Genomic DNA, 60948 nt, shown 5'->3' with positions numbered 1-60948 from the left:
TGAAGATTAAAAATACCGCACCCATTCTTGCACTCTGGCAAATGTTTTCAAAAGATATTATAGGACTAGCCAATTGTATTTGTACACTTACTTGTAGGAATTCACCCCTCACTTGGTAAAATTTCACAGGAACCATAAAGGATTAGTAGCCTTTGATGGAATAAACAACCCCTAGGAGCCTAGAAATATTAATAGGTGCTCAATTTGTTTTGTGCCAAATATAATGGTATTGAGAGCAGAAAAAAAATGAGCCTGGCTAGGCAATCAGGGCCAAGACTCCTCCTATAGAAGTTCTGTATCCCTGATGATGGCCTTGAGCAGTCTAATATGCAGGCCCCTTGTATATGAACAGCAGGCTGATTGGACCCTATAGATGGGTGCCAGAATGGGCAACCAGTCAGAAGTGGCTAAATACCACATGGAGCCTTTGATAGGTCTGGGGACTGATTTGGCATGCAGGCTGTTCAAAGGTCTTGAGAGTCAAGTAGCTTTCTCCTTAGGGACACTTTATCAATTCCTGCCCAACACCCCTTTCTTGTGTCTAGCAGGAGCCCTCTTTACCTATTTCTTTGATAAATCACTGCCATATTACTCCTTCCTCTTGTGGAGACTCATTCTTCCCACAGAGAAAAATGACCCAATTCAGATGTTGCAGATTTTCAGTATTTTTACCCACACACGTATCTATAAGCAAGTATGGTTGGCATCATCCCTGAGGACTACTGCTTATCAATACTCATTGCATTGTTAATTTAGAGAACTTGCTGTTTGTTTTAACCTGACCTGGTAGTGCCTTTTTCCCCATGTGCCTCAGTCTGGGAATGCCCTATCTCCTGTCAGCTATTTCCTACTGCCATCTTTCCTCCTGAGGACAGAGTAGATCAGACTGGAAATGTAAATATACTTTTGTTCTTAACAAGAATATGCAGTTTTAGATGAAGTGTGGAATGCAAACATTCACAAGTGATTTTAAGTGATCACAACCCAAAGCTACACACTCAAAGAGGTTCTCTAAGAGACCCCCCACTTTCTTGGTATCTCTGATCTCGGCTTAACAGTCTTCGTATTCAATGGTGAGCTCATGCTGGACTGCCTCCTCGATTTGCTGAAGCAGGCAGGCCTCCCATTGCCTGACTCGTTCCATCTGTTCAGAAGAGATAGAACTTTACTGGGGAAAAGCAGGTGCATGCAGAGTGCACTCAAAGAAGCACCCACTAGGCCTGTGGACCCTGGCCCAGGTCAGAAACACCAACCAAACCCCTAGAGCTCCTCCTTCCTGTGCTTCAAGTGCATGTGTGTCAGGTGGCAGGAGTGGGGAACAGGGGCAGAGAACCACAGGGCCTTCATACCCTCAGGGGGATTCCTGACCTGCCAGTCAAGTGAGAGGCAAAGGAGGGTAGTTCCAGGGTAGTGCCCTTTACAAGAAGATGCTAGAGCAGGTGGCCCATGGGGTAAGATCATGAGTCCACAAAATAACCAGGTAGCTGCTCCAGCAAAGGGTGGTGGGTTGGAAGTTAGAAAAATGAGCATGGAGACAAACATTCCATGAGGCTCCTGAGCTGCCCTGGGCAGCCCTCCTTGCATGCAGATCCAGGTTTCTAGTCTGTTAGGAGCTAGGGTTTGAGGTGGGGGCTGCTAATTAGGACCTGGGAACTTGGGGGACTGTTCCCACTGGCAGACTCTGCCCTTCCATTCTCCCTTCTTTCCAAGAGAACCCCTCTCATTAGTAGAGGCTGAGATCCATCTCAGACAGATGGGGGTTTGGGACAGATTATGCCCTGTTGGCTGACCTGAAGGAGGTATAGAAATCTCAGTATGTGAGCTGGGACATTTGTCTCAAGGCCATTCTGAGGAAGAGATCGGGCCACCTTGTCTGGGCACTGTCCCAGGAGTGGTGACTGCCTCCTATCCAGCCTAGGACTCCAGCTCAAGGTGTAGGAAGGAGCTGGGACTTTGCCCAGTAAGGAAGCCTTCCACTGGAAGAGGTTCATGCTACTACTCTTGTAACTGGGGCAAGGGGGGCACCTGGATCTCTGAGCTGGAGCCCAAGGGCAAAGGAGCAGCCAGAGTCCTCAGATGAAGGCCAGGAATCTGGGGCAGAGCCCAGGATGCCACAGCAGCCCTTCTGAGCAGAGCTGTCATCAGACTGGACAAGACATAACAAAACCTAAATGGCTTCCATGATTTCACATGCAGAGTGCCAAGGTGCGGGCCCCTGATGTCTGGGTATTGTGGGGAGCAAATCTAGGGGAGAGCCAGTGCCTAGAGCAACACAGCAAGGCAGCACAGCTCCCATCTCGGCTCAGGTTCCTTTTCTCCACTGATTTAAGAATTACAGCAGAGTACACGGACTTAAAAGCTAAAGTAACAGCAGAAGAGAGGAGGAAGACAGACACAAAGGGGGGGGGAGAGGGGTGAAGGGAGAGGAGAGAAGGGAGGGAAGAAAGGGAAAGGGAGAATGGGGGAGAGGGGGGAGGAGACAGAGAGGGTAAGGAAGGTTGTAGGAAGGGGGAAAGCAAAGGGGGTGCAAGGATTGGAGAGCCCCCCTTCCGCTCCTCAGCCCCAAACCTAAGAAGATAGGGAGGGAGAGAGTGGGAAGGGAAGGAGGGTGAGGGAGGCTTCTTGAGCCGAAGGCTCCCAGAGCTGGGCTTTATATAAAGTTCTGTGCCCCCGCCCCTAAAACATGCCCCTGTTCTGATTGGCTGAGGGACGGACATGTGTTCCAGAAGATCTAGCGATTGGTGCCTTGTTTCTGCTGCGTCATGCCTCTCCCCCACCCCACCGGCGTTTTGCTGAGTCATTCTGAGTCATCCCTTCCTGCCGCCGCTGCCATCTTCCCCCTAGCAGAGGCCTTCCCCGAGCGTCAACGGGGGATGTGCACCTTGGGGTCCCAGGTCGGTGGGGACCAGGGCAGGACTCACCTCCACTGCTCGCCTCTTTGGGCCTTGCTTCCTCTTCCCCCCGGTGTCTCGAACGCCGGGCAGGCCGGGGTTCCGAGCTGGGGACGCGGGTGTGGACCCAGGTGGCTGCCCAGCGGCAGGGCGGCCTCCACCAGGCCCGGAGCCGCCTGTGGACCCGTCAGGGGCCCCGGGAGCAGCGGCAGGGCCGACCGCGGACCCCCGGCGGCGGCTGGCCCTTCCCGGGGGCTTGGGGGTGCTGTGCTTGGCCACCTTGGCCTTCCTGCGAGCGGGCCTTGACTGGAGAGTGGGGCTGTCATCCTCAGACGAGCTCAGCCCAGGAACCTGGAAGATCAGACGCACATGGCACAGCTGCCCAGGACACAGTGCCACCGGAGTGTTGTCACCTGAGTGCCATCCCGACCCCCCCCCCCCCCGCAGCCATTACATTCTTGGCATTGGTTATTGTCTCAGCGTTGGATCTTCAAGGGTAGGGCTGAGACCCAGGAGGGTGAGCAGGTAGACCTCACCCCAGAAGAAAAAGGACGACAACACTGCCAGTGAAACCACCTTAACGTGGTAATGACATGAAAAGATAAAGATGGTGACCAACGTGGCCATTTCTCCTGAATGGACAAGAAGAGTCTAGAATAGACAGCTGCAGCTGATGGCTCCAAGTAGATGGTATGTGAAAGTTGGATAATAGGTTAATATCCCAACATTAGCCCAGTGTAGCTTTTAACTCAGCCAACTTCTGTTTTGTTTCCTTCAAGAGAAGGTCTACACAATACGCCTAGTATACTCTTGTGTACTTGTCTATGTGTATGTATATGCTCTGGTATATACCCTTTTTTGTAGGGAGGGGCAGTCGGCCATAGGGCTTAAATTTAGGGGCACCATCCCTGAGCTTTTTCCGTTTTACCACTTTGGGCTACTGCTTGACTTGCAGTTTTCTGGTAGTTTGGAGGTAAAAGTCTCACAGATTTTTCTGTTCAGCCCTGTCTTCAAACCACAACCCCCCAATCCTAGCTACTCAGGATTACAAGCATGAGCTACCAGCATCTTGTGTATATAGATTTTGGGTCAAAGTTATTGAGAAATGATTTAAAATAAATGGAAGGATGCATATAGGATCTATGTGAACACTACACTATTTTATATAACATGTTGGCATCTGGAATTGGATGGGGGTGATGGGAGGATTCTGGTGTAATCCCTTATTAGATCTTCACAGTACCCCTTAAAAAGCTGTTTCAACCTGAAAGCCACTCAACACACCACAGTGTTCATCCTTAGTTCTCAGGGGTCTTGACACATTTACTACCAGTTGAGGTAGCTCTCAAAGGCATTCCAGATTTCTCATTTTGTTTACTCTCACTCTTATGGAACATTTTGCTGTTATTTTTTTTGTAAGGAAAGTAAATTTCTGGTTACAATGTCCACTGAAAGCAATGCAGTACCCCCAGATGTTAAGGAAGCCACTATCCTTCAGGCCGTCAAAGGAACTAGAACAAAGGAAGAGGACAATTTTACAAAGGAGTGATTCTGGCCCTCTCTGAGACCTAACAATACTATGTGACTAGCCATTGCTTTTCAGGGCTCAGACCTCACCAGCAAACAAGAAGGACCCAGAATTATACCATTTTATAGAACAGTCCAGATGTCCTACAATGGAGTTAAAGACAAATACTGATATTTGTCTTTTTAAACTTTTCCTATAAAAGATAAACAAGGAGCTACTGTTCTGGTTATTTAGTAAAATCTTAGTGGCCTAGTAGAAAAATGGAAAGTTTCTGAATAGTTAAGAGTAAATGTCTGCACAGGTACATATGATCTCATTCTTGTAAGAAAAATGCATATCAAGATGAAACCAAAGTACCATCCGTTGACTGTGTTAGACTGGTTAAGAAAAAAAAAGTCCAAAAAAAAGAATGAAAACTTTACAGGAGGCAGTGGGAAAATGGGCATATCTTTGGTGAAAGGGAATTTGGTAACATTCAAATGCATGCTTTATTTAAATATAGTGTACAAGAGGATGTGTGTACAAGGAAGTTCATGACACCAGTTTGTAGCAGAAAGTCATTATCGTGGACAAATTAAGTTGTTACCCACTTAAGGAGATGAAAGGCACTTGTATTCTATACAAATGATTTTTATATTCAGGTAAGAAAAGATCTGTGTTTTGGGTAGTTCTTTTGTACAAATACAGAGAAATAAGTTCTAGAAGCCAGTAAAATGAACATTGACTGCTGGGTACTAGTAGCTCATGTGAGGATCTTAGTTTGAAACCACTTCAGGTGGGAAAGTCCATGAAACTTATTCCAATTAATCATCCAAAAGCCAGAAGTGGAGCTGTAGCTCAAGTGGTTGAGCCTCAGCCTTCGGCAAAAAAGCTGAGAAACGTCATCTAGGACCTGAGTTCAGGCCCCAGAACCAGCACATATACAAATGAACTTTGCCTTCTGGTGGAGAAGAGCTGGGTAGAAAACACAGGAGTCACTGTGGATTTTTTTATGTTTTAGAGCTATTAAAAGCATGGCAATGCATTCCTACCCTGCATTCCTACCCATTTACAAATGAAAATGGAATCCTTCTCTGATGAAGAAGTTGATCACACTGAGACTAGGGGAGAGCCATGACAGATGGATTGAGGACAAGGAAGGCCTGCAGGTTCAGTGGAACATTCACAATACAGGCTAGGCACTGGATGGCCTTTATTTATTTTGTTGCTAGTACCAGGGCTTGAACTGGGTGCCTGGAGTTCCTTCATAGCTATTTCCACTTAAGGCTGGCATATCACCACTTGAGCCATGTATCCATTCTGCCATTTTGCTGATTCACTGGGGATAGTCTTTCAGATTTTTCTGTCCAGGCTGGCTTGGAATTCAGATTTCAGGCTTCTACGTAGTTAGAACTACAGATATAAGCTACCAGTTACTGGATTTTGCAGGTCTTAATATTACGTGGAATAATTACAATTTTTAAATAGGCCAGCATCACACATTTCTCATTGATAGCAGGCAGTTTTTTGCCCTCTAACCTGTAAGTCCCTTTGAAATTGTGCCTTGAGGCTACTGGTTCGCAAAGCTGTGGTGAAGGAGGATCTGATGTCTCAGATTTCCCAGGCCCTAGGAGACATGCCAGGAAAAAGGAAAGCCATGGACCAAGAAGCCAGGGTCTGTTGCTGAGATTCTCCCTCATAGAGTTCAAGAGGCCCAGGGTATGCCTGAGCCTCAGAACCAGACTGAAGAGACTGAGGGGAAGAGATGTAGGAGGACCTCCTGTAGCAAATCAAGGGGTGTCATGTATGGGCCTCAGGCACAAACACAAAAAGGCTCAACTAGAGCTACATTTGCCCCAGCAAACACAAGTACAGACCAAGGCTTCATGACTGATGGGAACTCCGCAGCTGGCATTCACCCTCCACCCCTCCTAACAGCACCCCTGAAGGCCTACCTGAGTTCCCAGCTCCATCCTTTCTCAGGTCTGGGACCTGCCAGCTAGAGTGGCTGCAGCACAGTCCCTAGCTCTTTTTCCTCAGCATGGAGAAACAGGCGTGGTCTCTGCTCGCTGGCAGGGCTTTGAGTGCATGCACACCTGTCTGTGAGCATGCACACCTGTGCCTCATGAGCACCCAATGCCTCTTGGCCACACAGGGTAAGCACAGGGCAGATTCTTACCCCGTGGGTCTCTACTTGGCTGGTTCTTCAGGATGCACCTAAGTGAGACTGTGTGTCCAGTACTTCACCTGCATTCTCACAGAATAAAAAATGGGTGCTCAAAGCTCAATTAGCTCAATGGTTAGTGACATTTCCAAGTCCAGGCCAGCTGAAAGCCATCCAGAACTGTTAGCCTTTAAGGTGTGTTCTACCCTGAAGGACTTGGTCCATTCCTTTCTCTTCCCTTCTCAGATTTAAGCTCTCTCAGAACCCCGTAGAGGAGCATGTTGGAGTACTGGGCCAGCCAACATGCTGCTTGAGCTGGTCTAGGTAGAGACCCACAATTAGCATTTCTAATGACTCCTGTGCGATTGATAACTCTGATGTGCAGGTCCAATTTGGAGCCTCACCATTAAAGAATAGTAATGAAAATGGAAAGGCTTGGAAAAAATTATATTAAGTGAAGTAAGCCAAGCCCAAAGAAACATAGGTCCCATGGTTTCCCTTATTTGCAATATCTAGTATATGTATGAGTCAAGCAGAAAAGGTCAGATAGTGTGATGTGAGGAAAATGAACCCTTAGATATGTATTTAAATGTTTTTTCTTTCATGCATTTGTTTCTAACTCATTTATAAGATTATTTCTTTGTTGCTTTGTATGTCCCTCCCCCACAGTATATCCCCTGCTTTCACTATATTTGATGTCGGTATAATTTGTGGAGGAGATGGGGAAAAACAAGTCATTTAAGGATACAGGTGGACCCGTTGCAACTATGAGAAGTACAAGTTGTCATGTCAAAAACGAACTTTACAACTTTGGGGGGGGGATTGGGTGGGGGATGGGGGGAGGCTGGGAAGGGATGTGAAGGGTAAACAAAGGAGGAGGCTGCAATGCTTGATAAGAAATGTCCTCATTATCTTGCCCATGTAATTGTAACCCCTCTGTACAGTATGTTCACAAAAAAATTTAAAAAATTAAAAAAAAAGAATAGTAATGAGTATCCCATGGGTAATTGCTTTGGAGGAACAATCTAGTAAGGCTAAGGGACAGTGCCCAGACCCTGAAATCAGGTCCCAGTACCCGCACAAGATGAACAATAAACAAAACATTACGGTGTGCAAGGCAATGTGCAGTAGATGAAACTTGGATAACAACAGGAGGATTGCTTGAGCCCACCAGTTTGAGATCTCCCTCACTCAAAAAAAAAAAAAAAAAGCTGTCTGGGTGTGGTAGTTCATGCCTGTAATCCTAGCTACTCAGGAGCTGAGATATGAGGGTTGAGGCTCAAAAGCCTGTGAGACTCTTACCTCTAATACAAAAAATAAAAGTGGAGCTGTGGCTCAAGTAGTTGAGTGCTAGTCTTGAGCACAAAAGTTCAGGGACAGCACCAAGGCCCAAAGTTCAAGCTCCAAGACTAGCACAAACAAAAGTCTCCTGGCACAATTTAGTTCAACATGGAAAGCCTGAAGGCAGCAGAGTGAAGGGCCTTCTCCAGAATTCTGAGTAAGTCAGACCTGGGTTGCTCCATCTTGCAAACTGTGTCAACTGATATGACCAAGGACATAACACATTTTAGATAAGTTTCTGAATTCCTTTTGCTATCAGATGAGTATGGGATGTAGGCTCTGCCCGCCAGGGGTCTTACTAGTCTAAGGCAAGAATGAGTCAGACCCCATGACCAGTAACTGTCACCAGTGTCACGTAGCCCCAGAGCCACTTCCTCAGCCTGGGAGCCTACTGTGATGAGCAAAGAGAAATGTTCCACTTCAGAATAAAGCATAGGCTGGCACATCTGAGCACAGCAAAGCCTGGGATGGCTGGAGAGGTCACAGATCAGTAGAGGAGGGGGGCACCAGAGTGTTCTAGGGAACAAGGAGACCATGGTGATTTTCCTCCAGGGCCTTCCCTAAGCAGAGAGCCAAGTCCTAGGAAGAAAATACTAACTAATGACCTTTACCATGCTCATTTCCCAGTTGAGGGGCCTTGGTTTCTCATAGTTTAATTATTTTCTATCACAAGGATTGATATTTTAAAAAATCCCATGTAGCAAGTATTAATCCCTTTGCCAATGGGGAAACTGAGCCCAGTCTGGACTATACACTAGATTCCTCATATTAAGCATTATACTTTTTTTGTTGTTGTTGTTGGTTGTTGGGGTTGACCTCTGGGCCTGGGCACTGTCCCTCAGCTCTTCAGCTAAAGGCTAGCACTCTACCACTTGAGCCATAACACTACTTCCAGTTTTCTGGTGGTTAATTGGAGATAAGAGTCTCACGAGCTGAGCATCGGAGGCTCACGCCTGTAATCCTAGCTACTCAGGAGGCTGATCTCTGAGGATCACGGTTCAAAGCCAGCCCGGGCAGGAAAGTCTGTGAGACTCTTATCTCCAATAAACCACTCAGAAAACTGGAAGTGGCGCTGTGGCTCAAGTGGTAGAGTGCTTGCTTTGAGCTGAAGAGCTGAAGGATAGCACCTAGGCCCAGAGTTCAAGCCCCACAACCGATTAAAAAAAAAGTCTCATGGTTTTTCCTGCCCAGGCTGGCTTTAAACCAAGATCCTCAGGTGTGAGCTACTGCTGCCTGGTGCATTGTACTTCTTAATATTAATACACCTAGCTACCCCCATGGTCCCAGAACCTGCTGACTTCTTGGGTCTCAGTCTTCTGATCCCCAACGTTTCCTGATGTTCTGACTTGCAGGGTTCCTCTAATCTCTTGATCTCTAGACCTGACTTTTAGGGTCCTCCAGACTTCTAACCCTCACATTCTTGAAGTCCTGATCTTACTGTCACTTAGGCACACTGAAGTTTTATATTAGTGTAAGACACTGGAAATCTGCACTGTGCTTTCTGAGCACACATTGTAACTATTGGGTACCTTTCCCATCCCTCATGGGGCCCCAAGTCTGAGCAGTGGAAGTGGCCAAGAGTGCTCTTCCCAGCAGAGCTTTGCAAGGCTACCATGGCATTTTCCACCAACCAATGACTTGGCTTGACAAAGCAACACTTGTGCCAATGAAATCCAAAGGTGTGTCTCAAGAGGCTTCTGTCAGTCTTTGCAGTTTATATGAGACATTGCAGACGCATGTGTAAACCTTGAGGTTGGCTGGGAACTTGGTTTACTGATGGCTCTTCTATGTTTCCTTTGAGAGATGTAGCAGCAGCAGCGATTACTCTGTGTCTATGTTTTTTCTCATATTCACTCGTTACCCCCAGTCCCATTAGGGGTGGGCTCACTAGTGGAGGTTTTTTGAATCAGTAGCACCAAATCAACCCATGTGTCAAAGCCCCCTGGAAGCTTGTTAAAACATAGTGCTGGGCACATTCCTAGAAGTCAGATTGGAGTTTGGGGGCGGGGGGGGGGGGGAGGTGGGGAGTCTGAAGATCAGCCTGGACGTTCAGTTTCTGAATGGCTTGACACTGATCTAAACACCCTCCACCCGTATCACACAGATGGGGTGATCAGGAGGGATTTGTCACAAAACATTTGGGGCAGAAAAGAAGGAAGGAATGCTGATGTTTGCAGACCTTCCTTATACCTGGCCCTCAAATATCAGTGCTCTTGAAGCAATGCACCCCTGATACAAATGCATCTTGGTGGAGTGCTGGCTTTGTTGTCAATGCTGAAATTGCAATAGCCCATCTTTTATATATTTATTTTATTTTTGGTAGTACTGGGGTTTGAACTCAGGGCTTCCTGACTTCTAGGCAGGTATTTTACATCTTGAATCATTTAATTACACCTCTAGTCCTATTTGCTTTGGTTATTTTTGAGCTAAGGTTTCACTCCCCCCACCCCCAGGCCAGACTTGACGGTAATCTTTCTATTTACGCTTCTCACCATAGCCAGGATAAGTATATATCATCCTACCCAAGTATTGGTTGAGAAGGGACCTTATGAATTTTATTTTTTATTTTTGCTAGGGCTTTTCTTGAATTGTGATCTTTTGGATCTCAGCTTCCTGAGTATTCAAGATCAGAGGCACGAACCACCATGCCTTCCTTGAAACTCCGATCATCTGATGTGCCCTCAAGATATAAGTGCCTGTGAGCCATCCTATGTTTAGAACCTGGGCTTGTTGACGTGACAGGAGGGAGGTAACTTTTCCACTTTGGTATAGACACGAACTATTTTTTCTTGCTGTTTGCAGAGCGGCTCTCTTTATCTGCTATTGAGATAAGAGCGGCAGACAGGGCCTTTGCACACGTTTACATCATCCCCTGTGTTGATCATGAGACAGGACATCTTTCTCTGTGTGTGTTTTTCCCCCAGGTTAAAAACAACTTCCTTTCTGAAGTTTCCCTGCATTGCAGTGGTTTCCCCCTCTTGGAAAGTTTGACTTTTGCTCTTGACTCTGGTATTGTTTTCCAAAGCACAAATTACCCAATATTCCAACTACTGCATGCAGACAGAACTGAGAACAGTGGGCGATGGAAGGCCTTGGGAGGTTTCATCATCCCTTAGCCCCACACATCAGGAGCCCACGGATGGTGCAGATGACAATAGCTCACACTTAATTCCTTGCTCCCCTCCCTCATCACCCTCCCATTACAGCCTTGATTATGTGAGGAGCCCCTTCAGGCATTAGCAAAAGACTCAGCTTTAAGTTCTTTACCTGCAGTAGTCCATGGCCAACTTGTTCTCCAGGAGGCTGAGATCTGAGGATCTGTGTTTGAAGTCAGCCAAGGTAGGAAAGTCTGTGAGAGTCTAATACAATTAACCACCAAAAAGTTGGAAGTAGAGTTGTGGCTTTAGTAGTAAGCATCAGCCTTGAGCAAAAAAAGCTTAGGGATAGTGCTCAGGCCCAAGTACTGACACAGACAGACAGACAGACAGACAGACACACACACACACACACACACACATACACACACACACACACACACGATGTTAAGTGCCATTGTAATATTGGCAAAGGTGCTATTTTCACAGCGACCCCTGGAGTGCACAGTGGGATTGCCCTGAGGTGCATACAGACTTCACAATATGTGGTGGTGGTCTCTTAATTCTGGTCATAATCTTTTTTGGTCGTTGACATAATTCACATTCTTTGACTGGCACTGAAATTTGCCTGTGCACATCTCCCATGCCACCCACCACAGCCTCCCAAAGAAACTTTCCTTGCTGCTGCATAGACAGACAGACATAGTGGCCCTACCCTACACACAGTGCCTGTTTGGTTGACAGGAAACACACGGGCTTTGATTATGGGGAAGTGGGGGCTATATCCCAGCTTCTGATAGTGATACCTACTGGTAATGATGACATCTTTGCTTGGCTTGTGCTGAAAACGCTACACACTTACAAGGCATTGACTCTCTGTTCCCCTGCCTGCCTTCATGGCTCCCAAGTTCAAATGCTCTTGGCTCTGGGATCATACAGTTGGGTTATGGGATTCTTTACATGTCCTGGGAAGAGGGGATACTGTACACCCACCTCTGCTCACCTAGCCTGGCCAAAGATGAGTGGGTCTGTTTCAGCTGTTCACCACAACTAGAACTCAGTGCCTCCACTTCCAGGCCTTTTGTTGGTTAACTGGAGATAAGAGTCTCACAGATTTGTCTGCCAGGACTGGCTTTGAATCAGGATCTTTAGAATTTATTAGCTTCCTGTGTAGCTAGGATTACAGGTGCTAGCCATTGGCACCTCACCAATAGCTACCTTTTAAAAATAACCTAATGGCCACACCCAGACACAAGATGTTCTGTCTTCCCATCACAGACAACACATGCAACCTTACAACCAGCCCTGGCTAGATCCCCCACTGCTGGACTGAGAGTGTTGAGGGTTATGGCTTGGTTTGGCAACATATTAATCCTCTCCTATACTCAGCCCACCTGTGCCCCACTGAAAAGAATTTTGCCCTGTGTTCCACCATAGCCTCTGTTGGGTGAGGAGAAGACTACAGACAGAAGCCCAGAAAATGCATGGCTGTGAAGCTGGAAGGAACAGAGATTCATTCTGCCATGTTTGATCATGGATGGGAGGCTGGAATGTGAGGACTGAGGACTGAGCCCTGGGAGAAAGATTTTGGATGGAGGGCTGGGAAGGTGGCTCAGTGGTAGAGTGCTTGCCTTGCATGCATGAGGTCCTGGGTTCGATTCCTCAGCACCACAAAAGCAAAAAGAAAAAGGCTGGAAGTGGTGCTGTGGCTCAAGTGGTAGAGAGCTAGCCTTGAGCTGAAGAGCTGAGGGACAGTGCCCAGGCCCAGAGTTCAGGTCCCACGACCGGACCCCCCCCAAAAAAAAAGATTTTGGATAGATGGAAGAGGCCAGGGGCTTAAGAGAGGAGAGGAATGAGACAGTCAAAGCCACCTGGAATCCTGGGGTACAGAAGTGAAGTTGGGTTGTTTTTAATGAGTGTGGGAACATTAGAGGGAAATGACCTGAAATCTTAGAGCAGAATTAAGACTAGGTAAGGAAGATGGCTGAGTCACCGCTGTGTCCATGACCTGCACACCCAGCCTGGGGCCAGCGGGTGGATAAAGGCCACATGAGCCTGGAGGGAGGGTCTGGTGACCGAGGGTTGGGATTAAGGGTGGAGCTGTGTCTCCAGGCATATTTAGTTTGCTCTTGCTATGAAGTAAGCAATGGAAACATTTGGGAAATCCATCTTTGGGAAAGATCTGCTACATGCAGGAGCAGGGAGAACATAAGAAAGGAGGGGGGCTGAACACGTGAAGCAAGTGCACAACAGAGTAAACCAAGTCCCACAGCTGCAGGGCACACACTGGGGGGGTCTCCAAATATTTGCCAAAGGATTTTCCCTTTCCGGTGTTCATGAAGAACATATTTCAAATGTGGACAATGATCACAAGTTGAGGTCACAGAGGAATTTCAGTGTATACACTCTTCCTCTGAGGATGAAATTATGTTGAGACTTATATCAAAACTGTTAAGATTTTAAAACACTAAATGAACAAATGTTAATGGGAAAGAAAATATTTTAAAATTGATGCCAGGCACAGTGGCACATGCCTCTAATCCTCGCTACTCAAGAGGATCTGAGGATCATGGTTCAAAACCTGCCTGAGCAGGATCTCCAATTAACCCCCATAAGCCAGAAGTAGAGGTGGAGCTCATGTGGTAGAGCACCAATCTTGAGTAAAAAAGCTAGGAGACAGCACTTAGGTCTTGAGTTCAAGCCTCAGTACCAGGACACACATACAGATTTGAGATCTTTGGATTAGTTCCTTGACTAGGAACCAAACTGTTCTGTAAAAAAAATAATCACAACTTACAACTACATACACTGATCTTATTCTGATGGGTTTGAGGGGTTACTATTCATTGAGACTTTCCATGCACAACAACATTCAGCTAGGGAAAGCTGAGTCACTTTTCTGAAGCCAGAGAACCCAGAAGTAGCTAGGAAAAGAGGTAGTAAATTAATTTAATTTTGTTATTGAGATTCTATTGATTGATTGATTGTGGTGCTAGTGATTGAATCCAGGGCCCTGTGCCCATTAGGTAAGTGCTCTACTCCTGAGCTATACCTCAGCCCAGTGCTTTAGAAAGTGATTTTAACAAACAGATGCTGGAGGGGATGTGGACAGAAAGGAACCTTACTTCATTGTTGGTGGGAATGTAAACTTGTTCAACCACTTTGGAAAGCAGTATGGAGGTTCCTCAAAAGACTTCACATAGAACTCCCCTATGACCCAGCAATCCCACTTTTGGGCATTTACCCAAATGTTTACAAACAAGACCACACTAAAGCTACCAGCACAACTATGTTTGTTGCAGCATTATTTACCATAGCTAAGATATGGAACCAACCCAGATGCCCCTCAGTAGATGAATGGATCAAGAAAATGTGGTATATATATACAATGGAATTCTATGCCTCCATCAGAAAGAATGACATTGCCCCATTTGTTAGGAAATGGAAAAACTTGGAAAAAATTATATTAAGTAAAGTAAGCCAGGCCCAAAGAAACATAGGTCCCATGGTTTCCCTTATTTGCAATATCTAGTATATGTATGAGTCAAGCAGAAAAAGTCAGATAATGTGATGTCAGGAAAATGAACCCTTAGATATGTATTTTAATGTTTTTTTCTTTCATGCATGTGTTTCTAATGCATCTATAAGATTATCTCTTTGTTGCTTTGTATGTCCCTCCCCCATAGTATAACCCCTGCTTTCACTATATTTGATGTCAGTATAACCTGTTGAGGAGATGGGGAAAAACCAGTTGTTTAAGGATACAGGTGGACCTGTTGCAACAATGAGAAGTACAAGTTGTCATGTCCAAAATGAGCTTTACAACATCGGTGCGGGGGGGGGGGGGGGAAGGGGGGAAGGAGAAGGATGGGGATTGGGGGGGGAGGGGGGATGCTGGGAAGTGATGTGAAGGGTAAACAAAGGAGGAGGCTGCAATGCTTGGTAAGAAATGTACGCATTATCCTGCCCATGCAATTGTAACCCCTCTGTACAGTATGTTCACAAATAAAATAAAATTAAATTAAAAAAAAAAGAAAGTGATTTTTTTTTTGTCTTTTCTTTTTTGGTACTGGGGATCGAACCCAGGACGTTGCACTTGCTAGGCAAGCGCTTTGCCACTGAGCTACATCCCAGCCCAAGAAAGTGATTTTAACAGATAAATCCAGGTATTCTTTAGCTAGATGATGTGTTGTGTATGTATATGCATACACATGTACACACGTGTGTGCATGCTGATCCTGAGGCTTGAACTCAGGGCTTGGAATTCTGGTACTCAAGGCCAACCAGCACTGTACCACCTGAGCCACACCTCCACTTTCAGCTTAGTTTGGTAGTTAATTGGAGATAAGAGTCTCACAGACTTTCCTGCTCCAGCTGGCTTCAAACTGTGATTCTCAGATCTTAGCTTCCTGTGTACCTAGCACCTAGGAATAGGTTATTTTAACAGATAAAACAAATATAAGGTACAAATCCAGGAGTCTAAAAAGACTGAGCACAGTGTTTCATATTTGTCATTTCAGCTGCTTCAGAGGTGGAAGTTGGGAGGACCACCTGTTAAGGCCACCCTGGGCAAAAAGTAAGACTTCATCTCGCCCGGCACCAGTGGCTCACGCCTGTGATCCTAGTTACTCAGGAGGCTGAGATCTGAGGATCACAGTGCAAAGCCAGACCAGGCAAGGACATCTGGGAGACTTCTATCTCCAATTAATCACCAGAAAACCTGAAGTGGTGCTGTGGCTCAAGTGGTAAAGTGGTAGCCTTGAGCTGAAGAGGGACAGCGCCCAGACCCAGAGTTCAAAGCCCACACAACTGACCAAAAAAAAAAAAAAAAGACTTCATCTCAACAAGACAGACATGATGGTACATGACTATATAGTGCCAACTATGTGGGTCACAGTCTAAGGCTGGACCTAAGCAAAAACATGAGCTCTTAAATGAGAAACAAAAGCAAAATGGTCTGGAGGCATGGCTCAAATTGTAAATCACCAGACTGTCAAGTCAGCCTTGAGAGTTCAAGCATATACTGCCAGATAAAAAGAAAATAAATTGGGCTGGGAAGGTGGCTCAGTGGTAGATAGCTTGCCTTGCATGCTTGAGGCACTGGGTTCTATTCCTCAGCACCACATAAGCAGGAAAAAAAAGCCAGAAGTGGTGCTGTGGCTCAAGTGGTAGAGCGCCAGCCTTGAGCTGAAGGGTTGAGGGACAGCGTCCAGGCCCAGAGTTCAGGCCCCACAACTGGACCCAAAAAATGAAAATAAAAGAAAATAAATTGACGTATGTTTATGCTTTAAAAAGATTTTTAAAAAGCTGGTGCTGGTGGCTTACACCTATAATCCTAGCTAGTCAGGGGGCTGAGATATAAGGATCGAGGTTCTAAGCCAGCCTGGGCAGGACAGTCCCCTGGGACTCTTATCTCCAATTAACCACCAAAACCGGAAGTGGCATGTGGTTCAAGTGGTAGAGTGTTTGCCTTGAGCTGAAGAGCTGAGGGACAGCACCCAGGCCCGAGTTCAAGCCACATGACAGACAAAAAAAAAAAAAAAAAAATTAAGAAAAGTAAGCAAAAACCAATCTGTTTGTCACAACCACCATGCTGCTAGGGAACCATTATACCCATTTCTTTATTTGCTTGTTCATACCAGAATTGGGGCTTGTCTGACACTCTTACAACTTGAGAGATGCCTCCATTTCTGGTTTTTGCTCGTTAATTGGAGATGAATCTCTCTGATTTGTGTGCCTAGACTGGCTTCAAGCCTCAATCTTCAGATCTGAGCCTTCTGAGTAGCTAGGATTACAGGTGTGAGCCATCAGTGTCTGGCTACCACTTTCTTTTATATTATTAAGACAGTTTTCTCAGCTGGGTGTCAGTGGCTCACTCCTGTAATTGAAAGCTGAGATCAGAGGATCACCATTCAAAGCCAGCCGGGGCAGGAAAGTTGGTGATACTCTTATCTCCAATTAACCACCAGAAGACCAGAAGTAGTACTATGGCTCAAGTGGTAATGTGCTTGCCTTGAGCTGAAGAATTCAGGGACAACGCCCAGGCCCAGAGATGAAGCCCCAAAGACTAACAAAACAACAACAACAACAAAAACAGTTTTCTGTCTTATCAGATGCCAAGAATAGTATATTCTGCATCTTCTGCCATTTTCCTTAGTGTGAGTTTACTTAACTTGGCTAACTTCTTGCCTTGAAGATTTCTATTAGGAAATACAGAGGTACTATTATCATGAATAGCTATGCACTTTCCAGGTGCCCCAGAATTTACTTCCCCAGTTGGTAGCAAGGAACTTTAAGGCTATTTGCAGGGCAGTTTCAGAATAGATGTGTAAAATGCTCTATCCTTTCTCTTAGGGGAAGAACTCAAAGGCACAATACATATATGCCTCTAATCATATAAATAATGGTTACCGAAAGAACTCCAGGAAATCAAAATGAATTTTTTTCTTTGTTGCTATTGTTTTATTTTGCTTTGTTTCTGTTTCTGTCATTGGGAGGGTTAGGGGGCCCAGAAGTGGAGGGACAAAGGGTGAACAAATGAAGCAGTGGTACTCACTAGACCCTATGTTGAAAACAAACTATACAACTTGTAGGTAGAGATGGGAGGGAAAACTGGGAGAGAGTGAAGGAAGAGGTGGCACTGTCAAAAAATGTACTCATTACCTGACATGTAACTGTAACCCCTCTCTGTGCATTACCTTAATAATAACAATACATTTTTTTTGTTTGTCCTGGGGTTTGAACTCAGGGCCTGGGCTCTGTCCCTAAGCTTCTCTGTGCTCAGGGTTAGCTCCCTACCACTTGAGCCACAGCACTACTTCCAGCTTTTTCTGTTCATGTGATTGGTACTGAGGAATCAAACCCAAGGCTTCATGCACGCTAGGCAAGCATTCTACCACTAAGCCCAACAATGTATTTTTTTTAAGACAGGAGAAAATACTATCTCTTGTGCATCCCAGCATAGTGGGACACACAGACACGAACTAGCACAGACCTCTGTCTTCACAGTTTCAGCCTCCTCCCCTCTTCCCACCAGTTCCCTTCAGGATGAGGTGACTTTGTATCAGGATCCAGGCCACACCTCTGGCTCTACTGGGTGACTTGAGAAGGGTCCTCCTTGGGGCCAGATGGGCTTGAACAGCCTGGGTGTGTCTAAAAATTCCACAGCACATGGGACTGTGGTCCTGTGTACTGCCTGGGACAGCTTATCTCAAGCCCCTTTCCTAGCAAAACCTTCAGCTCCCACCTCAAGGGTCCTGTCTGGCAGGTGTGCCTTGTAGCCCATTTTCCTGGCCCTCTGCTGGGGTTTGTTTGTAAACTCAGGAACCAGTCAGACGCAGCCCATCAGAAGGCACAGGTGCTGTTTTCCTTGAAGGCAAGAGTGATTGTTGGTAGGTCAGGTGCTGGTGGCCCACATCTGTAATCCTAGCTACTCAGGAGGCTGGGATCTGAGCCCCTCTCATGTCAAAACCACCACCACCTCCACCACCTCCACCTCCTCCTCCTCCTCCTCCTCCTCCTCCTCCTCCTCCTCCTCCTCCTCCTCCTCCTCCTCCTCCTCCTCCTCCTCCTCCTCCTCCTTCTCCTCCTCCTCCTCCCCCCTCCCCCTCCTCCTCCTCCTCCTCCTCCTCCTCCTCCCCCTCCTCCTCCCCCTCCTCCTCCTCCCCCTCCTCCTCCCCCTCCTCCTCCTCCCCCTCCTCCTCCCTCTTCCTCCTCCTCCTCCCTCTTCCTCTTCCTCATCTTCTTTTTTGTCTTGTCAGTTGTGGAGCTTGAACTCAGGACCTGGGCGCTGTTCCTGAGCTTTTTCGCTCAAGGCCAGTGCTCTACTTCTTGAGCCACAGCCCCACTTCCAGTTTTTGGCAGTTGATGGGAGATAAGAGTCTCACAGACTTTCCTTCTTTATGGGCTTCCAACCCTGATCCTCAGATCTCAACCTCCTGCAGGTATTAGCCACTGGCATCAGGCTCTGACTTTTTCTTTTGACAATGCAATACTCAAGAAATAACATTTGACAAAAAGAGAAAAGTTTTTGTATTCAATGACTAAGAACCTTCAACTAAGCCCTGAGGTCAAGCCCCAGGACTAATATATCACACACCCACACACACAGGAGTCCAGCGTCTCCACCAGAACCAAGGCTGTTCCCAGGTGCATGAGCTTTGCTTTCCCCAGGCTGGTGTGAGGCATGGGTTTTCTTGCTAGCTGAGAGTGTCTTCCTGCCATTCCCAGCCCATTGCTTATTGTGAGGACTGGACTTTAGCTCCCAGGCTTGACCCCTGCAACACACAGGACAAACAGAATCTGAAATCGGACCCTCTTCCGCCCCTGGATTGCGCAGAGCTCACGAGCACAAACAATCTTATTTTGAACACTGGGATCTCAGCATGCCAGAGTTGACAATCATTAATCTCCAAGTCCACGTGGCGCGGCCAAAGCCCTTCATAAGGCCGGGGCTGCCCCCAGCCCGCATCGTGCACTGCCCGAGCCACTTAGCGACGCTACTCAGAGCCAAGGGCCAACAGTCCCGAGAGCCTCAGCCGCCCTCCCGGAGAACGGGGCACCGTGCTCCACAGCACCAAGCGTCGTCCACCGCCCGTCGCCTCCCCGCGATGCCAGCCATGCTCGCGGTCCCCGTCGCCGGCCCCTGGCGGGCGCTGCTGCTCCTGCTAGCCGTCCAGACCGGCGTGGCCACGGGTGCTATCCAGCCATGGCACTGCGCCCCGTGCACCCCAGAGAAGCTTGCGCTCTGCGCACCCGTCCCCGCCTCATGCCCGGAGATCTCCCGGGCCGCCGGCTGCGGGTGCTGCCCGATGTGCGCCCTGACGCTGGGCGCCGCCTGCGGTGTGGCCACGGCGCGCTGTGCTCGGGGACTGAGCTGCCGCGCGCTGCCGGGGGAGTCGCGGCCTTTGCACGCCCTGACCCGCGGCCAGGGCGCGTGCATGCCCGAGTCTGTCGACACGCCTGCCGGGGCCGCCTCCAGAGCCAGCGTGGACGAAGGTACTCCACCTCTCCTCTCTCCCTACCCCCGTCCCAGGCCCGGATCCCAGGGCATATCCAAAGCTCACAGAGGCTAGGAGGCACGTACAAACGCCCCAGGGCAGTGGACCAGGAGTTGAAGCCACTCAGAGGGTACCCATCATTGCTTGATCTTGCAAGGTACCCCAAAAGATGGAGTGGTCCAAGGGCGCACAGTTCAGTGCTCAGAAGGAGGAGGAGAAAAAGATCTCCCATTTGGTAGGCTGGACCTTAAACCTCTCGAGATGCGCAGTGAGAGTGAAGGCACAGAGCTGCAGGGTGCCCCCCCCCAGGCTGCACCCCGCCACCCCGCCAGCCCTGCCCTGGCACCCTCCTTGGCCTGGAACTTTCTTTGTAATATATATCCTGTGGACAGCCGTATGTGCTTCTCAGATATTTACAGAACATAATGTGAAAGTTTAGGCTGAACACTTCACTTCCATTCATGCCCATAGATAAATAATGTTTGATGTGTAGGTTGCCCGCTGAGAAGTTGACAATCAAGTTCTTTCCTGAATTTAGCAGTGATTTGTTTGTAGTTGGAAGTGTAGGAAATGCCTCTTATCTCCTATCTGGGCTGCTAGTGCTGCCCGTGCCTAGGCCTTGGGAGGAGTCTGGGGGATTCCTGTCCGGAAAGGAATCTGTAAGGGAGCACTTGACCCTGTCAGGAGGGGTGGGGAACTGGAGCCAACTCGATGGTACAAAGAAATAGATTTCCTGGGGGGTGCGGAGGGGCTCCTCCGATTCTCTGCTGCATCCTTGGACACTATCACAGGGGTCTAGTGATCTGTCTCTTGGGATGTTAGAGAAGTCACTTAATGTGTGGAAAGAGGGCAGGGGCTGGCGGGGGTGGGGGGTGGGGGGGCAGAAGAGATGAATAGTGATCTGGGTCAGAAGAGCTGCAGTCTAGACTCCACTGTGTGTGTGTGTGTGTGTGTGTGTGTGTGTGTGTGTGTGTGCGCGCTCGCGTGCCCCCGTGCACACGTGCTCATGCATGTCGGTTGGTTCTGGGACTTGAACTTGGGGCCTGGGCATTGTCCCTTAGATTTTTTGCACAGCCACTTTACCACGTGAGCCACAGCTCCACTTCCAGCTTTTTGGTAGCTACATGGAAGTAAAAGTCTCATGGACTTTCTTGCCCAGACTAGCTTTGAACCATGACCCTCAGATCTCAGCTTCCTGAGTAGCTGGGATTACAGGTGTGAGCCACTGCTGCCTAACTGGACCCCACTTCTGACTGAACCCTCTCATTTGTTCTTGGAGTGTTTAAAAACTCCTCTTTTATGAGGTAAAAGCCCTAGAAAACATTTATCATGAGGCTCAGGAGTAGTTCCCAAGCTTTGGGGCTTCTTCAGACTTGCTCCTGGCTTCAGCAGAAGCTCCTGGCTTCATGCTGCTCCCTCCTCTGTCTGGTCCATTAGAAGCCCAGGGAGCCCTTACCACCCAGAAAACCACTGTTTTCCTCAGTAGAGTTACCCTTGCCATTAGGTCATTGCTGTTTTGACATATGATCGGCAGACATCTGGATTAACCTGGTCAGCCTGTGTGCCACCCTGGCTGAGGGAAAGAAATGACGGGTGGGACACAGGGATACATGCGTCTGAAAACCCACGGATCTTTGGTGCTACCTTTGTAGAGGTCAAGACCACTGTAGCCCCTAAGAGCACAGAGATGACTGAGGAGCAGTTGCTGGAGAACTTTCATCTGATGACCACTTCTGGTGAGGACCAGCCCATCCTCTGGAACGCCATTAGCATCTACAAGAACATGAGGGCCCGTGACATGGCCGATGCCAACAAATGGAAGGTGAGGCTTTGCAGGGATCTTCACACAGGTGGCTTCATGGAGCCCAGCTCATGTCTAAATGACAGGGTCAGACTAGACAACCAACCACTCAAGAGCATCTTTTGAAGCATCTTTTGAGCACAGGATCTAATCCCCACACCCCACTATATCTTTTTGTGTTCTCACTTTAAAAATTATGATATAATATCTATAATATAAAATTTGGTATCATAAGCATCTTAAGTATAGATTTTTATATCATTGAGTTGCTATCTCACTACCATTTTCAGAATCTTCTTTCTCTTTTTCCTTTTGTTTTTTCTTTCCTTTCTCTGTCCTTCTTTCTTCCTCTTTTTTCTTTGTTTCCTTCCTTCCTTCCTCCCTCCCTTCCTCCTTCCTTCCTTTCCTTTCCTTCCCCCCCTCCCCTCATGCGTGCTCACTGGCTCATTCGCTCACTTGCTTTCTTGCTGATCCTGGGGCTTGAACTCTAGGCCTGGGCTCTGACCCTAAGCTTCTTTGCTCAAAGCTATAGTCACAGCTCTACTTCTGGCTTTTTCTGTGATTAATTGGAGATAAGAGTCTCACAGGTTTTCCTACTCAGGCTGGCTTCGAACTGTGATCCTCATATCTCAGTCTCCTTAGAATTATAGGCATGAACCACTGTGGGTACCTAGCTCTCCAGAATTTCTTGTTTTCCAAAATTGAAACCCTGGGCCAATGAACAACCTAAAAAATTATTATTATAATTTATTATTTGCAGTGTTGGAGATTGAATCCAGGGCCTGGGATCTGCTAGGCAAGCACTCTACCACAGAGCTATATTCCCTAGTCCTGTCAGTTTTAATTCTACCACTTGAGGACGACAGAGAACCAAACTTGGAGCGTTGATTTGAAGGGGAGTGGGAAAGAGAAAAATCAATTCCAGAAAAGTGGACTGGCATAAGAACGAACAAGCCATTTTTTTTTCTTGGACACTGCAGAATTTGTGTGGAAAGGATGACAAATAGAAGATGTTGGTTTTTACCCGCAAATTGTTAAGATAGATGCCACACCTGATTTGACTTGTGTAAACTGCAAGGAAAGTTTTCAAAAATCTGGAAGTCTGTGGTTAAATTTCTCAACTTTCCCCAATGATATGTTTTTTTTATGGCAAGGGAGTCCAGTCTTGAATCTGTACTGTCACTAGTCTTATTAAACAAGCTCCAGTACTGTGGGACCCTGGAAAAGCAGTCCTAAGCAGTCCTAAGAACAGTGTGAGACTCCACAGCCAGTGGAGTGTGCCTCCTTTCCTTTCCACCAGGAGTTTGAACTAACCCAGCAGGTAACAGCAGGAAGGAAGAGCTTTGTAGTATTGGCCAGGCTCTTGCTGGGTACAGATGTTTAGAAACTGTTCAGTCAGGGAGAAGATAGTGTTGCAATCCTTTAGCCTAACAGCTCAAGAGAGACCAACTCCCTCTCTTACAAGTGAGAAAATGAGCTCCTGTCCCTGGAAGGCATATCATAGGACCAGCACATGGTTTTAGGACCCCATGGCCACATGGTGGGTGCTGCTCCTAGCCCATCCCTTCTCATGAATTCTCAAGCTAGGCACTGGTGGCTCATGTCTGTAATCATAGCTACTCAGGAGGCTGAGTTCTGAGGATCATAATACAAAGCCAGCCTGTGCAGGAGAGTCCATGGGACTCTTTCTCCACTTACCAGCTAAGAGCTAGAGTAGAGAAACAAACAAAAGCCAAGTGTCAGTGCAAGACCCAGAGTTCAAGCTGCAGTACTGGCACAAAAACAAACACACAAACAAAAACGAATAAGAAACTCTTCTTAATTCATTGTCTAAGATGCAAAGTCACTTTCTCTTGTATTCATACTAATACCAATTTATTTTTCCTGAAGCCCTGCCAACGAGAGCTCTACAGAGTGCTGGAGAGATTAGCCCAACAACAGAAGGCAGGAGAAGAAATCTACAAATTTTACCTACCCAACTGCAACAAGCATGGATTTTATCACAGCAAACAGGTAGGTGGCCTTGCTAGTGGGTGTTTTTATGGAGCTAGTCACTGCTTCCCCATGCCCCTGCAATACCATGGTCTTTCATGATACAGAATGTCCTGCCCCAAATACACACAGAAAATGTTCTTACTAAATGAGATCTACCTAGTGAGCCTTGGGGGAGAGGCATTCACAGGTTTCTGGACCCTTAGGATACCAATTCCTCACCTGTCATACCTAGAGAAAGGGAGCAAAACTCCCTATGGGGACTGGTTGCTGCAGGGGCGGGGATCTTCCTTCCTCAGCACCACCAAGCTGACAGGTGGCTTGGTGGTTATTCTCAGCAGGAGAGAGTGGGAGTGCAGGGGTGTGTGCAGGAGGGATGGGTAGGGTCCTGAGACATTCAGGGAAGGGCTGGGCAGAGCTATGTCTCCACTTTCAGCTCCTAATCTGCTGACCCTGACTTTGGCCCTGTCTTGGCAGTGTGAGTCCTCCCTGGATGGGGAGGCAGGGCTGTGCTGGTGCGTCTACCCTTGGAGCGGGAGGAGGCTCCCTGGATCGCAGAAGCTCAGAGGGGACCCTGATTGTCAACAGTACTTTCATTTACAACACTGAAAAGAGATGCTGTCTGTGTTCACTCGGGCAAAGTATTTAAGTATATAGTGTATTTATACTCTGGAACCACACATTCACATTTTTGTATGTGTCTATGTATGTATATAAATATATATATATAGGAAGTACTTTTTATACTCCATATATTGCTTGTTATATAAAGCTGGCTCATATTTATTCACTATAAGTTTATTTTTCTACACAGTAACTTGTACCGGTATTAATTTATATATTACAAAACATCTCTCATTGCTTTATGTGTACAAAGTTGTATTCTAGCTTTTCCAAAGTACAGGCTTCTGTTTTTGTCTTTTTCTTTTTAAAGAGCACACGTGGCTCTGTCTAGAAAATGCAGAAGCAAATAGGAGGCAATGATTTTTCCGAGTGGCTTTTAAAGGAGCATCGTTAACCTGCACTTAAGAGTGATTTGCCATGTCCATCTCACATCACTGATGGGCATTTGCAGGGCAAGTAAGCAAGTGAAGATGTCGATGTGTAAAGGAAGCTAGAGGTGGTGATGTTGCTATGGGAGAAAATGTGCATTGAACACTGTTCAACTCATGCACACACACATACATATACATCTGATGGAAAGCTATCTGGAATAAATGATCCATGTGGAAACACTTTCATTGACTGTTGGTATTATTTTGGAACAGCCTTCATCTTTTGTGCTCATCTACTGAGAAACACTTGGTGCTTTGGTGGTTCATGATAGGATCGGGCTGCATCTGGTGCTAGTCTTTTATTGCCTGTGGAGTTGGGCCTCTTTTCTGCTGGGCTAGACTGGACTTCTGGTTGTTAGCACCCTCAGCCTGTCTCTTCCTCCCGGGGCACTTGGCTTTGTCCCCTATTTTATCCTTGTCTTCGTGGATATTTTGGGTGGGGTTTGTTCTGAACTCAGGGCCTGGCCCTGGCTAGGTAGGTACTCTACTACTTGAACCATGCCCTCAGCTTTTTTTGCCCTAGTTATTTTTCAGATAAGGTCTCATTTTTTTTGTAGGTAGTTAATTGGAGATAGAGTCTCCCAGGCTATCTTGCCTGAGGTAGCTTCTAACCATAAGCCTTAGATCTTAGCCTCCTGGGTAATTAGGATTATATCCAAAATAATTAGGATTATGAGCCTGGCAGGTCTCATGCTTTTTGTTTGGGGAACAGCCTCTGACAGTGATCCTCTGGCTCTACCCCTATGTGAGTGGGGCTTGTTACTTGAGTTGGGATGTCCACAAATCCTCCCAGTTTCTGCCTATGGAGTGACTGGGACTACAGGCACGCACCTCTATCCCTGGCTGGCTCCTTAATGGGGGTAGTTTTGTTCATTCCCTTCCCTCCCTCTCTGCCCCATACTCCTCAGGTCTCCCTCCCTCCCTCTTCTCATTCTGGCTCCCATGGCTGAGCCCAGGCCCCAGCTGTCTTCTCTGCTTTTTTCCCTTGGCCCAGGCTGCATTGCCTACTCCTGGTCTCACTTCCAGTCTCTCCCAGGTGTCTCATTCATTCCCAGTGAGCCTTCCTGCACATGGCCTCCACCCAGTCCCGAGTTCCTGCAGGGAAAGCCATCACCTTTTCACCCTAGTCCACCCCCTGGGAAGCCCTAACCTCTGCTTACTCATGCCCCAGTGCCACCTGGCTCTCCCAGGGGGCTCAGCTACTATCTTGGGTCCACTCCTACCCCTGCTGTGGTTGCTACTCTCTCTGCAGAGCCCCACCCCTCCCTCCAAGTGTGCTCAGGGTTTAGAATCCTCATTTAAAGTAGGACCCTCCCCCCTCCAAAGCCAAAGGTAAGGACCCCCTGTTGCTTCCCCTTCAGCAAGGCAAATCATTCACAGTTTGGGACTGGCCTAAGCTGAGCCCTCAGCTGGGAGCTGGTGCAGGTGAGCTCCCTCCAGACACATCCAGAGCAATGCTTGAACAAATCTCTGGGCCTGCATGGCCCAGCCAGTTGGCACATAAAATTATTTGCTGGTGGCTTGAGCCTGAATCTAGCTACTCAGGAGCCTGACCTCTGAGGATCAGGGTTCTAAGCCAGCCTGGATCTCCAACTTAAGCACCAAAAACCCAGAAGTGGAGCTGAGGCTCAAAGTGGTAGAGCGCTAGCCTTGAGCAAAAATAAAAAGCTCAGGGATAGCATCCAGGCCCTGAGTTCAAGAGCCACAACCGACCAAAAAAGATTCATCATTCTAAATGCCCTTTTCCAACTTGGCATTCATATACATTTTCTTAACTCCTACCAAATATCCAGATAGATATCATAATTCTCAGCATAATACAACCATCCTGTGTACAAGCAAAAATGCAAAAATCCCCTCCCACAAGAAAAAGCAAAATCCTTGAGTAATGTTTTCTCATATCCTTGATATTGATATCTCCTCACCTGACTATTATGGTATAGTCAACACAAGTGAAATAAATTTATCTATCTATCTATCTATCTATCTATCTATCTATCTATCTATCTATCTATCTATCTATCTATCTCCATCAGAACAAACCAAGGAACAGATGCTCACACAGCTCCAGAGCTTGTTTTGTTCCTGATGGGCTGTAGCTCCTCACCGTGATATGGAACATACTTATGATCTGCTCCTTCCTCTGTCTGATTTGCGCTCCCTTTGTGCTCTTTGTGCTGAGCAAGTAGCTTAATGGGTCTTTGTCTGTGTGTGTGTGTGTGTGTGTGTGTGTGTGTGTGTTTAATCTGCCTTGCACCCTGTGTTCTCTGTCTCTGCCTGGATTTGGTTGTTGTGGTTTCTTTCTGACTTCAGTCAGGGGCATGGTCATCCCAAGCAACATGTGTTACAGACTTGTTTTCCTTACCTGGGTCATGATCTAGCAGCCCAATTTCTCTTTGGTTGTCTGGGTTGGTTTCCAAAGCTAGCACGGACACTCTCTTTGCCTGATGACTGGCCCCTGAGTTGCCCCTCACTTGAGATCCTGTAGGATCCTTGTGGCGTCTTCCTCTGCAGTCATTGAACTAAGACCTCTAGGCTATCAGAGCATAGAGTTGGGGGGTCAGGAGGTGGTGTACCAATGCAGTTCCTTCCACCCCCTTGATTTTTGGAGCCCTTGGGTCCTGGAGAAACAGCGTCCTATACTGAGCTTGATTCAGAGCTGGCCCTGCCCTTAGCATTCACATTAGCATGCCAATACAAAGTGAGGATGTGATTGTGACTTCAAGGACCAGCCCACTGTTGTGTCAGCCAGCTGCTTCAAGATGAGGGGAAGAGGAGGAGAAGCGAGAATGCCATTGGTATGGACCTTGCTGTCCTTCCTTGATGGAACCCATGTCCTGTGGGCTTCAGAGGGTGGATGAGGCTGTCTGAGTGGCCTGCTGTGGGCAGTGAGTGTTATAGAAGCATGAGATGCAGAAGAAGGGAAACCCACGTCCAGGGAGGTCCTCAGTGAAGGCAGCCGTGCAAGCAGCCTGCTGCCACTGCTGCCACTAGACAGGTGACTGGGATTGAACTTATGCTGGGCCAGTGCCCTTCTTTCTGTCTGTATTATCTATCAGCCGTCTGTCCTGCAATCACTTTTCTTTGGATCTATATCATCTACTAATCATTTAGCATTGCATATCCGTATTTATCTATCTATTCATCAATTATGTGTTTCCCACCTGTAGCATTGTCAACATCTTTTGGAGAACTGACTCACCATTTACAGAGGCTGTGAAATCTGATCGCTGATGGCAGCTTACCATCTGCAAGCTGGAGACTCGGTGAGGCTGACAATATTGTGATTCAGTTTGAGCCAAAGATCTGAGAATTGGGAATCAGATGGTGTAAGTCTCAATCTGAGGGCCAGAGGATGAGATGCCCCAGGGAGGCAAGAAAATGTGTGAATTCCTTTTTCCCCTACATTTAGTTTGATACAGGCTTCCAGCAGATGCCCAAGCAGGAAGCATATTGGAGCTGTGGCTCTGAGGCAGGCAAACCCAGTAGGCATGGAAGAAGTATGATCATGAGACTGATGGCCTTCTACCACAGCTCACATCTTCAGCGGCACTTAAGGACCAGCCGAGTTCTCATTGGACCTGTAGACGTGAACAGAACTCATTCATGACTCATCATGTTCAACTGTTGGGACTCCGGAGCCATTTCACATGTGCATCAATGCATCAAATGCGGCTCCAAGTAGGATCTGTGGTTAACCCTGGGAATCCCCAGTCATGGGCTTTGTGCATTGTCTGGGATAGCTCTACAATGGACTGAAGCCTGGAACTCTGTCCAGTATCTCCTGGGGTTCTTTTCTTCGTGCATTAATCAGCTTCCCTCCTCCCCACATGGCAAAAGGACATGGAGCATCTGTCCTGTGTAGCCTGGGGGAGTCTGCTCTGAGGACAGAGGACCCAACGGACAGACTCCTGTCAGGGAGACATGGCCCACAGCCCAGCCCCAATTTCCATAGCCAGCCTGCTCCTCCAGGGGCACCCTGCCACCGCTACTGGTGCCATGAAGGCCACAACCGTCTTGTTGTGGATTTTGCTCCAGATAAAAGTAGGAAAAACTTTGCATTTAGGATGCTTTCTTCTACCACTAGAATATTCTACCCTCTCAGTTATTTCTTTAGTCACATAAGACCCAGAGGGGTCATTAACAAGGAGAAAGAGGAAATTATTATTTTAATGGTAAAAACTTTATTTACTTTTATAAATACATTGCAAGACAAAACTTTTCAAAAATACTTTCCCCCCAAAAAATTAAAAAAATAAAGGAAAGCTCGTAATAGGTAGGCAGACTGTCTTGAGACCTCTTTTTGTTCTTAAGGAGAGCTCTCTGCAGTGTAGGGCAGGACAATCGCCACACACCCAACACTGCCATGGGTTTGGCCTTGGGGAGAGGAAAGCCCAGCCTGGACTGAGTGTCCTCTCCTGGTCACGGCCATAGTTACACCTTCTAGTATCTATAACACTATCTAGGATAATCTAGTATGGATCCTATTATAGTTGGGCTATGCTGTATACAATGTTAACCATTGAGAACATATCTCTCTCTCTGCATATATGTGTGAATTATAAAGTATAAGTTGGACTCCAAGTTCAACAAACACAAGTTATTCTCTATGTGTTCCCAGTGTCCCTATGAGGCTCTCTCAACAAGCAATTCATCTTTCCTGTTTAGATAACATTAAACATCATTGTTTTGTTAGATCAAGAAGAATAAAGATGAGGGGTGAAAATAAACTTTTGCCTTTAAATAGCTTATTATCCTCAACCCCAAACTAGAAGTTAAATTAGAAAACATTTTGTTGTTGTTGTTGTTGTCTCCAGAGCGATTACTCCATTACTGGTGAGGCCTGTGAGGTGTGGGGTACACTCCCAGCCTCCCGCATGCCCTGCTGGACCACAGCCAAGGCCACCCTGGGCCTTCCACTGGGCTCCATCCTTGAAAAGCTGCCTGACGGAGGGAGATCAGAAAGATCTGCATTTACAAGTTTCCCAGAATGTGCTAGAGCTTTTTTGGTCAGTTTTATAGAACTTTCTTGGTCAGTTAAGATTCCACCTCAATCTCTGCAGTATTTTCCAAGCAGATCAAGTCACTTGCAGATAATGAAGAAGCTTTGTGGCCCAGGGATTCAGGCCTTGGAATCAAAGATAGTACCAGGAGGGCCAGGGGTCTCGTGTATGGTACAGATGTCCAGGTGACTGGAGTTTCTGACTTTCCTGTTCTCCATGAGGCCTGAGCAGGGCGGAGGGCAGCGAGGAAGTGTCTTCTACAATAGCCACTGAAGTGAGGAAGGCAGAAGGTCAGCTGTTCCAGTGGCAGATGTGGAGAGTATTCTAGAAGGGGATCAAGTCCACTGCTTTGGGCAGGAGTATCAGTTATTTTTACAGAAAGCAACAGAGAAATTAATTTTCTTTTCTGACTACTGAAAAGTGGAAAGATGCTCAAGTTTACCATTTAAAGGAACAATAGACATTTCAAAAATCTCTGTCTAAACTTTGGTTTTCTTAAAAAAAACAAAAAACCAGTTCATCACAAAAAGAAATATAAGTTGAGGATGTAGCCAGGTGCTGTTCTGTCCATGGCAGTCTTTTGTGCAAAGTAAGGCGTATTGGAGCTCCAATTTAACTAAAAAAAAAAGAAGAAACAGATTAAAGTAAGTACTCACTCCCTACAAACAAAAGGACTTGATGTCCCAGGAGAGTGGGGTACAGTTTTTCCAACTTGCAAGGAAAAACCAAAGAACTATGAATAATTTTTGTGCCAGTATGGGGGCTTGAACTCAGGGCCTGGGTGCTGTCCCTTAGCTTTTCTACTTAAGACTCTCTACCACTTGAGCCACAGCTCCTCTTAATAGTTTTGTGTGGTTAATTGGACGTAAAAGTCTCACAGACTTTCCTGCTAGGCTGGTTTCAAACCTTGATCTTCAGATTACAGGTATGAGCCACCAGTATCCAGCTATTAAAATTTCCTTACTTATTTATCTTGAGAAGATGAAAGAAAATATAGTTATGTTTTCTTCTCCAATAACTCTCTCATTTCTTAAAAGAAAAATGGAATATTGAAGATGACAGCATTTAAAAAATGATGGTTTAGAATTTGTTTTGCACAAACTTTCTTAAACTAATATTAACTACAAATGAGCCCATAGGCTGCATCTTTTATTTGAGAAATCTGGTCTGCAGCAGTTCTTGAGGATGACCAGTCTCCCCAGGGCACTGAGGTGAATAGTAGGATTCTGTGGGACCAGCTTTATTTTGAAGGACTCGCACAGGGCATAGGTATAAAAAGGTCTGTGGTTTAAGTCCTTCAGAATCCAGTATCACTTCCTGGACACTCCATGGTACAAGACTCTTTCTCTGAGCTGGTTTGGTTGGGTTGGGTCGGGGTGGGGTGCAGGGGGGGGCTGGGGGGCGGGAAGCCTCCCTCTTACAGCTTCTGTCTAAAGGATGAATCTCCTTCACCTCTCACCTTCCTCTTTGGGTCTGGCTGTATCTCCTGGGTCAGTGACCCACCCTGGGGAGGAGCCAGTGGCCATGCTCAGCCCTGAGTGACCCTCTGTCACCCCCCCCCAGCTCCCGGGGAGGAGGGCAGCCAGGCCAGAGTGCTTTTCCTCACCTCCAGCTTACCTGATGCAGTGGGGTTTACTGGCTCTGCATGCCGAGGCAGTGCACGTCGTCTGTGCCCTTGCTGTCGAAGCCTGGGAGGGGCTGCCCATACTTGTCCACGCACCAGCAGAAGCCCCGCTTTCTGCCTTTGGAGGGGCGGCACTGAGGGACAGAGAAAGAGCACTGATTTGGACACACCTTGGACCAGGGGCCGGTGGTCAAGGCTAGGCTGAATTTCCCCTCTGAGTCACAGCGAGAGGAAGAAAACACCTAAGCAGTACATACCTGCTTCTTCTTATAAAATCCTTTCTTGTCGCAGTTGGGGATGTGCACACCCCTGGGACTCAGCACATTGAGGAACTTCAGGTGATTCAGGGTGTCTTCCATCTCTCTACGGCAGGGACCCTGTACATCAGCAGACAGCAGAACCAGGAGACATGGTTATTGCTTAATAAAGATAAATCTTACAATGCTCTGGGATCATATTTTTCCCATACCTTCTGCCTGAGCTACCAAGAAAGCCACAGGAGGGTACCCGTCACTGCTGTCAATATTGCGATTTGAACTCAGGGCCTAGACACTGTCCCTTAGCTTTTTTCCTCAAAGTTAGCACTCTTACCACTTGAGCCACACCTCTACTCACAGCTTTTGGCTCCTTAGTTGGAACTAAGAGTCTCACAAACTTTTCTGCTCAGGCTGGCTTTGAACCTCAACCCTCAGATCTCAGTCTCTTGAACAGTTAGGATTACAAATGTGAGCCACTGACACCCAGCTTTAAAAGGAAGAGGAAGAGTTCTCACATATTCTGTCTCCCGTTTGGACTCCGAGGAGAAGTTCTGGGTGTCCGTGCTCTGGGACTCATAGTCGACTTTGTAGCGCTGGCTGTCCTTCGCGTGACCTTTCTTGATGGTGTCCAGCTTTGCGTGGATGGAATGGAACTTGGAGTCAGGCACCCGATGTGTGCTGGGTGGGGCATGGCTCTCTACGCTCCCGGTGCCTCGGTCTTCCTCCGACTCACTAACATTTCCTAGAAAAGCACAGGAGATGCATGGGTGACTACTGCTGACCTTGAACTTGTGGCAATGCTATTAGCAATTCCAACTAAGTGAAAAAAACCTTTATCATTATTCTCTAGTACTACTTGTCGTTCCACTGTTGCTTTACCTGTGTCCCATTAGTCAGCAGTGTGAGGAAGACAGTTGGTTTAAAAGCCAACTTGTAGCCAGACACCAGTGGCTTGTGCTTGTGTAATCCTAGCTACTTCAGGAGGCTGATCATGGTTTGAAGTCAGCCTGGGCAAAAAGTCACTGAGATGCCAGTGAATCACTGGAAGTGGAACCGTGGCTTAAGTAGTACAGTACTAGCCTTGAAGGGAAAAGCGAAGGGACAGAGTCCAGGCCCTGAGTTCGAGGTCCAATACAGGCACACACACACAATTAGAGGAAGCAAATGTTTATCAAATGCCCCTTAAAGCAGAGGCAAAGGCAGCATTGCCACCTGTAACCAGCAGGTGGCAGAAGTGTGCCACAGAAGGCTGTTACAGAAGGCTGTTAAAGAATTGGCTAGAAATTTGCCAGGTCACACCAATTGTATCCGGTCCCCCTTGGGGGGGGGACGACAGTGGCCACCCTGGGGATTTGAGAAAAAATTACATTCCTCACCCAAAAAGTACTGGGGTGGTGGAAGGTGCCAGCACAAATCAGGTCTCTTAACAGTCTAACCTTGGAGTTGGGCCAGCACTGTCCTCTATACCACGTGGCCAGCTCTTTGCGGGCTGGTGTCCTCTGTTTTAGTATCAATTGATCTGTCTCCTGGAGGGGTTCACAGCTCAACTGTCCAGGTGGTCTCAAGGCCAGCATGTCTGCTTGTGTCCAGTGCCCAAGCTCCCTGTACTGTCCAGCTTCAGCCTGCAGGAAGGACTGTACTATCTCCCCTTAGAGAGGTTGCCCATGCCTCCTTCATCGGACTGGATCTGTTCTCCCCGGGTGTGAAATGCTGGGCTCCAGGTGAACTCTCTCTTGCCTTCACAGCCACGCCTGGCGTGGCATCCTGCCCACCGAATGGGAAAGCCGCCAAAGCTTCTGGCTCTTGACTGAGAGCCAGCAAATGCCTGACTCCCAGAACGCTCCTAGAGGCTGCAAATTGCTCTCACCTGGACGCACCTCACCACTGGGGGTGGGGTGGTGGGGAAGGGGAAGCTCTCCTTCTCAAGGGCTCAGCCCCCCTCACCCGCAAAGTTCCCAAAGGCGTTTTGTGCTTCAGAGGAGCCAAATTCCCATCCAATGAACCAGCTTGGTTTCAGTTAGCTTTATTCTTGGTTCCGCCCCTCCCCCTTTCAAGGTAGCACTGGAGGGGGCCAGCAGACCCGAAGCTGAGAATATGTAAATAAGCGTATTTGCATTTCTTTTTCAAGAATCTCGAGTCATTTCTTCACTCCCCCCTCTCCCTAAGTTTTCTTTCTCTTCCTCATACTGCTGGCTAGTGGGACACAGGGAGTTTTATTTCAGCCACCGAGGATTGGTACTAGAATTACATCTCACCCCCATGGATTTGATCATTTGTAAGATCCCAGTCCATATTTACACTGGAGAGCCTTGCAGTGACTGACAGGATTATTAAAACCTAACTAAAAATGTCAACCTTCTAAATAAGTGCTTCTAAGATCACTTTTTGAAGATCTCCCCGGTGCAACTGGAAGCCACAGCGCGCCACACGACTTCACTCCCAGAGAAAAGCCAGAGAACAATCGGAGCCTTGCCTTTCCCCGAACGCGGGGCTTCTCGAGTAAAGCCAGCACTGCCGAGCACAGAGCTAGCTTGACCCACGAGTGCAACTCAGTCGCGTAAACCGTGACGGGGCCGCACGTCATGCCTGGCGTGGACGGGGCACCGCCATCTGCCCAGCTCGCTGGGGACGCGCACTCGTGGGGGAAGCCTCCAGTTTTCACCTGCGCAGGCCAGAACTCTCCTCACAGAACTGAGCCAAACTGACTTGAGAATGCTTGAAACTTGCACAATCAGCAGCCAAGTCTCTTAATTTTTTTTTTTTTTAAAAAAGGAACAGCGAGCTATTTTCACCGTGACTGGCAGTACCCGAGCCAGGAGAGAGAGGGAACTTTGCCAAACGTTTGCATTTTCCCTTTTTTTTCTGGGGGGGGGGGGGCTACTGTACCTCATCCCTTCCACGGTGGAGTTAAGAGGGAGACTTCTGGGCAGGTTCCAGCTCCTCTGGTTCACTGAAACCCACTGTCTACAGTGGCAGTGGCCGACGAACCCCTGGGCGTTTCGCCGTCCATGGGGCGCGGGGTGTGCGGGGCCGGGCCGGGGGGTGGGGTGCGCAGCCCCTGGGGATCTTGAGAAGTACTTTTTAAACCTCAGGTTTTTCCAGCCGCAAAACAATCGAATGCCCAAATCCCACCTCATTTCGTTTCTGGGCTCACAGGACGTGGCCTTGTTTTGCAAACTATGCAAAATGCGAGGATTTTCCCCCTCCGCAAGAAAAACAGCGCATCTTCCGATGAAGACCCACCTCTCCGGGTGCGAACGGGACCTCCACCCCGGGTCCCACCCCGACCCTGCCTCGGGGACCGACGCGCGGCCCTCCAAACGCGCTGGGGAGAATGGAACCCTGGTTCCAGAGCTGGGCGCCCCAGCGCTGGGCGAGGACGATGTCCCGCCACGGAACCCTTTGCCCGTCCACCGGCTGTCCCCCTCCAGGCCGGGTCCGCTGGCAGTCTCGGGCGCCGCCCCGCCCCCGTGCCCGGCCGTCGCGCGCGGCTCACCTGGGGCGGAGGGCGCCGGCAGCAGGTAGGCACGCAGGCGGCCGGCGGCGCTGGCGTTGACGCAGAACCCGCGGCCGTCCAGCAGCGCCTGCAGCGGGCGCGGCTCGCCCGGTGGCGCCTGGCAGCTGAGCCCCGAGCTGCAGCGTTCGGTGTAGACACCGCACGGCTGGCCCTCGCGCAGCGCGCATGTCAGGCAGCAACCGCAGCCCGGCTCGCGCACCAGCTCGGCGCACGCGGGCGCGGCGGGCGGAGGCGCGCACTGGGCCAGCGCGTTCGCGTCGCAGGGCTCGCAGCGCACGACGGGGCCCGCGCCCACCGCGCCCGCGCCGGCGCGCGCCACCGGCGGCCCGCGGAGCAGGGCTAGGGCGGTGAGCAGAGCTGCCCAGAGCGCGGGGCGCGCCCGATGCATGGCGCCCGCTGCAGGAGCCAGCTGGAGTAAGCGGTTACCGGGTCGCGGCACGCGGTGCGAGATTGCGGGATCGGGAGCGCAACTACCGGTGCTCGGCGCGCAGCTGCCCAGCTCGCATCTGGGAAGCCACCGGCGTGCCGACCGCTATATAGAAGCCGGGATGGCCGAGGACACGCCCCGGAACGGCGCGCGGGAGGGGGGGAGGCGCAGGCACGGCCACGGGGGCCGGCGCCTCGCCAGGGAAGCGGGCGCCGGACGCGGGGGCGCGCGCCACGCGGCTCGCCGGGGCACCTGCTCTCCCGGTGCCCGTCCGGCTCCTGGGGCCACTCCCCTCCGCACCGTCGCCCCCAGGTTACTTTGGCACCCCGGTGTCTCATCTAGATGGCTCTGGTTTTCCTGCTCACTTCTAGCCAGCTCGGCGCCCCTGGTCTCTCGGACGCGGCCGCCCTTCCCCCGCCCGGGCGAGCCGGCGCGTCCGAGTGAACCGTCGGGCGCCAGGCTTGCATTCGTATGTAATTTGCAAAGCTTTCTGGATTGCAGCCCCCCGGAGGGCACGTAGTGGGGACGTTTCTGAATGAGAATTCCTGGTTTACCTTGGAGTCTCGGGGGCTGTGGCGCTGCGGGTGGCACCCGCACCCGCGGAACCCGGGCCGGAGCGGGGCGCACGAGGCGGCGTTCGCCTTTCCCCGGCTTGCTTCACCGAGCACGTGCGGGGGTTCACCGCCAGACCCGGGTTAGCAGACAGGCCTGGCAGGGAACTCGTCCCTAGGACACTTTTGGAAGATTTGAAGGTATTCGAATCACGTTTTCAGATAGAGTTTATATCAGCCACAAAAGAATCAGAAGGACCAAAGTGAGCCTTTTTGCGGAAGCATGGGTAAGAACCAAATCATCCTGACAGCCGGCCATCTTCACAGTTACTTTTTTGGAAGGCCTTGTTGGAGCCCTGTACTGAATTCTCAGCGGGGCGTTCAAGTGGAGATGGATGGAGGATCTGTGCAACTCTGAACACTTTGCAGCACGGTTTAAACCCTGGGCGCGATCGCGCCGTTGAGATCCTCAGGACCCCATGGTCCTTCCCTCGGTGACCACCAGAGGACGCGAATGGACCAGGTTTGGATTGGGATATGTCGTGGCTCTTGTGCAACGTGGATGCCGCGACCGAGAGCGTAGACTTCGCTCTGTCGGTATTCACCTTATATAGACGGTTTGGAGACCTATGTAGTTTGCCTCGGAATAGTAACGTAGCACCGCCTGCCCCGCCGCTCCACAACACAGCTCCCAGTGAAGTTATCATTCATATAGTTCTCTGGATTTTGTCTGTCTCTTCTCCCTCCACCTATTTATCACCCTTTATTAATATATATCCTCCTTTTAGAACTGGAACACCGATTTAATTCTCCCTTTTTAAAACTTGTAACAAACAATAATGATGTTAACACTTGGGCCTTTACAAAGGCTTAACAAGAGAGAGTTGGCAAGGCACGAAGCATTATCATACAGAATACAGACGTGCCCAGAACTCAGACATGAATGCCAGGTTGGCCAATTTCTCTGCACCTGTGCAAAACCCAAATTGTCCTTTGACATCAGACTCAGAGATTTCAATGTACTGAGCACAGAGTCCCTAAAGGTTTCACAACTTCTATTTCTTGCCTTTTACCCTTCAGTTAAAGATGGCTTAATGTGGTGGATTGATTTGGTCATAAGTGGAGAAAGAGAAAAAGAGGGGGGGGAGAGTGGGGCAGTGGGAGAGCAAGCGGGAGAGAGAGCAGGAGACTCAAAGTGTGGAGGCCTTGTCCTTCCTGGCCTAGTGAAGCACAGTGCCTTTTTTTCTTATTAGGGTATTCCCCCCTCCCACAGAGCTCAGGCTGCAGGCAGACTGAACCCTGTTTACTGTAAACTATGCCAGATTTCTCTGGTATATTCAGTCTAAGAATAGGGTCTCTGATTTCATTGGAAAATTAAAGGAAACAAAATAAATCCCTCAGGGTTACATTTGTTCCCTAAATAACCACAGAGACCTTGACTCTGAAATTAGAGCTGTATTCTGTATCAAAAAATGATTCTTGAAGTCCCAGACCTGCCCTTGTATTTAGTACAATGTTATACATGGAGGCTTTCTGATCACAACGCAGCGCAGCGTTATCATCTGGCCAGTAGACGGGGACACCCCGAAGGAACGCTTTTTTGGAAAGGATAAAAATAAGTCTTTGCTCTTGGTTCTCTTCCTAATGAACAAAAGAGCCCTGCCTGCCTCTCACGGCTTGCAGATTGAGAAATAGGAGGTTGTTCTAAGCCCAACTCCTAGGGGGCGCGTACGCACCAGGCGGCTACCCTGGTTTAGGGACAAGCCTCAGACTGCAAAAAGTGATGACACTGTAACTTTCAAAGGATATATATCCCTATTACTGTCCTTTCTGTTGGGTAAATCTGTGGTACTGACGTGAGAATTATGTTGCAATATTTTATTTTTTACTTGACTTCAAGGAACATTCCCTCTCCCTGGTAATTGTGTCAGGAGGAATTGGAGATGGGATAAATCTTAGTTTTGTGACATTCTAGTTAATTCTTTCAGGCTTTTATTGGTCTGCGGTTTGTGGTTCTGGACATAAACTGTTCGGTGGGAAAGTGGAAAGGTATTTTTCCTATCTTCAATAGTACTTGGCATCCAGTTGCTAATAGTTGTGAAATTGTATACAGCCATCAGGATGACAGGAAATGTGAACATCTCTCTGCTTTACAAAACCCTGTTGACTTAATTATATTTAATGATTCCTGGGGCCCCCATACTTGCCTTGCCTGGCAGACACCCCCCCCCTCAGTTCTTCCAGCCTGCCCCTTCTTCCCTCCTTTTCCCTCCCTCCCCTCTGGCCCTGGTCTCAGTCCTCAGGCCTCTGACAGCAAGCGCCACCTCCAGATATTGCCAGGGGCATCGATCATCACGGGACTCAGAGCAGAAAGGCCCCACTCCTAGAGACAAGTGATATTGGAGGTCAAGTTCCAGGACTGCTCATCAGTCTAAAGGCTGGGGATCTTTCTCCAGAGTAACTTTCCCTCCCTCAGAGGTGGCTGGGCTGGGAAAGCCTCCCAGAGTTGCCTATTCAGGGCTGGAGATGCTGTGCTGCTAATAACCTTGCAAATGACTTCACCCTCACATTGTCACTGAGCCCCTCTGGGAGCCAGCCATGGGGGCCTTCAGGCTGGCCAGAGAGTCACCAGAGACCACACTATGGGGGGCAGATGCCATGGGGGCTGAGGAGCTTCCCTGTGGGCGTCCCCAGAATGAGGCCACCCTGCTGTTGGGGTTGATGAAAAGCAGGGGGGTATGGTGTTGAGGTTCACAGCACGTGGAAGAAGCCAGCTGAGGGGGCTGGGCAGGGGGGAGAGCGTGTGCCTGGACAAGCCAGGAGCACGGTCTGTGTGCCAGGAAGAGGAGTTGGTCCAGAAGACGCAGGGGTGGCACTGGCATGGTTGCTTTCGGACAGGTGGTGTTCTGAGGCGTGGTGAGGGTACTGAGTCAAGTGGATGGGGAAAGGTGGCACCTGTGGCACTGACCGTTCCATGCCTGGGACTCTGGGCTCCTTGGGGGGTTAGTGTCTGGTTTGTTGACGATTGTTGGTGAATAATGGACTTCCAGAAAAAGGGCCTGGGTGTGTTCTGAAGAGAAGAGAAGCCTTCCTAGGATGGGCTTCCTTGGAGGGAGCTCCTGCTCAGCTCCACACCATTTCAACACCCAGTTTCTCACCTCTTCTCCCCTGCTGTTCACCTGCAGCCACACCTGTGCCCCTGCCGCCCAGCTATTTACACAGGAAGAGCAGCTCCTCTGTCTCCAGGCAGTTCCCGCCTCTGGGTCACATCCAGCCATTAGTCCAGATCAAAACTGCAGGAACAATGAGAGAGGCTGGAGTAGACCTATGTTTTTCTCACCTGTTTGCTCAATTCTCAGCTTTCTGACATAAAACAGGTCCTTCTCCTTGATTCTAGGACCAAGTGGTGGCCTCCCCTAGGACTCACAATGTCTCTGACACTGTTGCCTGGTGTATGTCACAGTTCATTTGTATGTTCACTTAGTCACCTGAACAAATCTTAAGGGGGATGTTTTGTTCTCCAGTGGATCGAGCACAGAACACATACCTTCCCCATGCCTTGTTTCCCTAGTCCAGGGTCGTGTATTTAAGTTGGTGCCCCTGTAGGTGGCAGCCTGTGGAGTTTTCATATTCATTTTGCCTACAGTAGGGCCTTTCCTGGGCCAAAGGGTGTTGGGAAGAAGTTAGCAAGATTTGAGGGGTCACTGCTCACCCAGCTGCTGTATCTCTAGCACCACTTCCAACCTTGTTTCTCACTCCCAGGCTATTGTAAATGCCCAGATTTCTCCCTCAACCCCTTTGTTATTGGTGTATGGAAAAGCTACTGACAATTGCATATCTGGTAGCCAATGAGATGTTAGCTGAGCCTCTCTGGGGATATAGGCTTCACCCTTCTCAGGAAGGAGCTACAGTGGACACTGATGGTAACGATGGTGATGGTGATGGTGGTGGTGGTGGTGATGGTAGTAGTGGTGGTGCTGATGGTGATGATTGTGGTAGTTGTAAAAGGTCCGCTTCTGGATGGCGAGCAGACTCCCCCTCCTCACAGCAAAGTCTCCGTCTAATACCTGTATTACGTAGGCAACTGGCACACCTGGAAGAGGTCAAATCAGGATTTGATGTGGCCACACCTTTCCCCACCCCTACCCTAGATAAGGCCTAGCTCAGGCCAGACACTCTCTTTCCCAGGTCTTTTCCCAGGCTGCTGGAGTGCCAACGTGGCCTGGTGCCAGCCGGAACGATGAATTAACCTACTCCTTACCTGAATACCACGTGCGTGGTGTGGTTCTTATGCAGCAACCTCTTCTTTAAAACCTAACAGTAGTGATGTGATAGTGGTAGTGGTGGTAATGGTTGTAATGGTGGCTTAGCCTTACCCTAAGTGCCTGCTTCTAGCAACCCAGGGTGTCTCTAAGCCTTTGTCCCTCTAACCAGCCATGTTCATTTTCAGCTATCTACCGTTTTCCCTGTTGCAGCCCCTTTCTCTCTGCTCACGGTGTCTCTGGTCCCAGGTCCTGTAGCCCTCTGCATAGAAAACATGGCCATCTACATTCTCTTTACTCTCCTGCCTGTCACTTCCGCAGGGACCTGTTGATGTCTCACCACCTCATCAGTTCCCCGATGTGTGCCATCGGGAATGCCCTGCACCACGGCGGCCTCCAGTTACTCCTCAGATTCAGATGCTCACCGTCTCCCATGTGTTTGAGGCTCAGGCTGCCAGGACCAGCCCTTGGTTGCTTCACTTGCAGGGCAGGTCTCGTTCCTGGCACAGCCAGCTGCTGTGCAGAGCTAGGTGTGCTGGGCAGCTGTGTGCATGAAAAAGAGCTGTCCTTCCAACGCTGGAGAAATCTCCTTCCCTCTTTGGGGCTAAGAGTCTGTGCATGCAAGAGTGTGCTGGACAGGCTGGCATGGGTGGTCCCTTCTCCCAAGCACTTCATGCAAGGGAGTTCTTATTTAAGTGATTCAAACCCCAGTACCACAAAACAGGAAAAAAAGGGAAGTTCAATATAGTCATATAATGGAATACCACACAGCAATGAACATGAGGTAAACGAGCTATGCTTCCATCTGTTATTTATTTCCCTCTTTATTTTCTTTCTTTCTTGCTTCCTTTTTTTTCTTTCTTTTTGCCAGTACAGGGATTTGAACTCAAGCCTCAGTATGCACTTGGCTTGCTTGCTCACAGCAGGTGCTCTACCACTTGAGCCATACTTTCAGCCCTGCTTTTTGTGGGTTATTTTGGAGATGGAGTCTTGCAGATTTTTTCCCCTAAGCTGGCTTCAAACTGCTATCCTCTGGATCTCAGCCTCCTGAGTAGGATTACATGCATGAGTCACCAGTGCCTGGTGGTTGAAGGCTTTGAATAAACTTTTCTTCTACCAAGCTGTCTTTATTATTATTTTTCTTGTTGATATGAAGGAGTTCTTTGTATATAGTAGACACTCCTCCTGTATCTCATGTAGGCCTCTTGCTTTGCCTGGCCTTTTTTGTCTCATACTTTTAAATGACTTAAATATGTCAATTGGTTCTGCTCCTTTTAAATATACTCCATTTATTAAAAAGCAACTTTGTTGTTCTGTTTGAAACAACTGTAAGAACATTGGTCAAAATTAAGAATTAACATCGGAACTGGTGATATGGCTGCAGTGGGAAAGCGGTGGCATTCTTGCTTACTCCAGTACCACTAAAACGTGAATGAAGATGATTTCTTTGTGGCTTTGTATGTCCCTCCCCCACGGTATAACCCCTGTTTTCACTGTATTTGATGTTGGTATATTTTGTGGAGGGGAAGGGAAAAAACAAATTGTTTAAATAGGGATACAGGTGGACCCATTGTAACAATGAGATGTATAAGATGTTATGTTGAAAAATGAACTTTACAACTTTGGCTGGGGAGGGGGAGGGAGGTGGCAGGAGAAGGGGGAAAAAGGGGTGAGGAAGATGGGAAGGGGAAACAAAGGAGGAGGCAACAATGCTTGATAAGAAATGTACTCATTATATAATTGTAACCCCTCTGTATGGTATCTTCACAATCAAAAAAGAAAAGAGACAAAGGAAGAAAGAAATGAAATGGGAGAGAAGAAGGGAAAAGGAAAGGAAAGAAAATGAAGGAAAAAGAAGAAAAAAGGAAAGCAGCTGACACTGGTACAATGTGATCAGCTCATGGCAGGATATTCCAGCCTGCCATTTTCCCACGGAGATCCACTCTCTGTGGCTGCCTGGAGTCCAGACTGTCACAGTAGCTGACATGTCTCCTGTTCTGTAATTGTTTTTCAGTCCTTGTCCTTTACAACTTTAAACTTTTAAAAATAAATATCACTCAGGAGTTTGAGGAGTGTCACTCAGTTGGGTTTGTGTGCTGTCTCCTTATAGTTGATTGGGGTTCTGGGATGGGGGGGTGGGGTGCGCCTGTCACATGGTGGGAGCGGGGCTGTCCCTTCAATAGAACATCAAGTGTTACCAGGATATCACAGTCTGGTGTCAACCCAGATTATTGTTGTTAGCTTTGATCATGTGGTTAATTAAGGTGGCATCTTGCTGAGTTTTATTCAAGTTAACCTAGCCTTGTAAAATATGTTGGGATATATATATAATTTCTGGTTTTGCTGTGCTCCAGTTGGTGTTAAGACACATTCTAGCACCAACTAACTACAGAGCTATTCGAACTTGGAGATCGTTAGAATGGTGTCTTCTAATGATCTAAGCTCCTCAGGTCCAGAGCTGTGTTTGGAGTCAGAAGGGACTGAGGAGGCCCAGCCTCAGACAAGTGTGAGGATCCAGCCACTGCCACACTTGTGAACAAATGTGAAGGGGCTTAAGTGAGACAGAACGGACAAGATTGGAGGATCACTTACTTGGCTGATGGACAGAACTGGGAAAAGAGGAAGAAGAAAAAAGGAAGAGGAAGGAGGAGAAAAAGGAGGAAGAGGAGGAGGAAGAAGAGGAGAAGGAGGAGGAAGAGGAAGAGGAAGAAAGGAGCTGGACTTGAGTAGTACTCCTGTAATCCTGTCAGTAAAGCCTCTCAGTTTCCATGTGAATCACAGCTAAGGGAGATTCACAATGAAGAACATTTCAAGGTATCTCACAGGGGAGACGTTTTAAGTAAAACAGTATAAAGTAGGAAGATACAGAAAAGAAGAAAAAGGAAATAGGGGCGAAGACCCACAAAGCTGGTCCTTAGCTTGTTATACCTTCTGAGCTGGGGGAACACTTGCGGCCTTGCCGCGGACCGGGTTCTGTCGGGACGACGGAGGATACCTAGGGGAGGAACCTGGAATAGGACGGGGAGATGGCAAACAGACAACTCACACACATTAGGAGTGGATGCTGAGTGCTGAGTGCTGAGTGCGATTTAATGCAGAGGATAACAAACTTTTATAGCAAAAGTCTCCATAAGAAAGGGCAAAAGGTTACATAATCTTGCTGCAGGGCTTCATTCTTGGGTGGTCACCAACTGGTCGCCTGATAGGCACTTGTTTCCAGCTTTACCTCTATTTTTAAGAAATACAATGGGTTTCGATGATTGTCACCAATTAACCACTACTTTTTTCTATAGAGGCCTTAACTGTCCCATTAAGATCTTTCCTGTTCCTTCTTTAATAGTAAGCACCAAGGAGACTTAGATTTAGCAAGTCTCTTAGTAAATGAGGAAGTTCTTTCTCCTAAGTAGTTATCTCAGCAATTGCCATACATTCTTTCTGTTCTAGCCGCGCCTACAACTTTTTGTAAATCTTACAATTCCTTCTGGAGTGACTTTGTGAAACCCCCAATACTTTTATATTTACTTATAACTTGTCTACTAGCCTCCATAAGAGGGGTTTCAGGGTAGCACTTAACTCTGGTGAGTTAGTCATATTTTTAAGACACTCATCAGATATTGGAGTCGTCAACACTCTTAAGAAAGAGCTTTGAATAAGGGAACGTTGACAATGAGTAAGTACAATGAGCAGTAGAAACAGTAAAAGATTAATAGGCACTCTTATGAGGAAAAGATAGGCAGAAACACATCTTTTCCAGGGGTTTTTGCCAGCCTTTTCCCAGGAGTAGGCCTCTTAGAAGCCCTATTCTCCGAGGTAGACTTCGGTGAAGTCCCAAAACTTGGAGATAGGTTTCTGTAAAGCCCCATTCTCTGAGGTAGACTTCGGTGAAGTCCCAAAACTCAGAGATGGGTCTCGAGGCCCCTATCATGGTCTGATAGATGGTTTCCCATGCTAAGCAGACTCTACTGGGGTCGGCGTGGCACGGCCTTATGTCTAGCACCCCCTAATCATTACAGATAATGGTTCTCAGGGGGCTGATGGCCCAAAATGTGGTCAAGAAAAGTGCTGTTTATTATTTAAAAAACAGAGATGTAACCTGGGTCTGCCCCAAACACAGGGATGGTAGGCAATTTCCAGGTCTTCCTTCTCGAGGAGCCCTGCCTCCTAGAATGCTGTGCCTTCCCATTGTGGGAATTTTCATCTGCTTACCATCTCAGTGGGGGTGGGCAGATGCTGACACCCCCTTTCTGTGTCCCTGTTCTCACAACATGTGCAAGGAGGAGGGGCTGGAGCTCCCTGCTCTGTTGGTTTTATTTCGGTTTTTTACTTACAGGTTTGGTCAAATTTGTGGGTTCCATTCTTTCAGTATTTAAATTTTTGATTTCCTTGTGGACTTATAAACCTATCCATTTTGTTCCCTCTGGGAGCCTAGGGACTTAATCCCTTGGGAGTTTGCTTTGCTCCCCTGGGGGATGGAGTGCTGGTGCTGGGGGTGGGGCATTTCCTGTCTTAAACCCAGAAAAAGAGAGAGTGACCTTCTGTTGAGGATGACCTTCCATTCTCTTGGTGACTACTTAATGTTCTTTTATGAAGAGTTGTTCTCAGTCCTGTCATCTTTATGTCTTTAAACTCATATTCTTCTTATTATTATTCTTATTATTAGTGCCAGTCCTAGGTTTGTACTCAGTGCTTGGGCACTGTCCCTGAACTTTTGTGCTCAAGGCTAGTGCTCTACCATTTGAGTCACAGCTCCTCTTCAACACATGTTGTAATTAGGAAATAAACGGTGACAAGGATATGCAGTCTGTTTTGGCCCTCTGAGCCATGCTAGGTATTCTGTCTGAAATTAGTCTGATGGTTAAACTTGGAAATAATCTTTTTTTTGTTTTTGTAAGTCTTGCTGGTCAGGCAGGAAAAATGAGCACTTCACCTGAGAGGCCTTTATTATTTTAATATTAGTGATGTACATTTTATTTATCAGAGGTTCTTAGTCTATGAAGAATATTAAAGAAAACAAAGCAAGACAAGAGGAGACAAAAACCTAACAAGTAGACAAAACCTTTTACTTAAGGTTAATTCATGCTAACATTCAAGGTCAAGAACTCCCCTGCTTTCACTATATTTGATGTCAGTATAACTTGTGGAGGAGATGGGGAAAAGCCAGTTGTTTAAGGATACAGGTGGACCTGTTGCAACAATGAGAAGTACAAGTTGTCATGTCCAAAACGAGCTTTACAATGTCGGTTGGGGGGGGGGAAGGGGAGGGAAGGAGAAGGATTGGGATTGGGGGGGAGGGGGGAGGCTGGGAAGGGATGTGAAGGGTAAACAAAGGAGGAGGCTGCAATGCTTGGTAAGAAATGTACGCATTATCCTGCCCATGTAATTGTAACTCCTCTGTACAGTATGTTCACAAATAAAATAAAATTAAATTAAAAAAAAAAAAAGAACTTAGTGTCCCTTAGCAGAGGCTGCTGTGGGCCCAGGATGGCTGGGGCTGGAGGGCAGGAAATCATGAGATGGGAGATGTTTGTGTGGCCAAATCATTATATTGCCTTTTAAAACACATTAAAGATGTTAGCCTTCATTAGTATTTATTTATTTATTCATTTATTATTTCACAAGGCTTTATACTCATGCTCAACTTTTTCACTCAAGGTTGGCACTCTACCACCTGAACCACAGCTTCCCTTTTTGCTTTTTGCTGATAATAAGTCTCTTGGAGGTTTCTACCTGGGCTGGCTTTGGACCATCATCTTAGCTCTTAGCCTCTTGGGTAGCTAGGATGATAGGTGTGAGCCACTGGCATCTGGCTTCTTCCCTCTTTTTTTGAACTCAGGGCCTGGGTGCTGTTCCTGAGCTTCTTTGCTCAAGGTTAGTGCTTTACCACATGAGCCACAGCTCTACTTTCAGCTTTTTTGGTAATCTATTGGAGACAAGAGTCTCATGGACTTTCCTTCCTGGGCTGGCTTTGAACCACAGTCCTCAGATCTCAGCCTCCTGAGTGGCTAGGATTACAGGCTAAGTCACCAGTGCCTGTTTTCTTCCCTTTTTTATATTTTTTCCTTTAAACTTAGAGGCCTTATTAAAGGTGTACTATTAAAAAAAACTTTTTCAAGACAGATGACAAGAATATTAAGTTTTGGTTGCTTCTTCTGACATGTGGATTAAAACTAAAATTCATTTCCTGCTAAGTGTTGTTTTAAATTTAGTACTCAAGTTTTGATACACAGTGCTTTCTTTGTAATCATGTTCAAAAACATTTCCTATTGCTCTTCTGTTTCCTTCTTGGATCCACTTGGTATTGAAAAATGGTTTATTCTTAAAATTTTCGAATACATGAAACATCAAATTACTTTTTTTAAAAAAGTATATTTTTGTGACTTATTTCTAGCATGACTACATGATAATCAAAGTACTTGTTCTTAGGTTTAGTTGTCTAAATTTTAAATAGACTTGCTTAATGTTCCTACATATGGTTAGCTGTAAACAGTTTTACATATGTGTGTAAGAAAAATACATTCTGCCATTGCCAGTGGCTCACACCTGTAATCCTAGCTGCTCAGGAGGCTGCAATCTAAGGATCACAGTTCAAACCCAGCCTGGGCAGAAAAGAGATAGATAAGAGTCTCAAGGACTGTGTGGCAATGTGGTGGAGAGCTAGCCTTGAGTGAAAAAGCTCAGGGACAGTGTCCAGGTCCTGAGTTCAAGCCCCATAATTGACCAAAAAGAAAAAAAGATAAAAGAAAAATACATTTTGCAGGTTTAGATGCTTTGTTTGAAAGTCAAGTTTATGAATCATGTTGTTTAGATCTTAGCTTTGATCTATGTTATCTGCTTTATTTCTAATGGACACGTAGTTGTATGTTTTGTGGGGTGTAGTATAATATATGTGTTTATGTGTTTCATTGTTACACATTGAAAGAATGTATATTAAAATCTATTCGAGCTGAGAGTGCAGGTCAGTTACATAGCACTTGCCTAGCATGGGTGGATCTCTGGGTTGGATTCCAACACTGTCAAATATTTCTACTCCTGACTTTGAATTAGTCAGAGTCCTCTTAGGGTGATAGAAATCTTATGATTTCATCCATTTTTAGCCCATGTGACAATGTACATATAAATGGGTGTCCTTTGAGTCTAAAAAGTCATTGATCATCATAAAATGATTGTATATACCTCTAGTATTTCCTTGGCTTTGATATCTTAACTTCATGATTTTATTTGTTCCATCATTTGTTAACTTATTCCAGCACTGGACTTTGAATTTGGACTTCCCATTTGTGCTTAACTTTTTTGCTCTACTCCTTAAACATATTCTACCCCTTGAACCATAGCTTCACTTCTGACTTTTTGCTGGTTAATTGGAGATAGACTCTTACAGACTTTTCTGCCTAGGATTACTGGCTAGGATTGCAAGAGGAACCATCAGTGCCTAGCTCAAGAATTCATTTTTTTCCCACATAAATCTGGGTCCAACCTGATCATGTATGTTTTCTTAGGTGGTATTTGGACATTTTAAAAAAGTTGGTCTATTTTATCTAAGTTCAAATTTCTGAGCATACAACTTTCACATCTTTTCCCTGTCCATCTGGTAATCTATGTTACTATTCTCTTTTCTCCCATGGCTTAGCCTGATGTTGTGATTATTTTTAGTAATCCATTTTTGTTTTATTGATTCTCTATTTTACTTTTCTGGTTTCAATTTCATTCCTCCCTGCTCTTTATTCCCTTCCTCTTTCTGACATGTGCTTTCATTCTTCTTCTGCTTTTTTAAAGGTGAAAACTAGGTTGTTTTCTAGTGGAAGTATCTGTTGTTGTAGATCTCCTGAGCGGGGATTGGCGGAGTCTCCACGTCTGTGGATCTATCCAGGTCTTCTTTCTCTCTGACCAGTTTTTGTTTCACGTAGTTTAAAACTTTGAGGTCCTACACACATTTCGGACTCCTTTTGTGTCCATCATTACATTCTTTCATGTCCCTGTTAATTTTCCTTCCTATGAAGTTTACTTTTTTTCTTTTTTTTTTTGTCCTGAGGCATGAACTCAAAGCCTGGGCAGATGCAGATGCCTCTATCCCTGAGCCTTTTGTGCTCAAGGCTATCATTTTACCACTTGATCCACACTTCTACTTCTGGCCTTTTGGTGGTTAATTAGAGATAAGAGTCTCATGGACTTTCCTGCCCCAGGCTGGCAAGATCCTCAGATCTACACATGATCCTCAGATCTTAGCCTCCTGAGTAGCTAGAATGACAGGTGTGAACCATTGACACCTGGCTAGTTTGCTTTTTAAAGTATTAGGGCACCCTAGTTTCTTTTAAGTATTGTTTATATATCTTTTTAAAAAATCATTTTTATTCTTAACTTGGATCCAGTAAGAATTAGACAAAATAAGACAATCTTTTACAAATTAAATTTAATAATTTTAGTGGACACCTAGCCATTGTATTTGTGGGGGCACAGTATAGAATTTCAATAAAGAGTAGTCAGATTCGTCTAATTGGCCCATCTGCCACTTTAGATATTTGCCATTTCTTCGATGCATTCAAAGTCTTCTAACTAATTTGTAACACTCAACGAACTCCCATTACCCTAGAACTAGAAGTTGCCTCTCGTACCCAGCAGTGCCCCTTTGTCCATGACCCATCTCCTCTCCGCTCGCACTCCCCATACTCCTCATAGCCTTCCCAGCTCCTGAGAATCACCATGTGTTTGCTGCACCTCTGGGGCCAACATTTTAACTATCGCAAAAGATTATGTGGTATTTCACATCACTTCCTCCAGTCCATCCATCTTGCTTCATATGAAGGAACTCCATCCCCTTTTAATGATTTATTAATATTCCGTGTGTGGGTGTGTATATCACATTTTCTTTATCCACTCATCCATTGACATACACATAGCTTGATCCCATATCTTGGATATTCTGAATACTGCACATTTCTCTTCCACATGATTTATTTCCTTTAGACACATACCCAGTTGTAGGAGAGCTGGACCCAATGGTTCTATTTCCAGTGTTTTGAAGATTCTCCCTCCTGGTTCCCATAATAGCTAGAATAATTTCCATTCTCAAGAACAGTATGTGAGGTTCCACCTTCTCTGCACCCCAGCTAGCATTTGTTGTTATTGCTTTGTCCTTTCAAGAATAGTCATTCTAACTGGCTGAGATAATACCTTGTTGTGGTTTTATTTACATTTCCATGGTGACATTGAGCATTTTTTCATATATTTCCTCTTTACTACAATTATCCTTCAGTCTAGCTGGGGAGATTGGTTCCAGAATGCCCCCAGATAACCCCAAATCCATGGATCCTCAAGTTCTTTGTATAAAATGGCCAAGTGTTTGCATAAGCTAAGTGCATCCTCCTTAACACTTTAAATCGTGTCTAGATGACTTATCATACCATTGACTTATCATATCATTGCAATGGCAATGATGCTGTTGCTGCATCCTTTGAGGAATCAAATGTCAAGAAAAGTAGCTGTATATGGTCAATACATATCATGATCAATATAATTTCTTTCTTAGTATTTTGATCTGAGGTTGGCTGAATCCACAAATATGGAACCTGTGGAAATGAGGTTGGAGATGAGACTTGTCCCCTGAGGAGAAGTCCTAACAACATTGTGACCACTACTTTTCCCAGGGAGGAAAAGGGAGGGGGCACAGGACTCACAGGTGTCTCCTAGGGTATGACCAGGAAGGAGGCAGGGGTTGGTTTGCTAAAACAAACACCGCGCTAATTTGCCTTCTTGTGATCAGATTTCATTTAGTGTCATTTCACAATGCAATTTCAAGTAATTATTTTCAGTTCTGTGGTCACTTTTTTATACTTAAATGAACTGTAGTTGCTTTCTGAATTTGTGATCTTGGATAAGAAAAGGGGCTGAGGCACACAGTGTGGAGAGTTGACAGCAAGTCTGGAAGAAGAGGCAACACTCCCAAAACAGAGACTTAAAAACACCGCAAACTTCCCACATTGTGTGAGCATATCTGCTCTTTTTAAAGAGTTGGGTGGAATATTTCTTGTTGGACCAGATTCCGTTTTTCAGGGGAGCAATGGAAAAGATGTCTCATCTGAGAAACTGCTACTATTCCATGGAACACAACCTCTCCCAGGGATGGAGCTCAATGTGTGATGTTACAAGTGTGTCTGCGTGTGAATGTGCATGGACCTGCATGTGAGTTTATATGTGTGAGATGGAGAGAAAAAAAACCCGCAGTTTCCTATTTTATCAATTGTCTTTATTTCAACACGGCATTAGCTGAAGCCACCAATTATCAAGATTGGCAGGAATGCAAGTACTGGTTCCATTGGAAAAACAATTTCCATGGCCAAAGATAGGCTGTATTTTGTTCACACGCAGAAAATAATTTTTCTTAATTTTAGGTTGCAGGAGTTAAAAAAAAAATCTCGTGAAGACTTCTGATTCTCTCTCCCTTATTAACGTTACCAGATTACATAAGAATTATTTGCAATGTAGTCGTGGATAATTTTACAACCTCAGAGGCCTCTGAGCCTGACAAGGAACACATTGATATATGTTAAATAAATTAAGAGGAGGAGCAAGTCATTGCCCCAACCACCTGCAAACCAACAGATACTCCTGTCCCATGATGCAGCTGGGCAGCAGGTCCCATGATCCAGTGGGGCAGTCTGGATGAGGGAGCATTACAGCCCTTTTTGCCTTCTTCCAACCTTGTAAACTTCTTAGACTCTAGTTGGATATATGGGGAAAGGTAAGCAGGCATCTCCCCAACTCCCCATTGCCCAGCTGGGGTGGGCTCTGGCCTGCAGGGGGAGCGGGTGCACAGTGTGCTCTGAGCTCAGTTCTCAGCTCTGCCAGTCCAACCCAGGACCAGTCAACAGGCTAAGGACCCTAATGAGTGCAGCCAATATCACACTCTACCTCCTCCCCATGGGACTCAGTGATAGCATAATCCTGAGAAAAGAGGAAGAAGGCAGAGAGAAAGCATGATTATGCAGGCCACAAGCCCCTCTATCAAGAAGATTCAATAGGAGCTTTGGGGCTGCTTGGTAGCCAATGTGGTTTGGCCAGTGTCTTAGGTTGGCATCCAGGCTGGCTGTGTCTTCTGTAAGGGGTCTGCCTAGGTATGGAAAAGAAAGGCAGAGGAATTGATGCTGGACTGGGCAGGGCTTTGTCTTGTCTACCAGAGGCTCTGTCTTGCCAGCTGGACCTGAAAGTGCTTCCAGCTCTTCCTAGTTTGGCTACTATTGCCGTCCTCATGGACTTTTGTGTCATTGTGTATCTGCACCTCTGCTTGCTCAGGCTCTGTGTTTGGCCTGGGCCTTTGTTATGGGAGGTCCTCTACAGCCAGATAGCCACCAGGCCTGTGAGAACCCATCTAGTGACATAGTTTGCAGAGCACCTGAGCACCTGCTCCATGAGGCCTTGTGGCCAATGTCCTTTTCCATCAGAATGAGTTCTTAGATGTCCACTAGTTCTTAATCCCACTAGGCCCCTCTACACTATCAGCTTCCTTCAGGACAGGATTTTTCCCCTGACACCTGACTCCCTGAGAGATGTTCTTCATCATGCCATCCTCATAGCCTGAAAGGAATAGTACAGCTGTCAATCCTTAGGAGAGAAGCTACTTCCCAGCTCATCCACCACATGTGACCATGTAGCCTCTGTTTGCGCAGGTTCCTGTCCTTTGCATGGGAAGCTGGGTGGACATCCTGTTTACAGATACAGGCACAGTTTCTGCTTTCTAGATACAATTGAAGAACGTAAAAATATATAGACAGCACCTAACAGCCATTTTCGCTTCTGTACCTTTGCTTGCTAAAAACTCTGCTAAAACCTTGAGGAGTGGAGTGAAAAAGTCAGAAAACTGAACTGCCCTCAAAGTAGGCAAGCACCCCCTGAATGAATTTATTAAAAGGCATGGAGTAACATTAATGCTTAATGTAATAGAAATTAGAAGTTATGATTACTAACTGCTCATTTTTGCTTCTGTATGAATTGCTTTGTGCTAGATGATTTTATGGTTTTTGTATGATTTTAACTGTGACTGGTTTTAGTTACTCAGTAGTGGAATGTCAGCCTGGGAGCCTAGAGTTGCTTAGTAAAAGACTTCAAAGGGTTTACAGCCTTGACCAAGGGCGCAAAGTCCTCAGAATTACTCCCACAGCTGCAACGCCCCTCCCAGAGGTGGGGCAGTAAGGCCCTAGGGAAGAAATATAATGTTTTAAGAAACCTAAGCAACTCCATTTTTGTTTAACGCTCCATCTCAGTTCTCCGACTTGACTCATGATCCACTTTAGCCCCAATGCTAGGAATTTATGACAGAAAGCCATGCACAATTCTTGGAGCCAAAGATGGCGTTTGCTTAAGGCAGGTGTTAGCCACCAAGTGGTGTTGCCCCCCAGCCACCTAGGACTAAGAGTTTTTGACCAACCGGTTCTTCAGAGCCCAGGGCGAGACATGCCATGCATTCTGCTGGTCCAGGTGTGACTCGTAACCGTTTTCGGTCACGCTATGGACCAAGGACATTTTTCTGTAAAGGCCAACCAATCATATTTGCCCAGCTTAGCTTGCTTTAAATGTTAACCAATCATGTAATTTCTTATGTAAAAGTTCCTTAAAGTTGTTTGTTCAATACTATAAAAACTGTGCTGATTCTATGCTCAGGACCTCTTAGCGTCACTGGTTACCGTGTGCTCAGAGGACCAAGCTTGAGCTTGCAATAAACTGGCTCTTTGTGGCTTACATTGATCGTGGTCTCTGGTGGTCTTCTGGAGGTCCCCGAATTCCGGTATAACACACTATTCCAACAACACGCAAGTGTACAGTTTCGCGGGTTCTCCCTTCCTTGTCTTTAGCTACTCTTACCCCTTTGCTAAGGAGCCATTGATTGTTGAATGCCTCGTGGACCCCTCCCCTATGAATGTCTACATCCATTTAAATGTGACCATTACAGGCACTAAGTTGTTTTCTTTGACTGCTTGTTTTCTTTGTCTGGCTCTTTCTCTGACATTGCATAGCACTCGATTTCATCCTTTTAACAGCTGTGTGGTATTTCCTATCATGGAAGGATGATTATGTGTTCATTGACTAAACAGTATTTGATGGACTAAAGGGATTGAATTTTTCTTTTTTGAAAGTTAAAAAACATCTTTAAGTAGTTTTTGAAAGTTAAAAAACATCTTTAAGTAGTTGTACGAAAGAGTTGCCATGGAACAGAACAGTTTATGGAATACAATGCATCTCAATCAGTGTCACTCCTTTCAGTATTCTCCTTCATCCCTCCTCTCCCCACCCTAGATTGAGCTTCTCTTTAGGTGACAGTGCATGTGGCCAATGTTAGAGATTAAGGACAAGTAATGATACTTCTATTCTTACGTCGAACTTACTTTCCCTCTGATTCTCTCTTCCTGAGAGAAGTGCAAGTGTGAAGAAAATTCAGTTCCCTTTAGACAAAGCATCTCCTTAGTTAAGCATTAGATGGATGACTTGGGGAATGCAATTGTGAAAAGATAGAGCGTGGCATATTCTGACTTGGTTTCCCTTTATTCACTCACTTCTCCATTGTCATGGAGCTGTCTTGGCTTCCCCAAAAGGAAAATTTCCTTGGATGAAGTAAGGGAAGATTTTCTTTATACCTCTCTGATCATTTATATTTAGTGATAGATCAGGCTATACTGTTAAATCTGAAAGGGCCACAAATATCATGGAAGGGTATTGCTGGACAAGTTCTGATTTTGTCTCCCTGCCTGCATCTACAAATACCAGAAAAAATAAATTATTTCTAGGATGCCAAGGGATTTTTATAACAGGATTAGTTCTGGTCCTATTGATTAGTTATATCCTCTAGTGACTTCAGAGCAAGACTCAGAGTCTGGGGCAGGCATTGACCAAATCTTGGGTTCAAGCACCCAAGAGGAGTCATCAGAGCTCCACTGAGGAATAAAGAGAATCAGAGTTGCATAAACACCAGGCTGGGTGATTCATCACTGATCACTTTGATTGGTCATCTTTCTGTATGGAACATACCAGTCCTTGAAGGGAACTTCCACCTGTAAATTCCTGCCTTTTCCAATGGCAGCCACATACTGCATGCTGCTAGATGCTTTATTTCTAGAACTGAGGTGGTCTCATGCCGTGAAGGCCGATGACTAACTGACCCTTGGGAAAGACATCCTGGGTCCAGTGTCATTGTTTATAAACCCTTCAGTCATGATTGAGTCCCTACTGTGGGGTTCATTTTTAGAAAGCTTTGCAGCAGCAGAACACAGGATGGTTTGGACCCCCTGGCCTGTTGGATCAGTCTTCCATGAAGCACCTTTTCTGCCAGAGACTTTGTAGTTACCCAAGAAGAGTCATCTGATGTTCCCTCAGTCTGGAGGGTATGGGCTGTGGGTCAAAGTTGGTGCTCAGAGAGGGCCTTGGGGTGCTATTAGGTGGGAGCTCACTAAGTAGGGCACACAGCCTGGGGGTGGCTGGGTCAGGTCAGCCTGGGAGACTTCAGGGATGCCCAGAGAGGAATATTGGGCCTGCCTGGGGCCTGGAGGAGGATTCTGGATAAGGCAACTTTAATTAATTAGATATTTTTGTGTGTGTGATGGTCGTGGGGCTTGAGCTCAGGCCTGAACACTGACCTTGAGCATTTTTGCTCAAGGCTAGAGCTCTACCACTTAAGCCACAGTGTCACTTCTGGCTTTTTTGTGTGTGTGTGTGCTTAATTGGAGATCAGTCTCATGGAGTTTCCCGCCCTGGTTAGCTTAGATATCAGCCTCCAGAGTAGCTAGTATTACAGGTGTGACCTACTGGTACGTTACTATTTCATTAAAAAAAAAATCTTTAGGTAGTTGTACAAAATGGTTTCAATGCACATTTCAGTGTCACCCCTCCATCAATCTCTCCCATTGGTCACAACTGCATTCATCCTTTCAAGTTACCTGGTTCATTTTCACGTATGTACATTGGGCATGATGACCGTATTTGCCTTTGGCTGATCCGTGTCCTGTCCTGCTCTGTCTCCCCCTCCAGGAGGTCAGCATGCTTTCTCACAGAGAGTGAGGTGGGCAGAGAGTGGGGGAGGAGATTGAAACTGCTAGAGGACTTCTGCATCTGTTGTCTCCAAATTGAGCCAGCATTGCCTTCCTATCATGTGTACCAACAGAGCCCACAGGCCATTTCCCCTCATTCTCGCACTTTAAATTCCCAGTGAAGTTGGGAGATGCTGTCTGGGGGCTGAAACTGGAAAGGCATGTGGAGTTTACCCGAGCTGATGCTCAGAGCTAGATGAGGAGTCTCTCCTCTCTTATATCCTGGGTGAATGGACACATCCAAATTCTCACAATGAATATTTAGAAAAGAACCCATAGTGTCCATTGTATGCTTTAGATGATCTCTGATGAAGCCAAGTTAATGCTGCACTATCTCATTGAACCCGCACCAGAGCACTTTAAAGTAGCCTTTGTTATTATTATGAGAACCTTACTTGGCATTGGAATGCATTGAGGGGGACTCAGAGAATTAGAAACAATCGGACTCAAGCTATGTTCCCAGACCAAATCTTAGGTTCCCTCCCAGAGTCACATACATGTTCGCTGCCCAGTAATTCTGTTGCTACAATGTCACCTTGCCTAACCATGTCACCCAGCATGGCTTTCCTATGTCCCAAGGAGAACCTAGAGATTGCAGATACGGGGACCCTTCCTGGAGGCAGGGATGCTGGGATTGTCTCTTCTGGGCTGGTTTTCCATGACTGGCCACTGTCTTTTGACAGTGGACCTGGCCTTGGGAAACCAGACCAGCTCCACCCTGCAATCATTTGCTAAGTGTGCTTTCCCTTCCCAACTGCAAGAACAACGCACAAAGCCCTTTCATTCTGTACTTTATTTGTTTTGATAGAGCCTAAGAGAATTGGCAGCACATCCCTGATTCTGTGTCTTTATTCCATCTCCAGCCTCCCAGTCCTGTCAGAAAATGGAAGCCATTCACAGCTGGCCTGTTGTATAATGCAGTAGGATGAGGAGCCATGGGGAGGGGGCTCAGACTACCTCCCCCCCGCCCCGCCCGGAGCTGGGAAGTGTCTGTGGCACCTCTAAATTCACCCAGTCACCTAAAATCAAGGTGCTGTTCCTTCTCAGATTTCCTTAATAGATGATGTCTCAGCAATGTGGCTCTCTACTTTGCAACTGTGTGGATAACACTTTCTGGTTGATCTGTCAGAGGCCAAAGAGAGAGAGAGAGAGAGAGAGAGAGAGAGAGAGAGACAGAGAGAGAGAGACAGAGAGAGAGAGAGAGAGACAGAGAGAGAGAGAGACAGAGAGAGAGAGAGAGAGAGACAGAGACAGAGACAGAGACAGAGAGAGACAGAGAGAGACAGAGAGAGACAGAGAGAGACAGAGAGAGAGAGAGCGAGAGAGCACACATGCATGTACACACACTTGCCAGTGCTGAGACTTGAACTCAGAGCTTTGAGCTCAGCCTTTTCTACTCAACCCTAGCAGTCTACCACTTGAGCAACACTTCTAGCTTTATTTGATTAGAGATAAGAATCTTTTCATTTGTCTGCCTAGGCTGGCCTTGAAACTTGATTCTTAGATCTCAGCCTCTTGAGGAACTAGGATTACAGGTGTGAGCCTTCAATTTTAAATAAATAATGTGTATTTCCAGTGCCTGGCTGCCAGAGGCACTATAGGTGAAGAACTGGACCAGATGATGGCAGACTGGACCAGGCAGCTATGGGAAAAATGTGCCCAAAGTTGTCACAGGGAGGAGACTCAGAGAAATGTCCCGTCTCTTTCATTAGAGGTGGCATTGTACTGGGTAAAGAATCCTGTAATTGCTTTGTGGAGCAGTCTCCCTCCCTCCCGCCCTCCCTCCCTCCCTCTCTCTCTCTCTTACTCTCTCTTTCTCTTTCTCTTTCTCTCTCCCTTTCTTTTTCTCCCTCTCTTTTTCATCCTACTGGCTTCGGGAGCCTTCAAAGACCAGAGTCTAGAATGGCCTGCTATCTCCCCATAGGCCCCAGCAGCCTTTAGCCACTTTCCTCAGACACACAGCCAGAGCACCAGTGGTTAAAGTCAAATCTGGAAGTCTTAACCTATAGGGCTGGGACATTTATCATGGCTGGGGGGGGGGTGTGGGGCTCTGGTGACCTCAAAGGGAGCCAGTGAAGTAGGGGCAGGGAAGAGGCTGCAGTGGGACTTCTCTCCTCTGCCCTGCACCTTCGAAGGCTTCTCAAATCAAGGCCAGCCCAAATAACAACAATGACAAACAACAAATATTGATTACTAACAAAAAAGAATCCTGCAATCCTGTAGTGAGCTGAAGTTTGGGTTCTGCAGTTTTCTATTGTATCTATTTCTATTCTATCTTTTCCTCTGCAAAATAATTGATGCCAATGCCTCCGCTTCAGTCTTTGGAAATAATCAGGGGCAGAACACAGCCTTCGGAATCTGCAGAGGCTATACCAGTGGGGGTGTTTACATGAGCTAAATTTCATCAAAGATCACAGTGATCCATCTTTGGAGGCAAGAATGATCCTTTCTGGGGTGGCCTGGTGATCCCTCATTGGATCAAGAATTCGTGAGCCTGAAGGAAAACTTGTACTTTACCATGCTCTTCGTGGATGCTTCTTGCTGGCTCCAAAGGTCCCCTCAGAACCCAATGCCACCAGGGCTGTCTGAGACTCAGGAGTCGTGAGCTCTTAAGTTTGGCATTACAGGGTTAATACACGTACGTGACCCACATGGGGTTCAAATCAGTGTGAGTCACCTCTCAGGCATCTCTTCTTTCAGCCCTGCTGCACTTTTGTGGATTCCGATATTTAATTTCCTCACTTTGTTTCAGAAACAGAGAATGTTGATTCATGATACAGTGGATCCATCTCACTGAGTCAGGGTCTGAATGGGGTGCATGTGTGACAGTGTGGTTGCCATGGCAACAGAAATGGTCTCTCTCTCTCTCTCTCTCTCTCTCTCTCTCTCTCTCTCTCTCTCTTTCTCTCTCTCTCTCTCTCTCTCACACACACACACACACACACACACACATGCCACCACCACCAAACAACTGGAAGTGCATGTAAGAGTCACACAAGTGAGGAGCTTTTTCCTGGGAGCTCACTCATGGCGACATGTTTGGTCCCCCCAGGTCAGCTCTGATCCGTCCCAGGGAAGTGTGGAGAAATCCCAGGATTGGAGTAATCAGAGACAGCACCCCAGCCCACTCCTCATTTTACATGCAGGTTTCCTAAAACAAAAGATACAGTAGGATGCATTCAAGCTCCATTTGGTGTTGTTGCTTCTGGTGTGTTTCTGAGTTACCCTCTATGTTCTCTTGGGGACACTGGGTCTCTGTACGCACCTTTCTTGGCACCAGGGTGCAGCTCCAGGTGGGGCTGCCATTGCGGGGACAATCGATGTCAATGTAGGTATCTGTAGCTGAGGCTGACTTGCTGTGTTTGGGTCCTGTGTGGGTGATTGTCTTCAGTTAGGGGACCGGAGCAGGCAAGACTGTACCACAGAGAGATAACAGTTATGACCCTGGGTGGCCCTGAGGACCTGGGCAAGCTGCAGCCTTTGTGGGTGGGGGTGTGCAGGAGGCAGCCACTATACCTTGTCTTTTACTGATATTTTCTTACTTAATTAGACTTCTTCCAAGTAGCAAAACAATCACGTTTAGAACTTTTCTTGAGAAAGTACACTGACTCTAATTTAAGTCCACATGAACAGATGTTTTGCCAGTGGGAATGGGAGGAAGCTGGACATAAGGGAAGCAAGCATCATCTCTGTGGGGTCCTGGATGGACAGGTAGTCAGGCCTGTGCAGGTTAGACTGACCCAATGGAGGGGTGGGGCTAGAGGATGCCCGGATATCCTTCCAGAAGTCCCCTGCCCTCTGGCAGTGGTCCTCACTGTCCATGCCTGGCTGCTCTTCCTCCATCTAACTCAAAGGGGCCACAGCTTCCTTTTAATTTCAAATGAATAATGAAGTGAACTGACAGATAAAACGCCTTTATGATGAACCTTGGTATTTTTCAATTGTTTCAGCATTCTTCTGTCCTGATACTCTTCATGGGGTGCTTTCTTCTTCAAGCCTCAATTCATAAAGAGAAGTAGCAGAACAAACATGTTTAGAATTTTTGTTGAGAAGATACATTGTCGGATTCAAATGTTTTTTCTTTCTTGTGATTGTTTCTAACACATTTATAAGATGATTTCTTTGTTGCTTTGTATGTCCCTCCCCCACGGTATAACCCGTATTTTCACTGTATTTGATGTTGGTACACTTTGTGGAGGGGAAGAGAAAAAAAAAATTGTTTAAATAGGGATACAGGTGGACCCATTGCAACAATGAGATGTACACGTCGTTATGTCGAAAATGAACTTTACAACTTTGGCTGAGGGTGGGAGGTGGGAGGGTGGGGAAGGGGGAAGCAGGGTGGCTGGGGAGGGAAGATGGGAAGGGATGGGAAGGGGAAACAAAGGAGGAGGCAACAATGCTTGATAACAAATGTACTCATTACCTTGCCCATGTAATTGTAACCCCTCTTACAGTATTTTGACAATAAAAAAAAGAAGATACATTGTCATTAATAAGGGAAATAGAAGAACCTTCTAAATAAAGATGTGTCTGAGAGAATTTGAAATGTACTTGTGGAAGAGTAATAGAAGTATTTTTTTATTGAGCTAAAATTCACATAACAGAAAATTCACCATTTTAAACCATATAACCATGTGTTGAGTCCATTACACAATCCTGTGACCATCACTACTGTCTAATTGAAAACCATTTACATCGCCTCTAGACTGTGAGAAACACAGTCACCCACTTAAACTCAAAGGATGAACTTGGAGACACAAAGTGCAGCAAACATGAGGCTTCAGTGATTAATGGCTGTCTTGTGAGAGATGCCCAGAGAGGAAGCAGGCAACTTCTTCCTGGATGCTTGAGTTCCTCCATACCTGGTTTCTCACTGGTAGAGAGTACTTTGGGGTGTACAATCTCCTGTATCTCACCCAAGTTTTATTATTTTCTCTTTTTTTTTTTTGTTGGTCATGGGCCTGAACTCTGGGCCTGGGCTCTGTCCCTCAGCTCTTCAGCTCAAGGCTAGTGCTCTTCCACTTGAGCCATAGCTCCACTTGCAGCTTTTTCTGCTTATGTGGTGCTGAGGAATTGAATCCAGGGCCTCATGCATGCAAGACAGGCACTCTACCACTGAGCCACCTTTCCAGCCAGTTTTATTATTTTCCTTGGAGTAATTTTAACACATGCACCTCTTGGTAGAAGTTTAGAAGTGGGCTGTGGTTATCTCCACCCATCTTTGTCCTCTATGGTGGGCAGGCTTTTCTGGGCAAAGAATCTCATGGACTTTGCTGACTTTGAACCATGATCCTCAGATCTTGGACTCCCGAGTAGCTATGATTTTGGTGCTGGTACCTGGCTTGTGTTAGTTTTCAACTGATGCACAAAGACAAGTTTAGTTATGCCCTT

The 60948-nt window shown here is 46.9% G+C and overlaps 3 protein-coding genes across 3 annotated transcripts; 1 reads left to right on the top strand and 2 right to left on the bottom strand.

Moving 5' to 3' along the window:
- Positions 1–922: 922 nt before the first annotated feature.
- On the bottom strand, positions 923–27503 carry Ccdc201 (coiled-coil domain containing 201). The gene is made up of 3 exons (XM_070014612.1): positions 27211–27503; positions 2922–3242; positions 923–1144 (listed from the first exon to the last, which is right to left on the bottom strand). The coding sequence occupies exons 1-3, from the start codon at positions 27217–27219 to the stop codon at positions 1052–1054; spliced, it is 423 nt and encodes a 140-aa protein (XP_069870713.1). The 5' UTR covers positions 27220–27503; the 3' UTR covers positions 923–1051.
- Igfbp1 (insulin like growth factor binding protein 1) lies at positions 19483–25026 on the top strand. Its single transcript, XM_070014611.1, has 4 exons — positions 19483–19995; positions 21650–21819; positions 23689–23811; positions 24268–25026. The coding sequence occupies exons 1-4, from the start codon at positions 19608–19610 to the stop codon at positions 24397–24399; spliced, it is 813 nt and encodes a 270-aa protein (XP_069870712.1). The 5' UTR covers positions 19483–19607; the 3' UTR covers positions 24400–25026.
- Positions 27504–30324: 2821 nt separating the features above from the next.
- Igfbp3 (insulin like growth factor binding protein 3) lies at positions 30325–35739 on the bottom strand. Its single transcript, XM_070014614.1, has 5 exons — positions 35226–35739; positions 32245–32471; positions 31730–31849; positions 31466–31606; positions 30325–30464 (listed from the first exon to the last, which is right to left on the bottom strand). The coding sequence occupies exons 1-4, from the start codon at positions 35632–35634 to the stop codon at positions 31481–31483; spliced, it is 882 nt and encodes a 293-aa protein (XP_069870715.1). The 5' UTR covers positions 35635–35739; the 3' UTR covers positions 30325–30464; positions 31466–31480.
- Between the last annotated feature and the right edge of the window lie 25209 nt (positions 35740–60948).

The sequence above is a fragment of the Dipodomys merriami genome, unplaced genomic scaffold, assembly GCF_024711535.1.
Source record: "Dipodomys merriami isolate MVZ:Mamm:240054 unplaced genomic scaffold, mDipMer1.0.p SCAF_98, whole genome shotgun sequence".
NCBI classification, from domain to species: Eukaryota; Metazoa; Chordata; class Mammalia; order Rodentia; family Heteromyidae; genus Dipodomys; species Dipodomys merriami.
Note: the sequence above shows the minus strand (reverse complement) of the source record. Positions and strands in the feature narration are given on the sequence as shown.

Bases quoted from the DNA above. Each gene is read 5' to 3' on its own strand.
- Igfbp1 (XM_070014611.1), top strand. From the start codon at position 19,608: ATGCCAGCCATGCTCGCGGTCCCCGTCGCCGGCCCCTGGCGGGCGCTG. The intron at 19,996-21,649 runs GTACTCCACCTC...CTACCTTTGTAG, and splicing joins CAGAGCCAGCGTGGACGAAG to AGGTCAAGACCACTGTAGCC. The intron at 23,812-24,267 runs GTAGGTGGCCTT...CTGTCTTGGCAG, and splicing joins GATTTTATCACAGCAAACAG to TGTGAGTCCTCCCTGGATGG.
- Ccdc201 (XM_070014612.1), bottom strand. The intron at 1,145-2,921 runs GTGAGTCCTGCC...TCTTCTGAACAG, and splicing joins CAAAGAGGCGAGCAGTGGAG to ATGGAACGAGTCAGGCAATG.
- Igfbp3 (XM_070014614.1), bottom strand. From the start codon at position 35,634: ATGCATCGGGCGCGCCCCGCGCTCTGGGCAGCTCTGCTCACCGCCCTA. The intron at 32,472-35,225 runs GTGAGCCGCGCG...GTGCTTTTCTAG, and splicing joins GCCGGCGCCCTCCGCCCCAG to GAAATGTTAGTGAGTCGGAG. The intron at 31,607-31,729 runs GTATGTACTGCT...TCTGTCCCTCAG, and splicing joins GATTTTATAAGAAGAAGCAG to TGCCGCCCCTCCAAAGGCAG.